Raw genomic sequence first — 72,089 nt, forward strand, 5'->3', positions numbered from 1 at the left:
GTCCTTCATCTCATAGTCTGTGATAGAATGATTGTCTGCATCTTTTGGCATTTGAATCACAATATCTGCTGGCATTTCACTTATAGCCCTAAGTGAGAGTTGATCAGATGTGAATGAGGAGGATTGACATGCTGTCCTATTTGCTCTGCATAGGAAAGAAGAAGTCGTGAATATGTAAACTTTTTAGTAATTGTAGTGCATAGAAAAATGTTCACAGTAACTTGTTTATACCTAATTATCAAAGTCTTTTTGTCCAAAGAATGAGATGAGGACAGTTTAGGCCTATAACTTTTGAGGTCTCTGAGCAGTAATATCTCAAGTTAGAGAAAACTCACACGGTAATGAACTAGCAGGAGAGTTGGTATCAATCAAACAGATTAACTATTAAGGTATACTGCACTGTACTCACAGCTGGTGAAAGTTTTGTACTCTGCCCAACTTTTCATAAGTTATTCCTTCTAAAGTACTGTTTCCAAGATTGAAAGGAAAAATGTTCAATGTTTATAAGTCTCACCTCAAATGGATGAAAATAAAACAAGATATTCATATTTGGTTCCAACAGAAACCAAAACCTAGCTCATTTAGTGTCAACATGCCTTCCTCAATATTCTGAAGAGCAATATGACAGAACATAAAACAATCATAAACATGGTAAATCGGTTAACAAAGAACAGAAAGGAGATCCATGAGCTTTCAAGTTTCTTTTGAGACTGTTATTAGTAATTGTAGTGCATAGAAAATGTTCACAATTACTTGTTCATACCTAATTATCAGAGTCTTTTTGTCCAAAGAATGAGACGAGGAGAGTTTGGGCCGATTCTTGTAATGGGGTTGGCTTGTGACGTCGCCATCGTGAAAATCCAGCGAACTGAGAGCATGAATCTTGCAGAAAAGGCCATACTCCACCATGAAAACATCAAAAAATCGCAGAGAAGGGTCATTGTGGGTAGTCGTCAGATGGGTAGCGTTGGATGGCATGCAAGAACCGGCATCAGCGTCAGCAATCAGATAATTTCCATCGAAAATACCTATAGAGGACACAATTTCAATGAAGAAACTTGTTAAGATTCTGATATGATGTGAAAACAATGGTATTCAAAGAAGCAAAGAACCGATGGAGAAGAAAATTATGTATTTCTGTATATCACCTTCAGATTTACATATCAACATATATATGTTACACAACACACTTCCCTTTCTTGAGTAGATAAGATCCCAGCCGATTTACACAATTTACAAAGGAAAGAATAAATTTAAGCAAGTAAATATAAAAAAAGAAAAAGGATTTACAACAAATGGAAAGGTAGAAATACGTAAAGATTTGAGTCTATGTAATTTCATGATTCCCGGATGCCTTAATCTACTTCTTGGGGAAAATCAAGACAGAAAATCTTAACAAAACTGCTATTTCTTGATATGAGTGGTGGTGTCATCAGTTACCAGGTGGTAGATGGTGGTGGGCGACGGCTGAATCAAAGGTGCAGAGGATCAGAATGCTCAAACGGAGGAATGCTTGGTGATCCATGAGTTTCTCAGAAAAGAACCCTGAAAACCATCAAAGAAATGCACAGGAAAATCGCCCTCAAAGAATTGAAGAAAGAAAGACTCACAGTGAAGAAGAAAAACGAGAGAATTTGCAGACGGAGTATACCTCTTGACTCCGGCGATCGGTTGAGTGAGAAGCAGATTAACAGAGGGGAGAGAAGGATGGAATCTTGCTGTAGTCTTCTGGCTTACAGAGAGAGAGAGAGAGAGAGAGAGAAAGAGCTAGAGCTGAGTTGAAAGCGTGGGAAGCGCAACAGAGTATATGTATTTGTATGTAGTAACCAGTAATCCGGCGCCAACAGCTAGCGGTGTTAATGGGTCGAACCCCCGCTAAAATAAGTGGGTCCAAACCCGGATCCGACCAAGTGATGCGGATATCGGATTCGGGTCCGACCAGATTTTTCATAAGAAAACCATTTCAGGATCCGATAAAAATTACATAAACGAGACCCGGTCCATACCAAGTAAAATAACAATTTTTAAGTTTTTATATGGAAATATTGTGGATCTTAATTGGAACTTGGGTCGGACCCGGGTTTGGTATAAAATTTCGTAAATCATGCCTGACCCATTTAATTATCGGACCTCATGGGTCTGACACGAATAGTTAATTGGACCCCTTCTTTTGTAACCAAGCCCTGAACCTACAGGATCCAGTACGGGTTGGGATGGGGTTATACCCGATCTGTTGACACTTCTACAAACGCTCCCGCTTTAAACACCCGTTGTGCCACGACTCAAGATGCAAGTGGATTGGGTCTTTGTCCGATTCCAACCCTACCGAAGGAATTGGGCCGGGTACGGTCCATAAAAATAAGGTCCGTGTTATGAACATGTCGGATTTGAAACTCATAATAGCAGATTCAGCCAGAGAGGGTCCAGAATGGGATAAATAAACAGACTTGAAACTGGGTTGGAGCCGAGTCTGGCCCAATCCAATTCATGTGTTTCATGAAAAAACAATATACTTGACCCGCTTTCTAATTTCTACATGTCCAGTTTCAGAGTCATATCACATCTGTATCCAGAACTCTACCGTGTGTTCTAAGTCAGATCCGATTTTGGATCTGGACTCACTCAATGAAATTCAGATTTAATGTTGTTCAACTCAGATCCAACCCGTTTGCAATACAGACTCAATCTTTGTAGGACTGGTAAACAAGCCGAACATGCCAATCTTTGTGATGTTCAAGCTTGGCTCATGGTTGTGTTGAACTGTATCGTTTATGGAACAAAAAAAAAAAATGTATCGTTTCAAAGCAGGAAGCAATAGGATTTGAACTTTAAACCTATTGAGCAAATTTGGATATGGCTTATTAAAAAAACACGTTATTTAAAAAATAAAACAGAAAAAATAGGACACTATTTTGGATTAAAAAAAAAAAAAGACACAAGGATGCGGTTTTCTAATTTTTTATTAATAAAACATATTTTTAATAATCTAAATAACGCAATTTTCTGAAAATATAATAAGAATTATTATGGACTAATTTTTTTTTTTACGTGTTTGGGTTGTGTTAGTTCTCTGCTTCGTGTCCCCCTAGACATGGACCAAGTAGCACGTCATTTATTTTCCATGTGACATAGATTGCCAACTTAACTTTACAAGTGAAACATAATTTGGATGGCTGTAGGGGTTGAGTTATTGATGCAGGAGCATACTGTGTTTATAAGGGTTAATTTGAATTCACTTTATGTTTTGGATTTTTTTAGTTTGTATTTGGATATTGAGTCCAAATGATGAATCCATGTCCAAAAAAAAAAGTTTATTAGATTAAAAAGTCATCTTAGTTTGAGTTATAGATTTTATCTATATTTACCATTGAAACTCCTTGTCTATAAAAGGATGAGAAATTTAGGGGTAGGATGAGAAATTTAGGGGTTTAGGGAGTCCAGTTGAAACAAATCACTTCCCCATTTTTTTACTATTCAGTTATTTTCTCACTTATTTCTTAGATTTTCTTTGAATTTTTTATTTTCTCTAAACACTTTGTAGTTTTTTTTTATAGATTTCCTCATAAATCCAAGACCAAATTTATGCCAGTTATTTAGATTTTGACGACGGAAGAACCCTCACTGAGAGCTGGGTCTTCCTGCGACGTAAAACTCCGGGTTAAGGACACAACCACCCAGTCTTGCATGCCCCCAAATGTGATAAAGCAAAGACAGCTTGACACAGGGTGTTATTTAGTTGAATCCCCAAACATGCAGGAATAATACACATTTGCTCCAAATTGGGTAAACTTCAGGTCTTGTACGTCATACCAAGCCCAATGGATAGCATTGATTAAGTGTGAGGTCAGTGTTAACTATGAGCCCAAATACTTTGGCGTAAGCTGTTTTAGTTGTAAAACCTCTGCCATTGATCGAAGCAGGTTATATGTTCTCCCCAAGAACCCGCAGGTGCGTGTTCTCGGGTCTGAATGAGCGCCACCACGTATGTAAGCACGCAGGGCCTGTTTCCCTGTGTGTGTCGGCATCACTTAGCATCGGAGTCCGGTTTGTTTCCAAAGGCTTAAGTACCCTTTCCCACCATTAGTGCCATGAAACGACGTAGGACAAAAATGTTCTCCGGTCAGAAGAGAAAAAGGGTTAAAATCATCATCGTTTTTGCCCTAAAGAGTAAACGGTTCTGCTTTAACAGGAGCTCCTCACAATATGTCACCCTAAACGTTCTATCTCATCCTTTGACGATGCACCATCTGTTGCAACAGGAGCTCCCTTTGACGACGCAACCTTTGACGTCGTCTGCTGCCGCGGGATCACCCTTTGTCGTCGTCTGCTGTCGTCGGATCACCCCTTTTCATCGTCTACTGCCTCCAAAGCACCTCTTTTCGCCGCTTACTGCCATCAGATCATAGTCGGAGCACCGTTGCCACCATCGGTTGCATCTACTTTCTAGGTGTTTCTCCTCCACTGTCGGATTAGCAAAACTTGTGTCCTTTGGTGAGTTTTGTGTAAGGTTTGGTTATGTAAACAAATTGATTTTTGTTATGTAAATCTGAATATTAAATCTTACAATCGGTTATATTATTCATGCTAAATAACACCTATTTTCATACTGAAATAAATCGACTTGTACATATCCACCTCTTGGGCATTAAAAAACAGTTAGCACGATTTGTTCTTATGAAGGCCAAACATTACAACGATATGTACTTATGAAGGCTAACATTCTACAACGATTTGTAAGTTTGAATTTAACAATGATTTATACATTTAGTGCAGTAACGATTTGTTCGATGCAACAACAATTTATACGTTTCAAGCATTAGCGATTTAGCCGATTTATGATTCAAGATTTATACATTTAAAGTAGCACCGATTTATACATTTAATGCAGTAGCGATTTATGATTTACAATGATATGTACTTATGAAGGGTTCGATTTTTACAATGATTTGTACGTTTGAAGGAGCAATTTGAACATTCGATGCAACAACGATTTATACGTTTGAAGCAGTAGTCATGTGTATTTATGATTTATGAAGTTATCACGATTTGTACTTAAGTTTGCTAAATCGTACTACGATGTTTACTTATGAAGACAAAATGTTACAACGATATGTACTTATGAAGGGTGTGATTTATACGTTTGAAGCACCAACAATTTATACGTTTGATACAGTAGCGATGAGTAATTATGAAGTTACCGCATGTTGTACTTAATTTTGCTAAATCGTACTACGATGTTTACTTATGAAGCCAAATATTATGATAAATTGTAATGTTGGTGATTGTGTAACGAATGTGATAATTTGTAATAATATATACTTGGGGAGGTGGTTGTAACATACAATGATGCGATTAAATTTATGTGTTGTGCAGATTAGCAATGACTACAATTCCTAAGTCAAGAAAGCCTTCGCCATTGGAGGGGATGACTCTTGGAGAAATCATCCGCCAATCCGATATATATGAGGGTTATGTAAAGTACCAAAATATAATGAACATTGAGAATGAAAAAGACATGAACAAATTGTTGGATATTTATTATGCGGAGCGTGATCCATCAGATATTGAAGATGAAAAGCAAATGAAGAAAGATGAGGAAAAACTAAAGATGAAGAAGAAGAAGGATGACAAATAGAAGGAAAAGCAAATGAAGAAGGAGAAGGAAAATAAAAACTACGCGCACTTATGAGGCAAAATGATTTCTTCATGCAGACCATGCAAAATTAAATCTAGATGCACATCATTCTTCATGTTATCTGTCATGATCGTTAGTTGCATCGCACTATAGTATGCATCGAGTTGTTATTTACAGTGTGAATAAAAGAAACGACTTATCATATATATTTCGTTTATAAATGAATGACACATATTTTTGTAACAAAGGAAAATCGTTGTGGCAATTTATGAGTTATGATTTATGATTTACACATTTAAAGCAGCAACGATTTATACATTTAATGCAATAGCGATTTATGATTTATAAAGTTACCATGATTTGTAATCAAGTTTGCTAAATTGTACAACGTTGTTTACTGTTGAAGCCCAAACGCTACAACGATATGTACTTCTGAAGGGTGCGATTTCTACATCGATTTGTATGTTTGAAGCAATGATTTGTACATTTAAAACAAGAACAATTTATAAGTTTGATGCAATAACGATTTATACTTGTTAACGGTAGTGATTCACGTGACAGCTATTTAATTACACGTACGATGCTTTAAAGCGATTTCCATAGGAACCGCTAAATGAACAACGATTTGAACATGCAAATGGCCACCTCATATATCTACAATGTAAATTCCTCACATACAAGTTTCAATTACATACTACAAATATCTAACAAATCGTCACTAAAAAGCACTTAATATTTTACAAATCGGTACACATATCGCATAATATATTATTATACCTAATCCTATAACCTAAACACTAAACCCTTAATATCTTACTAAACCCTAACCCTAAACCCTTAATATCACACTAAACCCTAACGCTAAACCCATAATATATTACTAAACCCTAAACCCTAAAACCGCAAAACCTGAAACCCTAAACCTCAACTGTTAACCCTAAACCCTTAACCTAAAACCTAAACTCTAACCCTAACCCTAAACCTAAACCCTAAACCCTTAATATCTTACTAAACTATAATGCTAAACCATAAACCCTTAATATATTACTAAACCCTAACCCTAAACCTTAAACCCTAACCCTAAAAGCTAAACACTAAACCCTCTACCTAAACCCTCGATTAATATGTTGATTTTGTATATCGATTTATAAGCAATCAATAGGAATTTCCATATCGATTTGTATGGTATTTGATCATCGATTTGCGTTATACTATGATAATATTTTTGTAACAAAGGCAAATTGACTAAACATTACAACGATTTTTAAGATATCAATAGAAAATGTCATATCAATTTAAGATATTGTTTTGATTCTTAATATTGATTTAAGATATTGTTTTGATTCTAAATATCAAATTTTAAGATATCAAAACAAATTTCTAAATCGATTTAAGATATTGATCTAAATCTTAATATCGATTTGTGTGCTGATTCTTGATATCGATTTAAGATATTATTTTGATTATTAATATCGATTTATATGTTATTGTTTTGATTGTAAATATCGATTTTTAAGATATCAATAGGAATTTTCATATCGATTTAAGATATTGTTTTGACTCTAAATATCAATTTTTAAGATATCAATACGAATTTTCAAATCGATTTAAGATATTGTTCTGAATCTTAATACTAATTTCTATATTGATTATTGATATCAATTTAAGATATTGTTTTGATTCTTAATATCAATTTATATGCTATTATTTTGATTCTAAATATCGAGTTATATGTTGATTCTGTATATCAATTTATAAACTATGAACAGGAATTTCTTGATCGATTTGTATCATGTTTGATAATCGAATTGCGTTATATTAAGACAATATTTTCGTAACAAAGGTAAATCGACTAAACTGTTGCCACTGAACAAATCGTTGTAATGATCGACGTTCGTAAATAAAAATCAAACAAGCGTTTAGTGTTGTGTATAGTGAAAATGCCACTGATTTGCTTTTACGAGTTGTGTTCTTATCACAATTTACACAATGATTGATAAATGTCTGAAATGGTGAATTCTGAAACGTAAAAGCAATATACTAGTAATGAGTCTCTTTGCATAAATTTTGACAAACGACTCAAACGATTTGCACAAATGCGATTTGTACTCATGCACTGCGATTTTTATCTAGATGTGGCTGACATAGACATCATTGTGTAATTCATTATACCATCGCAATTTACACAATGACGTTTGTCTTTTAGGCAATGAGCTTTGTCTAAGTGAATGACACGTACCATCACGATTTACACAATGACGTATGAAGGTCATGTGCCATCGTGATTTGCTTTTACGGGCTATGTCTATGTCAATGATATTTTCTAATCGCTTTTACGGGTGATTGGGGTTTAGGTTTTAGGTTTAAGAATTTTGGGTTTTACTTCAATGATACAAATCGACTCAACTTATTAAATACAAATCGATTTCATTCACAAAGACATTGTTCTCGTTGAAACCTCGTAACTAGGGACGTGCTTCTAATGAAATCCAGGTGCAGGAATGTGGACAATTATTTATGGAAGGGCATTTCCGTCAAATGCATATCTATCTTTTAGAGACTCCCAGTTTTACAAAAGAGGTACTCAAAACATCTATATCATTCATCATCGAGTTCATTTTCTGCTGCAAAGCGATTCTATCTGCAGTTGTGGATACATCCTCTCCAAGAAAATGAGCTCATTAGTAATGGCAGGCCATTGCACCATTTCCCTCGGACTGAGGCTGATAGAGACTCTAGCAATGGTGCACCTTGAGAATATGCTTCACAAACTTCAGCTCAGGCACTGTCCCCTTGAAGAGCCGATGTACTATATCATAAATTACTTTTACGTATTTGTCATAAATTATATCGAAGACAAATACGTAAAAGCGGTTTATGATGTAGCCCATCGGCTCTTTCAAGGAGACAGTGCCAGAGCTAAAGTTTGTGAAGCATATTCTCAAGAGTGCACATATGCTAGAGTCTCTATCAGCCTCAGCTCGAGGGAAATGGTGCAGTAGCTTACCATTACTAATGAGCTCATTTTCTTGGAGAGGATGTATCCTCAGCTCCTCATAAAATTGTTTTGCAGCATGAAATAAACTCGATGATGAACGATATGGATGTTTTGAGTACCTCTTCTGTAAAAATGGGAGTCTCTAAAAGATAGATATGTGTTTAACGAAAATGTCAAAGAAGGAGAAGAAGACGAAGACATAGGAGAAAAAATAAAAAGAAAAAGAAATTTCGTTGCCGCAGAAAAGAGGAAGATATGTTAAATAGACTAGGGTTTTACACCTGGACAACGGGTCGGGTCGGGTAGGGTAGGGTTTTATATATATCTATATTAGGGTTTTATATTTTGTAGGGTTTTACGCACGTGTACACAAATCAACACGATGTTTAGACTTAGTAAAGTATAAATCAATTTATACAACAGTTGTAAACCATTATGAGTAAAGCGCGATATTACATATGGATATTGTTCACATAGACAAACAAAGACATATCGTTGTCTCAGTTACTTCATAATATATTACAAATCGATACTAGACAACACATAATATCTTACAAATCGATATACATATCGCATAATATATTACAAATTGATACGACAATTCAGCCTAATAGCTTACAAATTGACTCTACAAAACACATAAAATCTTACAAATTGATGTAGATATGGCAAAATATATTACAAATTATGTCAAATCTTTTACAAATCGGTAAACGTATCACATAATATATTACTATACCTAAGCCAATATGCTAAACCCTAAATGATGTGTATAATGATGTGTATATTTGAAGACTAGATGAGACAACGATTTGTATGTGCACTTTTATTGTGATTTATACTCATGCAAATCATGTTTTTCATCCAGTTATGGCTGACATAGATGTCATTGTGTAGATCGTGATAGGACAATACATGGTATAACATCTTACAAATCGATACTAGAAAACACATAATATCTTACAAATCGTTATACATATCGCATAATATATTAAAAATCGATACGGCAATTCAACATAATAGCTTACAAATCGACACTACAAAACACATAATATCTTACAAATCGCTATACATATCTCACAATAGCTTACAAAATCTATTATAAATCGATACAGAAATTCAGCATAATAGCTTACAAATCGATATTAACAAACAAAACAATATCTCATAAATTGGTAATACCGTGATTTGTGATACATTGTATATTCTGAGTGAATGAACAATTTTCACTAATTGTATAAGCCCTGAGCAACGACAATTTACCTAAGGTATCAAAATTATAAAGATTTATGAAGTTACCACAATTTGTACTTAAGTTTGCTAAATCGCACTACGATGTTTACTTATGAAGCCAAAACGTTACAGGGATATGTACTTATGAAGGGTGTGATTTGAACCCTAAACCCTAAACCCAAAAAACCCTAAACCCCAAAAACCCTAACCCTAAACCTAAACCCCAAACCATAACACTAAACCCTAAAACCTAAACCCTAAACCCTGAACCTAAATCATAAACCTAAACCCTAACCCTAAACCCTTTAACCGTAAACCCTTTAACCCTAAACCCTAAACCATAAACTTAAACCCTATACCTAAACACTAACCTAAATTAAAACCTAAACCGTAAACCCTAACCCTAAATCCTATACCCTAACCCTAAACCTTGACCCTAAACCGTAAACCCTAAACCCTAAACCCTAAACCCTAAAACCCTAAAACCCTAAACCCTAAACCCTAAACCCTAAACCCTAAAACCCTAAACCCTAAACCCTAACCCTAAACCCTAAACCCTAAACCACAACCCTAAACCCTATACCCTTATGATATTGCTTTGATTATTAATATTGATTTAAGATATTGTTTTGATTCTAAATATCGATTTTTAAGATATAAATACGAATTTCCAAATTGATTTAAGCTATTGTTCTGAATCTTAATATTGATTTCTATGCTGGTTATTAATATGGATTTAAGATATTGTTTTGATTCTTAATATCGATTTAAGATACTGTTTTGATTCTAAATATCGATTGTTAAGATATCAATAGAAATTTCCATATCGATTTAAGATGTTGTTTTGATTCTTAATATCGATCTAAGATATTGTTCTGATTCTAAATATTGATTTTAAAGGTATCAATATGAATTTCCAAATTGATTTAAGATATTGTTTTGAATCTTAATATCAATTTCTACGTTGATTCTTAAAATCGATTTAAGATATTGTTTTAATTCTTAATATCGATTTAAGATATTGTTTTGATTCTAAATATCGATTTTTAAGATATCAATAGGAATTTACATATCGATTTAAGATGTTGTTTTGATTCTTAATATCGATTTAAGATATTTTTTTGATACTAAATATCAATTTCTTTTCTGATTTTGTATATCAATTTATAAGCTATCAACAGTAATTTTCATATCGATTTGTATGATATTTGATCATCGAATTATGTTATACTATAACAATATTTTCATAACAAAGGCAAATTTTTATGGTCGACAAATACGTTATTATAAAATCTTTTATTATAAAATATGAACCACCAAAAACAAGAACCAACAAAAAATCTTTGGTGGGTCCCATAGGCATTAAACTCCTTGGCTATAAAAGGAGCTCTTCGCAATATTTTCCCCTAAACGTTCCACAAAAAATCTAAGGCTTCATCTTCTTTCGTCGGAGCACCCTTTGTTGTCTCGGTGAGTTTTTGTGTTGTGCAGGTTACCAATGGCTTACATTCCTAAGAGAAGAAACGTTTTATCGTCATCGAGGAAATCTCTTGACAAAATTGTCAAACAATATTCTTTGTATGAGCAATTAGAAGCATACTACAGAATAATAAAGATTGAGAATGATAAAGAAAGGGAGCAATTGCTAGTAAAGTATAGAGCGGAGCCTAATCCGTCAGATATTGAAGATGATAATCTAACGAAGAACGATAAAGAAGAAGTACAAATGAAAAAAATGAAGAAGGATGACGAAGATAAGCAAAATGAAAGAAAGAAGGAGGATAATGAAAAAAAAGCAAAAGAAATCAAGGCAAAAGAAGGAGGAGGTGGAGGATAAGGGAAAGCAAAGGAATAATAAGGAGAAGGAGAAAGAGAAGCGAAGGCAAAAGGAGGAAGAGGAGGTGAGGGAAAAACAAAGGAAGAATAAAGAAGAGAAGTGAAGGCAAAAGAAGGAGGAGGAGGAGAGGGAAAAGTAAAGAAAGAATAAGGAGGAGGAGGAAGAGAAGCAAAGGCAAAAGGAGAAGGATGAGGAGAGGGAAAAGCAAAGAAAGAATAATGAGGAAAAAGAGAAGCAAAGGCAAAAGAAGGAGGAGGGGGATAAGAAAAAACAAAGGAAGAATAAGGAGAAGGAGGAAGAGAAGCGAAGGCAATTGAAGAAGAAGAAGGAGAAGGAAGAGAAGCAAAGACAATTGAAAAGAAGCAGGAAAAGGAAGAGAATCAAAGATAATTGAAGAAGAACGAAGAGGAAAGACAAATGAAGCAAATTCAGGATAAAAAAGAGAAGGAAAGGCAAAAAAAGGAGAAGGAGGAGGATGAGGAAGAGAAGGAAAGACAAATGAAGGAGAAGGAGGACGAGGAAGAGAAGGAAAGACAAAGGAAAGAGAAGGCGAATGAAGAAAAGAATGAAAGACAAATGAAGGAGAAGGAGGACGAGAAAGAGAAGAAAAGACAAATGAAGGAAAAGGAGGACAAGAAAGAGAAGGAAAGAGAAAGGAAGAAGCAGGACGAGGAAGAGAAGAAAAAGAAAGGAAGAAGCAGAAGGAAGAGAAGGAAAGGGAAAGGAAAAAGCAGACGATGGTTGTTAATACCGAAAGGAAGAAAGAAGTACAAAAGCAGAGGAAGGGAGGGGATGAAGAGGAGAAAAGTGTGACCAAGGTATGTTAATCGCTATTGTATGTCGCGATGTACTATTGTAGGTATTATTATGTAAAGCGATTGCAATGAATAGGGATTATTATGAATAGTGATTACTATGTATAGAGACTATTATGAATAGCAATTACTATGCATAGCGATTACTATGTATAGCGATTACTATGTATAGTGATTATTATGTATAATGATTACTTTGTATAGCGATTATTATGTATAATGATTACTCTGTATAGCGATTACTGAGATAACGATTAATGTAATAGCAATTACTATGTATAGCGATTAACTGTGATTTGATATTTTGTGTTACATGCAGGTCAGAACAGAAGCAGAGCAGCAGGTGAAAAACAGAAAGGGCGGTGTCAGTGGCCTGTAGTTCTGTCGTGGTTCAGAAAGCTGAGTGAATATCAGAAGGACCGATTACGAAAGATGCACTTCGGCAGCCTTCTATACCAACATTATTTTGAAAATTGCTAGAACACCATGACCCACCTTGTCAATAAGTGGAACCATAAGACAAACACGTTCCAGTTTGGGGGTTTTGAGATGACCATGACCATAGAAGATATGGCACGAATTACGGGTCTCAAGTGCCCTGAAAGTGTTGTCCTAACAAGAGATTCAAACTATAACCCAAGGAACAATTGCACGACCCTTCTAGGAATGTCGATGGAGGAATGGTGTGAGTGTATTTCTGGTGGAAACAATTTCTCAACGATAAAAGTTTATTTTTTCGTAATAAATGAGAAGGTTGGTCCGCTGCATGTGCATCTGAAGCAGCTGACCAAGAGTTGCACAACTTCCTTCTTTATTTTTTTTGACTTACTTTATTTTCCGTTTATTCTGGTTCGAGAATAAGCTACTTGTGGTTGCAGTTCCTGAAAGACTTAGATGAAGTCGACAACTGGGCATGGGGTGCTGCTATGCTCGCACACTTATACAGTCAACTTTACCATGCGGGTAGGGGTACGAAAACCGTCGGCGAGTTTTGGCCATTTGTTCAGGTATTTGTTTATTACATATTTAATGCTTGTGGACTAAGCTCGTTGAAGGTTGTAGCCTTACTAATATATTGTTTTTATAGGCCCGGACCTGGGAGCATATTATAGCCTTGCATCCTCAGTGTGGCCCTGCAGTTTGTAGTTTTTCCAAGATTGGTCAGTGGGATTCAATAAATGTCAAGGAGGAAAATACTCAGTTCATTTTAGATGAGGTGCAATTAAATGAGGTAAATGGTTTAAAATCGTTGTAATGTTTAGCATTCTTAAGTAATCATCGCTTTAAAATTTTGTCTTCCTTAGTACAAATCGTTATCACCTTAGTATCTGACTTTCATTAGCATAAATTGTTATAATGTTTAGCATTCTTAAGTAATCATCGCTTTAGGATTTTGTCTTCCTTAGTACAAATCGTTATTGCATTTGCATCTAACTTTCATTAGCGTAAATCGTTGTAATGTTTAACATTTTTAAGTAATCATCGCTTCAAGATTTTATCTTCTTTAGTACAAATCGTTATCTCCTTAGCATCTAACTTTCATTAGCGTAAATCGTTATAATGTTTAGCATTCTTAAGTAATAATCGCTTTAGGATTTTGTCTTCCTTATTACAAATCGTAATCGCATTTGCATCTAACTATGATTAGCATAAATCATTGTAATGTTTATCATTATTAAGTAATCAACACTTTAGAATTTGGTATTCCTTAGTGCAAATCGTTATCACATATTCATCTAACTTTCATTAACGTAAATCATTATAATGTTTAGCATTCTTAAGTAATCATTGCATTCAGTATTTTGTCTTCCTTAGTACAAATCGTTATCGCATTTGCATCTAATTTTCATTAGCGTAAATCATTATAATGTTTCACATTCTCAAGTAATCATCACTTTAGGATTTTGTATTTCTTAGTATAAATCGTTATCGCATTTGCATCTAAGTTTAATTAGCGTAAATTGTTGTAATGTTTAGCATTCTTAAGTAATCATCACATTCAGCATTTTGTCTTCCTTAGTACAAATTGTTATTGTATTCAGCATTTTGCTTGAATAATTATGTCTATATCTAAACCACAATCTCAATTGTACAGGTTAAGTGGAGACCTTATGGGGATGGGGAGGACGAGGACGACGAGGTTGTTGTCGAGGTTGCGAGTCTGTCTGTCTGCGATATTTGGCTCTTTAGCAAATGTGAAGCCGAGTTGCAGCATGGTAGTCGAGTACTCCTACAAGCTGGCTTGGGATAGTCGATACCAAAATTGCCTGTGGTATTGAAAAGGAAGATGAATAGTGGTGGGGCTAGGAACGTGAATTGGCACGAATGCTTTAAGAAACAATTGAATAACTGAAACAAAGGAGGTGTTCGTGTCATACCATATGATTATAAAGAACGACAATATGACCACAACTATTTCAAACAATATTAGCAACCCAAGCATGGAAATCAACAAATTAAGAAGAAGCAACCTGAAAGTGAGGTCACTCTTGTCACCGAGCATGTTGTCTTCCAACATAGACGTAACATCCTTCGTGTCCCTTTGGCAAATACTACGATTCTCTTTGTTGCATTATACGATAAGGAGCAAACACAGCTCCCAAAGAATAAGGTATCGTCCGACCAAAGGTTAGCAATGCTGAAGAGTGAGAATAAGGAGTTACTGAAGAACATACAGAATTTGAGTAGACAAATTGGGTCATTGGTTAAGATGATTATTAGTGGGTTTAATAAGATCAAGGGAATGAAGAGGCCACCAAATAAAGAGACTCCACCAAGTCCAAAAAAGAGGTGATTTCTATGTCCAACTGAGTCGTCAAGTGCCAGTGAATAAACATATTATGTGATTTGTGTATCCCAATAATTCTATGTTGTAATTCTATTATTCTTTGTTGTAATTATATAATTCTTTCCTTAATAAGTGTAACACAGAAGTGCCACTGAAAAATCAACAAGACTACATAAACTTAGGTTTGTAATTATATAATTCTTTCATGATTTGTACTTACGTATAGCGCTTACTGGCTTAGGATTTATTATGTATCACGATTTCTGTGATAGCGATTACTTTGTATAGCGCCTATTATGTATAGTGATTATGAAGTTACCATGATTTGTACATACATATAGCGATTACTGGTTTTGAGTTTATTATCTATAGTGATTCTTGTAATAGTGATTACTCAATATAGCGACTATGAAGTTACCATGATTTGTACTTACTTTTGCTAAATCGTATAACGATTACTGGTTCAGGGTTTATTACTTATAGTGTTTCTTTTGATAGCGATTACTTAGTATATCGATTAATAGGTATAGTGATTATGAAGTTACCATGATTTGTACTTACGTTTGCTAAATCCTATAGCGATTACTATTTTTGAGTTTTTATTATATAGCGCTTCCGGTAATAGCGATTACTAGGTATAGTGATTATGAAGTTACCACGATTTGTACTTAGGTTTGTTCAATCGTTATGCGATTACTGGTTTAGGTTTTATTATTTATAGTGTTTTCTTTAGGTGCAAGGAACATCACATAACATTAGTTTAGGGTTTAGGGTCTAGAGTTTAGAGAAACGTCATCTGACATGCTACTGATGTTAAGCGATGTGACATTCATTTACACATACTAAAGTTGTTTCGATGATACTAGCAAATGAAACATCATCTTTTAATTAATGTGCAATGTAATTTATTTATTTTTAATATTCTTTTTACATGATTTTTAAAAACTGGTGGTTCATGAAATGACATGAACAATAAATGAATGAAGCATCACATAACTTCAGTAGTGTGTTCTGTAAGGAACACAAGACGTTTCCTTTAAAAATATGGAACATGCGACGTTTCATTTAAAGAAGAAAAGGAGCCTTTTCTATAACCTGCTTCGTGAGCAACGAACAAAAAAACTGACATTTCCTTTAACCTCATTCGTCGCAAAAGCTGTATCGATGTCGAAGAATGCCGCTGCAATTCAGTCGAATGTCCACAAAAAGGGTACCTTTGATTCCTATAAATTGCTTTGTTTACAGTTTGTTTACTGAATATAATGCTATAGTTCGTTTACTGAGTATTCAGCTAATTTTAGTGCAACATCTACAAAACAAAGTGTTAGAAAACTCAACAAAGTGCTTAAAGAGAACATCGACCGGATGCGAGATGAATTTGCAAAAGGACACACTATCAGTAACTTTGTACGTATGAAACCACTATCAGTTATACATTTACGTATGTCATGGGTATGTATATTAACAAGTGCATATTTGTTGTAAATACACTATACACGATTTCGCCATGTATATTCAAAGCAAGGGAACAACCATGTCGGTCCGCATTGTCACCCCTTATTTTATAGTATATCGGTTATCTTATATGTTTATTTTCTTTTTTGATTTACTAATATTCGTGTTTAAAACTTACTATTATTATTGTTCTGTTCAACAGAGTATTGTCTGCCGAATGCCATACGCAGCTGGATTTCTAGACCGATTATAATACTGGGGTAACGATGACCAAATGACAAACTTTTGTTCAATCAAAAAGGTTTGTGACCATATCGATTTGTAAGATGTTAAATCTATTTAAGATCTTGTTTTGATACTTAATATCGATTTTTAAGCTATCAATAGGAATTTGCATATAGATTTAAGATATTGTTTTAATTCTTAATATTGATTTCTATGTTGATTTCAAATATCGATTTTTAAGATATTGTTTAGACTGTTAATATCGATTTAAGATATTGTTTTGATTCTTAATATTGATTTCTATGTTGATTCTTAACACCTATTTTTATGCTATCAACATATCGATTCAAAATATTGTTCTGATTCTTAATATTGATTTCTATGCTATTTCTTAATATTGATTTAAGATATTGTTTTGATTCTTAATATTGACTTAAGATATTGTTTTGATTCTAAATATTGATTTTTAAGACATCAATACGAATTTCTATATCAATTTAAGATGTTGTTTTGATTCTTAATATCGATTTAGGATATTGTTTTGATTATTAATATCGATTTTTAAGATATCAATATGAATTTCTAAATCGATTTAAGATATTGCTCTGAATCTTAATGTTGATTTATATGCTGATTCTTAATATCAATTTAAGATATTGTTTTGATTCTTAATATTGATTTCTATGCTGATTCTTAATATTTATTTTTAAGCTATTAATAGGATTTTTCATATCGATTTAAGATGTTGTTTTGATTCTTAATATTGAGTTCTATGTTGATTCCTAATATTGATTTAAGATATTGGTTTGATTCTTAATATTGATTTATATGTTGTTTCTTAACATTGAATTTTGTGGTATCAGTATGCATTTTCATATCCATTTTTTAAGATATTTTATAATCAATTTGCAGATAATGATTCCTACATTGTAGCAATCAAAAAAGCATTGGGTCTTATACATGTTGGATGTACAAGAACAAAAAATATGTTTATACAACACCTTGGACTATAACATTGGTGTAGATTGTGACATTGTGCATTTGGTAAGTTTCTATCTTTAAGATTATTGTATCTTGTACCGTGGTCTAGAATTTACTGGTTTTGTATAAACCACACGTTAGATTTCTTAGAGACATGTTGGGTGTCGACATTGGCCCATAGAGGCTTGACGTCGCAGAGGATGCTATTTTACAAAATAATGGCATTGATTGTGGTGTCTTTGTAATGAAGTATATTGAAGCAATATACTATGAACAAGCACCAGAATTCACCGTTGTATGTTGTACACTTAAACATGTTTTATTATCCTATATTATTGGTGACTACATTTTTATATTGGTTTGACTTTCAAGGTTTTTTTTAGGATGATATACCAGGATTCCGCACAGAACTATGTAAAAAATTAAAGAACTTTCTAGTTGAGGAAGATACAAAAACCCAGACTGCAAGATTACCTAGAAATCTATGAAGGGCGTGAGGTCCCCCAGGAGTAAGAAGAAGTCCTTTTAAACGTCTACTTGTTCTAAAGGATAACATAAAGAGGGTTACGTTCTACTGCTGTGAGAGATAAATAGCAATTTTTTGTTCAACTTTTAATTTTTGACTTTTTTGTGTACAGACATTTATAACAGATTTTGTAGATTGTGTATACAAATTTTGTAAGACTGTGTACAAAATTCATATTGATCTATAAACCAAAATTACAAACCCGGCACATGTGTGTTGAATACACAAATCACCACCTCAAGCGCCCAAATTGCAACAATGTAAATTATGAAGGCACACGTTTCAAAATCATAATACAAATATCTTGCAAATCGACATAGGTTATAATTTATAGGATATTATATTGATTTTTGTGAGATATTGTTTTGTTTGTTATTATCGATTTGTAATATATTATGTTGAATTACGTATATCGATTTGTAAGATATTATGTATTTTCTAGTGTCAATTTGTGAGATATTGTTTTGTTTGTTATTATCGATTTATAATATATTATGCTGAATTGTCATATATCGATTTATAAGATATTATGTATTTTCTAGTGTTGATTTGTGAGATATTATTTTGGTTGTTAATATCGATTTGTAATAGATTATGTTGAATTGTTGTATATCGATTTGTAAGATATTATGCTGAATTGCTTAATATCGATTTATAATATATTATGCTGAATTGCCAAATATCGATTTGTAAGATATTATGTGTTTTCCAGTATCGATTTGTGATATATTGTTTTGTTTGTTAATATCAATTTGTAATATATTATGTTGAATTGTCGTATATCGATTTGTAAGATATTATGCTGAATTGCTTAATATCGATTTGTAATATATTATGCTGAATTGCCGTATATCGATTTGTAAGATATTATGTATTTTCCAGTGTCATTTTGTGAGATATTGTTTTGTTTGTTAATATCTATTTGTAATATATTTTACTGAATTATCATATATCGATTTGTAGGATATTATGCTGAATTGACGTATACTGATTTGTAATATATTATGCTGAATTGTCATATATCGATTTGTAAGATGATATGTGTCTTCTAGAATCGATTTATGAGATATTGTTTTAGTTGTTAATATCGATTTATAATATATTATGCTGAATTGCCGTATATCGATTTGTAAGATATTATGTTGAATTGCTTATTATCAATTTTTAATATATTATGCTGAATTGTTGTATATCAATTTGTAAGATAATGTATGTTTTCTAGTATCAATTTGTGAGATATGGTTTTGTTTGTTAATATCGGTTTGTAAGCTATTATGTTGAATTTTTGTATCGATTTGTAATATATTATGCTCAATTGTTGTATATCGATTTGTAAGATATTATGTATTTTTTAGTATCAATTTTTTATAATATTTAAAGTATAATTTCTATTGTAGAATTACAACAAAAAATTATCGATTTACAATAAAGAATTATAGAATTACAACTAAGAATTATCGATTTATAACAAAGAATTATTGATATGGCAAGCACAGAAGAGATGTTGATAGTGAACGTGGGGCTCCTACAATCTCACAGACCGCCTTCTTGGAGGCTTCTTTAACACAGGTCTCCTCAACAACGAGACTTCATGGTACGACAATCTTGGAGGAGAAGACTGAAGTGGGGAAGATGGTGGATCCAATTTCAACTGCAACCACCTTCTTGGTGGGGTTGGCTCCTCCAGCATGGATTTCTTCGATGATATTGGTGTGTCGCGATAAGACAACAGTGAAATAGAGGGTGGAGAAGATGGTGGTTCCTCGATTCTTACTCGCAGTCGTGTCAATGGCACTTTGTATTCAAAATCATCATCTTCCCTCTGTCTCAAACTGAACATTAGCTAAAGCAAAAGATAGAAAAGGTTTATGATACACTACAAAATAAAAACCACTTAGACAGACAAATGCATTGAGCAAACCATGTTCTAATTCACTATACCTCAATTGCATTGTTATTGTCATTTACATGAAAAGCAATATACTGTATTACATACCTCTTCATGTGAAAGGCTTGGTTGCTTAGGGGTTGGTTGTTTCTTAGACATTTTCTTGCAAACCAATTTCAGTGCACCCGTATATTGATTTGTAAGATATTATGCTGAATTGTTTAATATCGATTTTTAATATATTATGCAGAATTGCCGTATATCAATTTGTAAGATATTATGTATTTTCGAGTATCGATTTTAGAGATATGGTTTTATATGTTAATATCGATTTGCAAACTATTATGTTGAATTTCTGTATTGATTTGTAATATATTATTGTAAGACCCGCAAATTTTTCTGAGGAATTCAATGTTTACATGATTCGAAGGTATATACTTTCGTATGTTTACGAGGTTGTAGCATGCATAATTAGATATGATTTGAATCATGCTTTGAATTTCGGTTCATAATGAGCAAGGTCCGAAATCGCGTAAGTGAAATATATGAAGTGATGTGAGTATAATTCTGGATGAATTAACTTCTAAAAATTTGAGGGTAAATTCATAATATATGTATTTAGTTTATCTCTGAATTTGAGACCTAAACGGCGAAAAAACGTCATCAATGCATGTGAATTACTGAAAATGGCATATCGAAAGTATACGAGTCATAATGAGAGCACTTCTCACAAACTATGGAAAATTTCTCTATGGAGATTTGAAAATTATATGGTGATTGGGAATTTTAAAATGATAATACATCATGGTAAATTTAATTTTAATTAGAGAATTAAATAAGCATTTTATTATATATATATATATATATATATATATATATATATATATATATCGTTTTGGGTTGGGTCTGACCAGGGGCGACCCAGACCCAATGGTCGATTTTCAACTTGGACGTTTGTGGTCTTGGTGGACCAGCTGGTCAAGGGGTGACCAGTTGGGCGGTAGCAAGGGTGTAGAAACCCAACTTTCCATTTGAATCCTAGCCGTGGGTTGGCCAAGTGGGCGGCAACCCATGGCAATTTTGAAAGAACATAAGTGCAGCCTAAATGTCACACTTTTAATGGTTGTAAGGAGGCGGCAACCTTGGGGCTCCCCCTGTAATTTTTCATTAACTTTTATGGCATTTACAAGCTCTCTTAAATGACATTTTTGGAAACCTTTTTGAAAGATTTGAAAAGAGGAAAATGAATGGTGGAGTGGGCAGCTATGGGGGGCGTGAAAGCACCCTAGCCCTCCATCCATTCCGGATTAATCCTAGCCCTATATTCTAAAACCCTAGGTATTTATACCTTGAAGAAAGAGAGAGAAATCCCTAATGGGCGATTCCCCCCCCCCCTCCTCTCTCTCTTCCCCTTCTTCCCTCTCATTCTTCTCTTCTCCCCCAAAACCTTGAGATGTGTATGTGGTAAGCACCATTTTCATGGAAGCTCCTAAGATTCCTCTCCATCATTTTGAAGCCTTCGGAGGTGAGGTTTCGTTCCATCTTCCATTTGACATGTCTTGATTTTTAGCAAAATATACATATGTTTGTACCACTTTTTTTTAAAAGGAATGAAACAGAAACCCTTATATGCATTTTATGATATGCATAAATGTTTCTCGGTGGATTAGATATCACATGTTTGTTTTGCTTTCTCATACCTACTTTCATCGTTTCCTTTTGGGTATGGGTGTGTTGATTGTTTAAATAAGTTTGAGCACCGGAACCACCTCCCTCTATTTCGTGGAGTGTAAAGGGCCTTCTCGATTGCCCCGTAGTCGGTTCCGGTTCAGCACCTCCAAGTTAGAGTATCTTGTGTTTCCTTTTCATTTGGGTTTCTTCTCAATGCTACGCTTTTGGGACTTTTGTTCTTCGTTGTCTCGTTGAGGTTTTGACTTGTATGTTTGGTCTGCCGAGTTGCAGCCACCACTCGCGGTGAAAGTGTAAAACCCGAAATTTTTTGTTACAAAATATTTTAAAATATGCAAATTGGGCCTAGATCCAAATTGCAGATCCATAACCCATAAAGGGGTATTTATGCTTAAATAATTGCGTTATATTAAAATAATTTTAATATTAGTATTAAAATAGAAATATACATATATATATATGTATATATATAATAAGCGAACTCGAGGATCCACAGTTGGATCCACTTGGATCCAACTTGCGAATCCATATTGATGGGGGTTAAATTATATGTATAATGTGAAATTCAAATTAAATAAATAATTAATATTAATTATAAGAAAAAATAAATAAATAAATAAACAACAGTTGGACCCACAGTTGGACCCGCAAGGATCCACTAGCGTTTGGCGACCCGGATCCAGTTGTAGACTGGATTTGGTATCGCGGGTCACGGGCTCGGAACCGGACCCGAGTTCATTTTAAAAGAAAGGGGCAACCCGATAATGCCGTAACAGAAAACCAAGAAAGGGGGAAAGGGGGGGGGGTTACGCAGAGCGTAACCGACCCCTGCATCTCGGTAGAGGGGGGGGGGTCTTGGCCGATAAAAGGGAGTGGAGAGGGGGCCTTCTTCACTCATCTCTCTCTCTCTCGTCCCTCGTCTCTCTCTCTCGTCCCTCGTCTCTCTCTCTCTGTCTGTGTGCGTGCACCGGAGGGTAGAAGGTCGCCGGCGAGCTGCGGCAACCCACATCCACCATCGCCGACTGCAGCGGGTACTCCCTGTCACGACAGTGAGTGGAGCAACACCAGCCGGCCCTACCCACGCGATTGCAGCCTCTGATCACCGGAAAGATCGCCAGGAAATCATAAAAAAGGTACGGTGCTTCTTGGATTTCGGGTGAGGAATCGAACATGGGTTCGATTCCATGAGTGGATTGAGGGGAGGATTTGGGGATTTACTGTACCTAACTCAAACCGATTTGGGGTTCGATTGTGGTATCAGATTAGCCCCAGTCGTGGGGTTTCCGATTTCTTGAAATGGATAACACCAAGTTTGGGGGATTTCTATTTTGGAACCAATAACTTGAATCTAGGTTGTTTTTGAATTCTGTTTAGGTCTACAACTTAGGGCATGAGGTTTCTTTATCGTGATTATGCATAAAATGAGAACAAGAAAGGTGAAATCTGAATTTGGGGGTTCTCGATTTATTCATTTTTACCCCAATCTGCCGAGTTCCCAAATCAACCCGATTTGGGGTTTTCATGATTGGGAATTGAGGTATGATGCATGTTAAATTCTGTTTGGGGATCTCGTTTGGGTGGAATCCCAAACCCAGAATCATTGTAAGACATTACTGCAAGTTTGTCACTGTGCCACTCTGCTCCTAAAACTGATTATTTGCTAAGTATATTAACTCGGGTGTGAATGTCCACTGTTAGTCTATTTTTGATTTTTTCCGTTTTCCTGTTCTTAAGTCATGCTTATTCCTATCGGTAATCATTTGAATAACAAATATTTGATTGTGCTTGAGTGGTTTTCTTTTTGCCTTGATGTTAAAACCTGAATATGTATCTATATAGTTTAGCCCAACAGTATGGATTAAACCAGAATGGGCACTGAAAAGTTTGAAGGGTTATGACTGCTGCGAAAGAATATATAGTCACATCTATAGGGGTTTGTGTTGAGTAGTTTGTTGGGTTGTACATGCTGCTAATGTTGGGTTTTGATTGGTTGAAATTCTCATTTTCATTTGGATCTCTTTTGTTGTGGTAAAGCTGGGAGTATATATATATATATATATATATATATATATATATATATATATATATATATATATATATATATATATATATATATTGTTGAGGAACGGTTGTAATAGATCAATAGTGGTTTCCACGAATTTGGATTTGGGCTCTAAGATTTTCCTGGTTTGGTTGATTCCCTTCTAAATGTTAATAGCATGCCTCGTCAATCAGTTTGAGTAAATTGAATACCTTGGTGTATGCTGATCACTTAATAGAATTGTATACCCTGTGACCTTCTGATTACCATAACCCCCCTTATACTTGCATATCCTATTATTCTCTGCCTTTGGAATTTGATCATTTCTTAGGTTATGACTCAAAGTTTGCTCTTAAGTTGTTAATGGTTTGTCTTAGGCATTGGAATTTTTATCTTAGGCAGATATGGTCGTACTAGAGTTTTGAGATATGAGTTGCTGGTTAGCTGATCAAGAGTTTCCCAGACATTACTGTTTGTGGTATTTTAGATGTTTAGTTTATGTACAGAACAATGCTCTGTTTTGCTTTCATAATTAGTTATAAAGGATCCATATCACATGATGCACTTCACTTCCTAAAGGATGCCTACAATCGAAGAATGGCTTGTTTTTGCTGACCTATAGTGAACAAAGAAAAAGGGACTATGCAATGTTTTGGATTAGAATTAAAGTCAGTATTTGTTCCAACTGACTATGTATGTATATATAAATAATGTCTTGGTTATTATTGTCATTGCTAGATTTATAAATTTTAGCTGTAAGTGTAAATTTCAGAATGTGTAAGTGTAAATTTCATATAAAAGAATCATTTCGATGAAAGAAGGAATTCGATTGTTATTTAAAACTGCATATGTGAAGGTTGTTTCATGTTGAACTGAAATTGATAATCCTATCATGAAACTGTATTTGTGTGGGCTTATTTTCCTTTCACTTATGATTTGACTAAGGTATATTCATTTGGTTATCATATGAATAGCCGATGGGGTTATATGCTTTCTAATATGAAGTTCAATATAAAGTGACATTGAGAGTATTACTCGCTGGACTGAATTGACTAAACTTCTAGCTAGGAGGTTGGCGGGTCTGGGATTGGTAAGCCCGACTAACTTCCCTAGTATATGGCAAAGCTTACACTTTTGCCCGGTAATCATGTAAATGTTGTTTTGTTTTTCATCATACTAGTTGTGAAATCTGGAATGTGAGCATGATTTGGTTATTGATAATTCTTCTTGGGCATGAATGATTGATTTATTATGTGAGATGGTACATGAACACTCACACACTCAAAAGAAGACATGGATTTGGTTAATGCCCATATGTGATGTAGGTAACACACACATATTGAAAATGCATATGAATGAATTATGACATGCATATGTTTGGGTTTATGATTTCATAAGTGCACATGCTTTTGGCACTTTGGCCTAGTGTTATGAATGAAACACTAATTTGGTTTTATTATGTGGTGCATTGATGGCCTAAATGGACATCATCGGCCTGGAGAGCCGTGGGTTTGGTTTTCTTTTCACATATGTATTTAACTGCATCACTTGAACCACATAAGATGGTTTGGCACTTTACTACACTGTTCTAGTGGTTTGTACGGGCTGAAGTCCCGAATGGGTCCCCGCAAGGGAGGATGCAGGCTTTTCACTTTACTTTTGCATGTGGTGTTGCAAACTTAAAGAATGGACTTAAATAAAAATATAATAAATAAGAACAGTGTAATGTACATTCTGGGATATCTCATCTGGAGTATAAGAATCTTGGATATCCGGTCTTGGGGAGACTGTGAGGATACAAAAACTCTGTGTGCTGTAATTTGGTCCCCTGAACCCGATATTGAGGTTCTATCTCCTGGCCACGGTTTTAGGGAGAGTCTGCCACTTTACCCGGGAGTGGTATGTTTGACACAACTGTTGTTATGGTACCAAGGAAGTGGCACTTGTGGGCGTGGGGTGTCCCTTGTGTCCCCGACATTAGATGTGGAGGTCTAATGTTCCGATGGATGGTGTTGTTTCCTGATATCGGTCGAGGGTTAAGTTGGAACCCAGTAATAAAATACAAATTGTATGTTAAGATACCCTGGAAACCTACTTGACCTCGGGGTTTGTACCCGTTTGGTGTATCCGCGGGCCACGGTAATTAAAAAGAGGAACTCAAAGATGTGTGCATTTAATAGGGCATGCATATGGAAAGATGAAACCTAAATGAAAGATAACAGAAGAAATCATGCATTGCACATAATCATGCATTTTTCTATTGTGCATTAGATCATGCATGTTTGAATCATTCTCTATATCATGACATGATTTGATGGTAGTATAAGATTTACTTATTGAAATCATGCTGCAAGGTTTGGTTATTTAGTTCTTGATATATGGTACTGCCTTACTGTTCTTAACTGGTGAGCATATGTAAATGTTGGTAGGTATGGATATTTGAATGTTGTAAATTTTATATCTCCACTCACTCAAATCATTGCATGAAATCTTATTCATGTTCTTTATCTCACATGGTTTCTTTAGAAGTAGCTGTGCTCAGAATTTCGGTTCTGACACCCTACTTTGTTGGTTTTTCACAGGATATGGTGAACAGTGAAGTTGGACATGCATCTGGGAATGGATGAGAGTCATACTTGAGCCTGACGGCTTCAACAGAGGACAGAGTGGCTCTTTCTTAAAATTTTCTTGCTTCTTTCCAGTTGTCGCTTTATTTTCAGTTGAATAAAACCTTGTCTTTGAAATTTCCTCTTACTCATAAATAAAGGAGTTGGTTTGGTTCTTATGGATGATGATTGCAACTTCGTTTGTGGTGGTTGGGCTATCCAATGGAAAGTGGAACTGTGAAGACCTCAGATCTCTGGGAAGGTTTCCGCAACTCTTAGAAAAAAAAATATTCCGCATTTTTAAAGGGTATGGATTGAGGTCGTTACAGAAAGGGCTAGCAGCCACCCTGCCCCTTGGTGAGCTCATGTGACGGTTTGGGCTCACACATAGCCCAAACCCGTCACTCCTCTTTCAGTCTATTTTCCCTTGGCCCTCTCCCGGCCTATCTCAGTTTGAATCGAGTATGGTTCAGACTGGACTGAGGGTACCCTAGTCTGAGCGAAGGGCTCAGACTGAAGGAAGGGTGGCCTTCACCACGCCATGGCCAGCACCGAGTGCTGGACATGCACTCCGTTGGCCATGGGCGCTGGCGCCCTTGTGGCAGGTGCTGGCGCCCTTGTGGCAGGCGCTGGCCTGCAGTGCCTGTCCCTCCTTCTCGTTTGGTGCACTCTGCACCCTTGCTGGTTTTGACATCTCGGCGGTCCAGACCAATGCTCAAGGCTTGAGCAAGGGCTCAGGTCTGTACCAGACCTGAATCAGACATTGCAACACCTGAACCGAGCCCGATTCAGGTGGTGCATCACGGACGCCAGTTCGGGCAAGTCTGGACCGAATGTTCAGACTTGCTACCAAAGTTTTGGGGACTCTTTGGTCCAGTTGCGTGGGTCTGGACCTCTGTTCAGACTAGTCGGATGCTATGACCATGTGTCAACAGCACCCTACGTGGGTCAGTTGAGAGGTGTCGCTCCCGAGCTGCGGGAAGTTGTGCGGCCATAGCAATTTCTTTGGTCGACGGCCTAGGCTCGTGAGAGTCATTTTCGCGACGGCGGCATGGCCATAGTGCAACCTTCCAGGGTGTCATTGTTGCAGTGGGGGGTGGGGGGGTGGGGCAGCATACTGTTGGACCCTATCCACGCCTTTTCGTGGTTCTTCCCTTGTCGTGGCCTCAATGGTCGGTTGGTTTAATTACGCATCCCAAAGCATTGCTCCTTTTTGCCTTGACGTAATTTAGCATATGTTTTCCCTGTCGTTGTGGAAACGCGTATATATATATATATATATATATATATATATATATATATATATATATATATATATATATATATATATATATACTACTTACGTGAAACATAGTTGGCATTTTACACAATTATGTGGCTGACAACGTACACGAAGCAAAGTAAAAATCATATGCAATATAACAATTCAAATAAAAGCAAGGAAACCACTTGCTTAATGCTCTCGCACTTAATCAGAATTATTTGAATGCATTGGTTTGATAATTTGGACACTATTTTTCCCATTAAGTGTTCATGCCACTTGACACTTGCACATTTTCTTGATGCACATGACCTTTGGTTGTATAGTGTATGATAATTCTCGAATGCAAGATAACTTGGGAAAATGGCATGTGGCGATGATTGAGTACGTGTTAGACATGTCGATGATATTGTAGTACCTGTGTCTTTGAAGACTTGTGGGAAGGTAGAACTCCGTGGAGAGTTAGTGTGGGCGGTAGACCCACTTCGTGAGTTGAGCTCATTAATGTTAACAATGTGATGTCATACATACTTTCCCCCTTCAAAGTGCATCTCATGCGATGTATTTTTAGAGAGGTCTCACTTTAGATAGCCTGTTGATGAAATGCTCTTTATTGCAATTAAATACTAATTTCACTACTTATCATAGTTACACTTGGTTCCTCTCTTCAGATATGCTAAACTATATCGCTTCAATGGACATACACGTATGCATGCACTGTTTGAGCTATTCTACCTGCTGCAATTATAGTTAAGATTTACTGTGTTGTTACTTTGGTTTTGCCCTTCGTGAGTTGAGCTCACTTGTGTTAGAGATACATAGTTTATATGCTTTTTACACATCTCGTAGAGGCGCCTTACCTTGGCTAAATGTTTCTAATTGTCTCATCAAGATACTCATTGTTTTGTATTGTTACATTGCTAGTTCTCGTACTTGTCACACGATGCACATATATGCCCACTTGTACATATGCATTCGTTGCAATTTTTTATCTGTTTGGTCAGGATATATTTTCTCGTGTTGTTACCTTGGTTATTTATGTTATTAGATGCATATCATGTTATACATGCTATGATTTGTGCAAATGGATTGTCATGGTTGTTTTCTCACCAACTTGCAAGAGTACTGACCCTGTTTTATGGAGATACAAGTGTTTTTTTCTAGGTGTGTGATGGAGCTCGATGTGCAGCGGAGGACTGAACCCACACTCTAGAACATTGAAGATCTTGGCAATTGTCTTTTGTAAAGGGAAATGTTGTATCATTTAGTAAACAGTATTAATAAAATGTTTCTTCTTGTTGCTGACTCTGTAACTCGCTCAGAGTTTTCACTTGTTTTTCCCTTAAGTTTTTCCGCTTTGCGCAATACATTTCAAAAAAAAAATTACCCTGAAAATATAAAGAATTTTCCAAGTTGGGATTCTAAGGCGTCACAGTTTTGGTATCAGTGCTGTGTTTTAGAAGTGTGGTTCAAGTCTTTGCACACATCGACTATCACACTGTAAGTATGCTTAATTTAGTAGAATTGAGTTTTTGTTGCTTTATTGCTTTTCATACATGTTTAGATAAATTTGTATGATATTGCGGTTGTCGTCCGATGCGAGACACAATTTTATGTTTAAAGCCTTACATGATTTGGTTCAAGGTATCGAGTGTTAGAACCAAGAGGTTAGAACTATTATGTAAGATAGATTTATGAGGTGAATCTATCTTGGTGAACTGAGTATACGTGCCTATTGTGGCCTGAGGGGACACTTAGAGATTAAGTGTCAGTTGAAGTCGGTATAGAATTCATGAATGATAGTGCTTCTTGTAAAATTGTCTATGAAAAGACAATACGCATACGAGCACAAATAATATAGAAAAGATGTGCACGAAGGCACTCTCACAACACTTGAACAAAGTACGCAAAAGCGTAAAAATAATAAACATACACAATGGCATGTATTTTATAGAAGGAACCGAATGCTTGAGACTCTCAAGCTTAGGGAAAACAAGGGGGGAACACCCCTATTTATACAAGAAAGAGGAGGTGCAAGGGGGCTCCCAAAGGAGTCGTTGGAGAGCCCCCAACGACTCTATTGGGGACCCCCAATGCACCTTTTATGAAAATGTAAAAAATAAAAAGAATAAAAATACAAAAAATAAAAAGAAAGAAAAGTACAACATATTCCAAATGGAATATGCGCAAGAAGGGAAATTGCAATTATACCCTTATCGAGTAAACATAAAAATAAAATAAAAAATATATATAAATATACATATATATATATTTATATATAGAGATACATATACATATATATATTATATGTATATGTATCTCTATGTATATAAGTATATATATTTATATTTACATCAACGATTTTGGGAGATACATTTTAACACCCCCCCTCAAACTTACGGTGTGATAACCGCAAGTTTGCCAAGGAGGAAATGAAATCTGGGCGAACATAGAGCTTTGGTGAAGAAGTCAGCAAGCTGATACTCAGACGTTACATATGGTAGATCAATGACCTTCTTCAAGTATTCTTCTCTGACATAATGGCAGTCCATCTCTATATGCTTTGTTCGCTCGTGAAAGGTGTGATTCTTGGCAATATAAATTGCACTTTTATTGTCACAGCACAGCTTTGTTGGTTCTCTGATAAACACTCTCATATCTTCCAAAAGACTTCGAATCCATACAATTTCCATGGTGGTAGATGCCATGGCTCTATATTCGGCTTCCGTGGATGACAGGGAGACCTTCTGTTGCTTTTTACATCGCCATGAGATCAAAGACTCACCTAAGAAAACACAGAAACCAGTGGTGGAGTGACGGTTACTAGGGTCACCTCCCCAATCTGAGTCAGTATAAGCAAGCAGTTTCAATTCAGAAGAAGAGGATATGAATACTCCCTTATTCATCGTTCCCTTCAAATATCTGATGATGTGAAGCACAACACTCATATGAACGGTTGTAGGAGCATGCTGAAACTGACTGGCGATGTGTATAGCATGTGAAAAATTGGGTCGAGTAATGCTAAGATACATTAAAGAACCTACCAACTGTCTGTAAGGAGTAGGATCGGTTAGAGGAACACCGTCGTCAATCTTCATTTTTGCTCCCACAACTTCAGGAGTTTCGCATACTTTGTCATTAGAAATACCTGACCTGTCAATAATCTCGCAGGCAAGTTTAGACTAAGATAGAAAATAATCACGTTGCGAATAGGCAACCTCAATTCCAAGAAAATATGTCAGAAAACCTAAAACCTAAGTCTGACATCTCGAATTTTGAAGTCAAGATGGACTTAATACCCTTGACTCCTTGAATATCATCACCTGTGATTAACATATCATCAACATAGAGCAACAAAATTATAATCTCTGCATTAGATTTTCTAGTAAACAAAGCAGTGTTAGTATAACATGAGGAAAATCCATTTTCCAGCATTACACTGGTAAACCTATTATACCAGGCTTTGGGTGCCTGCTTTAAACCATAGAGAGCCTTTCAAAGATGAAGAACTTTATCTTTAGGAATTATCATGCCCGGTGGGGCATCCATATACACTTCTTCGTTAAGATCACCATTTAAGAAGGCATTTTTAACATCCATTTGAAAGATGTTCCAATTTTTAATAGATGCAATAGTAATAAGACACCTAACCATAACCATTCAAGCTACAGGGGCAAAGGTTTCTTCGTAATCAATTCCATACTCTTGCCCATACCCTTTTGCAACTAAGCGAGCTTTATACCTTTCTAGAGAACCATCGCTCTTAGTTTTAACTTTAAAGACCCATCGACATCCTATAGTTTTTTTTCCTATAGGTAGAGTTTGGAAATCCCAAGTTTCTGCCCTTTTAAGAGCATTAAGTTCATTCTTGGTTCAAAATAAGAGTGAATGGCACTAAGACAAGCCCTATATCGAGGTAAAAAAGAGTCAAAAGATACAAAACGAGTTGGCGGTCTTCTATTCCTTTCAGATCTTCTATGGTCAAGAATGGGAGGAAGCTCACTATATTAATCAATAGCACTTCTAAATGTGTCTTGGTTTATACGAGAGTAGGTTATTGGCTCACTTGGAACTCTACTTTCTTATTCATTGAGTGAGTTATGTTCACCAATATCTGCATCATTTTCCTCATCATGGTTTAATGATACCTCATCATCACTAGGTATATCATCATTACTAGACAATAAGTTAAACAAGGAGTAATCAAAATTTTCTTGTTGAGAAACATTTTTTTCAGAACCACTCTCATTTTCTAAAAAAGTTACATTTCTAGAGACATATAGCTTATCATCTCTAAGGTCATAACAACGAAAACCTTTTTGAGTTTCAGAATAACCAAGAAAGGCACAAGGAATAGCCTTGGGAGAGAGCTTGTCATTCTTATCCGTAAGTATGAAACGCTTACATCCAAAGACTCTTAACCTATTATAATCAGGTTCAAGCTTATGTAATACCTCAAAGGGAGATATTTTTCCTAATATCCTAGATGGTAAGCGATTTATCAAATAAACAGAAGCAAGAGCTGCTTCAGCCCAAAAGTTTTTAGGAATATTTTGAGATATAAGAAGGGTTCTAGTGGTCTCAATAATGTGCCTATGTTTTCTTTCAGCCAACCCATTTTGTTGAGATGTTTTAGGACAAGACCTTTGGTGAATAATTCTGTGATCCTCAAGATATACCTTAAATTGATTGGAGAGATATTCTCCTCCAGAGTCACTTTTAAAAATCTTTATGTTGTTGTTAAATTGATTCTTAATCATTGAATGAAAATGTTTAAAAGATGAAAACACTTCATGTTTTTACTTAAGAAAATATATCCACGAATATCTGAAAAAATCATCCACAAATATTACATAATAAGAAAAACCTCCTTTTGAAACAACAGGTGCAGGTCCCCAAACATCCGAATGAACAATTTCGAAAGTTTTAGAAGAGAACATAGTTCTTTGCTCAAAAGGTAAATTTTGCATTTTTCCGAGAATGCAGTCATTACAAAAAAAAAGAGCTTTTACATAGGTCTTTTGCAAAATGTAAATATGATAACTTAGTGATATTAGGATGACCAAGTCTTTTGTGCCACACATTTATATCTTTATGTCGGGCAACATTACACAAAACTTTTGGAACTTGAAGAGATTCCATATAGTATAAATCTCCTCTTCTAAAGCCTTCCCCAATCAATTTCCCGGAGTGACGATCCTGTATTAAGCATTTATCACAAGAGAATTTAATATCGCAACCATGGTTTGTGAGTTGAGAAACTGATTTTTGAAATAGAAAATTCTTGAGTTTCAAAATTACCTATTCCTTTAATTTCAAGAGAGGTTCCATCAGCAGTGGAGACATAAGATGGAGAACCATTTTTTGAATAATCGGAAAGTGAAAAAATGTTTGGGGACATATGAAAGGATGCACCGGAGTCCAAAAGCCAAGAGATTTTACCTAGAGAGGAAGAAGTGGATACGGCCGCACCAGAGGTAGATCCCTTGAGGAGAGGTTGAAGAGCTTCCACTATTTGATTTATAGAAAGGGTCCCACTCGAAGATGCCTCATCCTTCTGCGGTACACCAGTGGTAGCCATGGCTAGAAGTTTCTTCCATTTGGGACATACAGGCTTGATATGCCCCGGTTCTTTACAAAAATGACAAATAGTTTTGCTATAGTCCCTTCTTCCTCTTTGACCACCATTTTCACCTTGATTTTGAAATTTAAAGTGAGGGGGACGATAGGTTCTTACATTGTTTCCGGGTCTGGATACGGCATTAACCTCACTATTTTCTTCAATATTACAAGGGACCGCAAGAACATTTGGTCCTTGTTTACATAAATTCATCTGAGTCTCTTCACCACTTAATTTGGTGAGAACATCTTCAAGAGAAGGGGGAGAAAAAGAGGAGAGAAGAGATGACCTTATTTGCTCAAATTCGGGCCTTAGCCCATTCAAAAAGTTGAAGAACCGATCTTCTTCAAGTTGCTTGTGATGGAGCTCAATTGCCTCTCCACTCCATTTTGGTTCAAGCATTGCAAGCTCATCCCAAATAGAGGAAAGATCGACAAAGTATTCCCTAATCGTCATTTTACCTTGAGTAAGGGAGATAGCCTTCTTTTGAAGGTAATACTTATGAGAGAGATCCCTTGAGGTGTACATTTTTTTAAGATAATGCCAAGCTTCCGATGCCTTTTTGAATTTAATAATGTTGGCATTAATCTTGGTTTCCACGGATGAGAAAAACCATGAAAGAATCTTGAAATTCTTCATTTCCCATTCATCGTGTTTCTTGGAGTATTCTTCAAGGGCTTTGGTTCTTTCTTCTTCCTCAAGAATCTTGATTTCGCTTCCATTTACTACGGTAATCTTGGGTTCCGGTTCCAGAATTGTGCCAAGTACATATCCCCATAGGCCCTTCCCTTTTATATGAGCCTCCATATTTTCGGCCCAAACATGATAGTTGAACCCATTTAATTTGAAACCAAGAGCAAAATGGGACTCTTTTTCGCTCATTAGAGAGTAAAGAGGTAGAGGAAAAAGCGTACCAACACAATATTTCCAACACCAACTTTGCACAAGATTCTTCTAAAATATTTGAGAAGAAAGATCCACCACTTCAAACTTCAAAGATCGGAAGGCATGTTTTTCGAGGCACTCGAAAAATGGAGAATCCCACGATCTTCAATAATCAACCTTGCTCTGATACCATGTAAAATTGTCTATGAAAAGACAATACGCATACGAGCACAAATAATATAGAAAAGATGTGCACAAAGGCAATCTCACAACACTTGAACAAAGTACGCAAAAGCGTAAAAATAATAAACATGCACAATGGCATGTATTTTATAGAAGGAACCGAATGCTTGAGACTCTCAAGCTTAGGAAAAACAAGGGGGAACACCCCTATTTATACAAGAAAGAGGAGGTGCAAGGGGGCTCCCAAAGGAGTCGTTGGGGAGCCCCCAACGGTCACATTTGTGACCGTTGGGGGGCCCCAACGACTCTATTGGGGGACCCCCAATGCACCTTTTATGAAAATGTAAAAAAAAAAAATACAAAAAATAAAAAGAAAGAAAAGTACAACATATTTAAAATGGAATATGCGCAAGAAGGGAAATTACAATTATACCCTTATTGGGTAAACATAAAAATAAAATAAAAAATATATATAAATATATATATATATATATAGATACATATACATATATATTATATGTATATGTATCTTTATGTATATAAGTATATATATTTATATTTACATCAACGATTTTGGGAGATACATTTTAACACTTCTATGCTTGCAGATATAGTTTTTCAAGCTAGTTTATGTCAACTTATGTGAGAGTTGAAGTCGTTGATCTAACCTAGAGACCTTCTGCGTATTTCACTTTCTCGTTCTATATTACTTGAGTGGAGACGATGGATGAATCGTAACAAATATCGAATTGTGGCACCAATCGTATTGAAGATAATGTGGTTTTGATAAGAGTCGTCTGATGAAGCTCTAAGTTAGTGTTTTTCCTTCTCCAACTTCGTTGAAGATGTTCGTGACCCTGTCTTTGATGAAGGGTATCTCTTCGAGTGTGATCTTTGGACAGAAGGCAAAAGCCTTGTTTGTGTCGGTTGAGCCTTTGAGTTCCTCGTTGAAGGATGTTGTTGATCCCCCGTTGTTCTTGGTGATGAGAACGTAAATGATGTTATGTGCTTAGCAAGTGGTGTTTGTGTTGCCAATGATGGCAATCGACTCCTGAGAGGGTCGTAGATGGGGACAACATAACATCGGATTTCAAGGTGTATTTGCTTTTGAGAAAGCGCTGTGAAAATTCTTGTTTTTCAACCACAGCCGGAGGATTGTGGTGTTGTCATTAGAGTGGTGATTCTCTAATAATGCTACAGAAGTGATGATTCTTCAGTAATGCCGTTAGAGTGGTGATTCTCTGACGATGCCGCTAGGGTGGTGATTCCCTAACAATGCCATTAGGGTGATGATTCCCTAATGATGTTGTTGAGGTGGTGATTCTTCAACAATGTCGTTAGGGTGGTGATTCTTTGACGATGCCATTAGAGTGGTGATTCCCTAATGATGCTACTGAAGTGGTGATTCTTCAGTAATGCCGCTAGGGTGGTGATTCTCTAACGATGTCATTAGAGTGGTGATTCTCTAATGAAGGTTGTTGGAGTGGTGATTCTCCAGTGACACCGTTGGAGTGGTGACTCTCTAGCGATGCCGTTAGAGTGATGACTCTCTAACAATGCCATTAGGGTGGTGATTCTCTAATGATGCTACTGAAGTGGTGATTCTTCAGTAATGCCATTGGAGTGGTGACTCTCTAACGATGCCATTAGGGTGGTGATGCTCTAATGATGTTGCTGGGGTGGTGATTCTTCAGTAATGCCGTCAGAGTGGTGATTCTCTAACGATGCCATTAGGGTGGTGATTCCCTAATGTTGTTGTTGAGGTGGTGACTCTTCAACATTGCCGCTAGGATAGTGATTCTCTAACGGTGTCATATGAGTAACAATTCTCTTTGTTTTATTGTGTTAGAGTGGTGATTTTCTAACGTTGGTCGTCTAGAATGATGACTTTATAGCAATAGCAACCTCTTGTGTGCCGCTTGAGGTTGTTCGAGGAACGTGTTTATTTATTATGTTGTTGCATGATTAAGTTGTGATGTATTTTGCTTGAATTGTTGTTATCATCGCAAAATTTTTTCCCCTCTCTTATGAGAGAGAAACGAATTCCGCGAGTCAAACTCGACCAAAGTTTTGAAAATTGGTTTTAAAAATTACTCGCCTTCATTTTGAAAATTTGCAGGAAAATTTTGTGGAATGGGATCCGCCTGTCGGTACGAGGTTCAACCATTCCTGGCGCATTTACCAAGGGTAATTGAACCAAGGATCAATTATGCGCTCTAACTTGACTCAAATATCTAAATTATGCTCTATTTTCCTAGAATGCACAAAGAATCAGGCATGTGCTATGGAATTTTGAAAATAATGCAAGTTTGAAAGGATGATGTTTGCTTGGAAAGTTGAAATATGCTTGAAAAATGATTGGAAAAGTGCTTGAAATTGGAATTCCTGGGAAAATCATTGAATTTCATTAGAAATCAGAAATTTGCATTAGAAAGTGATTTATCAGGAAAACTTAAACTTTGGAAAATCGATTTTGAGTTTTGAATTACTCTTCTGAGGAAATGGATTTGAGAAATTCTGGGAAAATCAGGAAATTCATTGGAAAATATTTTTTTTAAATGGAAAATGGATTCTCAAGAAAATGGGAAATCTGAGAAAATCTATTTCTGAAAACTTGGGATTTTGAAAATTGAGAATTTTAAAACATTGGAAAACCTTGATTTGAACTTGGGAAATATTTTGAAATCTCATTTGAAAGTTTAGAGTTCTGAGAAAATCCTGAGAAAAACTTGGTAAATCCTTTAGAAAATTGATTTTTTTTTTTGAAATTGAAGTTGGAAAATGAATTTGAAAAGAATGCAATTTGAATGATATGAATGAATGAATATGAATTTGAAAATAGAATTTCATTGAGGAATTGGGGAAATCCTTTTAAAACTTTGAGAAATGCAGTGCATTTTTGAAGTTAGCCTAAGTGTGTAGGCTGAATGTGGCTAATACGAAGATCATAAATCTTGGTTTTCTTTGTATTTTGACTATGGCCATAAATACGAATCCCACCGAGTTTATAAACTCCATAAGAGCTTGTGCACGTGCCATTCGTGTAAACCATAGTGAATTTGAAATAAATGTGCATGAATCATATATCAAATATTGAAATTTGCAGAAATTAAATTATATGCAATGCAACCCTATTCTAATCAGAAATATAACTCTTATTCCAAATATTACATTGCTTTTTACATTGAATTGAATAAAATAAAGAAATAAAGTAACTAAGCCTTCTTCTTGAATGTCCTGCAAAACTAGAAAACTTGGTTAGCACAAAAATGTAGGATTTTCTGAATTTATCCGAAAAATTGGGAAATTATCGGATATTATTCAGATATAAACTAAAATTCATACACCCTTTGATATAAACATGATAAATAATGAATAAATTTCTAAAATAAACTTGAAAATTCGAAATTGGGGTGAAAATAACCAAAATACCCTTGATGACCTTGAAATGAGGGTTTTCTGAAAGAATTTTTGTAAATTTTGGAATTTTGAAAATCAAATAAAATAAATCAAATACAATATGATAAAATATGATGATATGCATGAAAATTTATGGAATTAGAAATTGAAATTTCGAAATTTTGGTCAAAATGACCAAAATACCCTCGATAACAAGACTATGGCCTTGAAACCAGGGTTTTCTAAAATAAATTTTGCAAAAATGGAAAATGTGAAATGCAAATGAAATTAAAATTAACCCTAATATGATTTTACATGCTAATTTACATGAATAAAATACTAAAATGGCAAAAATATCATAAAATATCAAATTTAACTTGATTTTCGCCTGATTTTCACTTCTGAATTTAAAGATAAACTAACACATGGAGCAAATGAACTTGGAATTATGCCAAATTTGGCATAGACACCTAAAACCCTAAACACAGAATGAAGCTTGAAAATCTATTTTTTTGTATTTTTAAATATGGAAATTCAAATAAAACCCCTAAATTTTGTGATTTTTGCCTAAAATGTTTATTCTAAAGGGGATTTTGGATATCAAACTTTCATAAAAATTTCTCGAATTTTATGGGGTGACAGAAGATAGTAAGGCAAGGAGTTTTTCTTTTTACACTTTCTGGTTTTGACATATGGTCGAAGCTGTACCACTCTGGAAAGTCGGATCGGAATCCGACGACTCTAGGATTTAGGGGATGCACTCAAACAAGGTTGCACCGATTGAGGTTCTTGAAGATTGATGTAAAAAGGATAACAAAAATTATTTTACCGGGTATGTTTCAAGTTTGGTTCATGTAATCCTTATAGGGTCCCGGTATGGTTTCTCTTTTGGTGGGTATGATTGGACCTGGGTCTGAAATTGGTAACATCATCTCAAATCAGTTCTGGGTCTGGTTCTACCAGGATTCAAACCTAATCCCACCCGTTGACACCCCTAGTGATCAACAGTGACTGCTAAAGCCATTTTTGCTAGGAATGCAATTGTGATGAGAAGCAGAGAAAGGATGCATACCATGATCATAACAATGAAAAGGCAGAGTGCACCAAACTATTGACTATTGATTGGAGAGGGTGAGTATATGGATGAGTGAAAAGTGCAACAATCACTACATATTGATAGGGGCAAGGTTTGGCACACTGAAACGTAATCCTCTAAGTATATTTTGTACTGGGGATATGGTTTTTAGGTGGTTTTACTACATTCACACACTAGTTAAAGTCATTTAAACTTATTCAACATTTGAAAATGATAGAAGGTATCTAAAGTCATAACTGGAAACTCCATAGAAGGTCTGGTAAATCAACGCCAACTAGTTTTTTATGATAAACTATTTTCACAATCGCCAGCCATGAAGTAATTTAAATTCTCTATAAACTTTTTTTTTGGAAAAAAAAATTGAGACAGCACCTAACTTTTTGGGTGGGCGTTTTGGTGGTTGAAGCATGGCTGCAACTAAGAGTTGTGGCAGCAATGGAGGTGTTGTCGACGACTTGGATGTGGAACAACTGCTGGGCGTGGAGGAGGAGCCGGCTGAAGGTTGAAGGTAAGAGGATGGCTGCTGGCTGAAGATGCAACAATGAGGGTTATAGCCAAGAGAGAGAGAGAGAGAGAGAGAGGCCTTAGATGAGAGATGCGTTCAGAGGTGGGAGGCAACCAACGTCTCTTCTTTTTGTGGATAACTTAGGTTTTAATCATAAAAAACCTTAGTTTCTAATAAGGTGCTATGGCCTTTTTGGAATGACTCTACGTGAATCTACAACCATATATCTTTGGAAGAGATGGAAAGGGAGTAAGGAAGAAAGGGAAAAGAAGGAAGGGAAGGAAAAGGAAAGAAGAGGGGAAGAAGAAAACGAAAAGAAAGGGGAAGAAAGGAGAGGGAAAGAGGAAGAAGGAGGGACTGGAAAACATGTTGTACGTGAGTGGAGGGAGAGGAAAGAAAGAAAGAAAGAAAAGAAAAAGAAAGAAGAAAGAAGAAAGGAAGAAAAGAAAGAAAGAAGAAAAAGAAGAAAGAAAGAGGGAAAGAAAGGAAGGAGGAAAAGGAAAGAAAAGAAGGAAATGGAGAGGAAAAGGGACTAGGGTGGTTGACCCCCTTGTGGGTCCCACCATAGGAAAAACAATAAAAAAAATGAAGAAAATAAAGAAAAAGGTAAAAAAAAATTCTTTTTTATAAATTAAAACAGAAAATGCAAATGGATGGACCATCTTAGAGTGGGTCCAAATTTCACTTTTGAAATTCATTTTGACGATTAGAGGGGTAAAATAGTCTTTTTAGAAAATTTTCACACGAAACGAGCTGTTTTTGGCAATTTTTGAAACGAGCTCGAATTTTAAAGTTCAATACCCCGTTGCGAAGCAAATTCATTGTAGAATTTGAAAATTTAATTTTAAAAGAAATCTAGATTGTTTTTCTTGAGAAAATATTTTCAAATTTAGATTTCCGGAGGTAAAAATGTCAATTTTGGAAACCCAGGGTTTGAAATTGATTTATGAAAACTTTTAAAACTCAATCTGGATTGAAATTTATAAAACTGGAGTTCTGGACTTCGAAAATGGAATAAAATGTGACGAAATGTCATGAAATGCTGAGAAATGATATGAAATGATGAGAAATGACATGCGAAATGCAGACCTTTAATGAAGAATTTTGGACTTTAAACCCTGATTGGGAGTTGTACCAGTTTTAAAAGCATTAAAATTGATAAAATTTGCAAAATAGCTCAAGAAATGGTTTTCAGGACTCTATTAGGTTAGAGTGACATTGAAAAGCAGGTTTGAGCTGAAATGAGTTGGATTGAGCTGGATTCTAGAGTTTCAGAACTCAACTGGATTAACAAGGTACTGACTCAACTGGACGCTTCGACTAATTTTTAAAGAAATACTGCCATTTTTAGAGAAATGGTACGGAATGATCACTAGAGTGAAGTGAATTACGAATTTGAGCTGGGTTTGAGCTAGAACAAAGGTCAGTAATACTGAGATGAACTAAAATTAAAACTCGAACATTAGCTCAATTGACTGTACTCAGCTCAATTTCAGTTGAAAGAGCTGAAACAGGCTAAAATGGGCTCCTAGACACTTGGAAATGGTTTTGAACTGAAACTGGAGCGCTTGAACTCCTGATGAGCTCAAGTTAGACTCTGAGAAATATGACTGACTCGGAGACAATTGACTTAGATTTGAGTGAGAAATGAGTGCATTTCTGAAGAAATGATCCCATTTTGGTAGGAATGGTCAGAAATGAAAATGGTCTATTCATTGTGAGCTCGGATGAGCTTGAAATGACTGATATTCTAAATGTTCTGAACTGATCAGTGAGCTTTGTTGACTCCGACTGACTGGGGTTCGGGATGACATAGGGGTAAAATGGTAATTTTCCTAGTAAAAATTGTTAAAATGGTGATTTTCTGAAACTCTCGAGGTTTGACTCCTACATTGACCTAACAGGGTTGGCACTACCCGAGGAGGGTTGCTTGAGAATGGATGTGGAAAATTTGGGGTGTTTACAGATGCCCCTCTTTGCTACTAAGTCGGCTTGAGGACGACCTTAGTGGCAAAGAAAAACACACCAAATTTGGGCTATAAAAATGCCCCAGTTAGAAGGATCTCACTGGATATGAAAATATTAGCCCTGATGAAAATGGTAGATATGAAATGGAGAATGAAGAAGAAAAATTTACTTCAAAAGAAGTGAGATTCAGGTTTTTGCCCTTAACCTGGATGGGACGGGAAATACCTCGTGTAGAAACGAAGTTGAGGTTTGACCCCTAACCTGACCGGGAGATAAAATACCTCATCAAAATGAGGCTCAGGTTTAACCCTTAATCTGATCGGGAAATGAAATACTTCCTCAAAGGAGGCTCAGGTTTGTACCCTTATCCTGATTGGGCGGAAAATGAAATACCTCATCAAAGAAGGCTCAGGTTTGTACCCTTATCCTGATTGGGCAGAAAATGAAATACCTCATAAAATGAGGCTCAGGTTTGTACCTTTATGCTGATTGAGTGGAAAATGATGGGATTCTCGAAAGAAAAACCTTCAAACTTCCGCACAATGAATCCAATAGGGGTTTTGCAAAAGGATGAAATTAGGGTCCCTAAAGCTTGAAAAGGGGTTTGATTTTGGGTGTCTCATTGCTGAAACTAAATAACTTTTGAAATTGATGACCTGTTGCGAGAAAATGATTTGTGGCTTAACCTCAAGTCGAAATTGGACTGTCTATGGTGGGACAGTGGGGACACAGGGAAGTGTGCGAATCTGAGAGCCCATGCGCTCATATTATACCAACAGAAGAGAAGAAAACTTGAAAACTCCTGTTATCAAATCCTAAAAAGGATAAACACTGATGTCAGGATGCGCCAAAGATGAACCTAAATCTCTCGCTTCACTTCAGGATGGCTAGAAAATATTGTCAAAATGTTGAAAATTATTGTTGATTTAAAATAATTGGAAATGATGCACAATGTTTTGAAAATATTCTCTCTTTTCTACCTGAAGTATTACCTCCGACTGGGCTTAACTCCGTAGAATCAAGATTCAAATTTAAATTGCTTGTGATTGACTTTCTTTCAAGGAAGCTATCAATTTCCTTGATATGAGCAGAAAAGAGAGTATTCTTGATATTGTGAAAGCAATTGGTGAAAGAATATTGATAGTAGAATTTCACAAAATTTAAAGAGGATTCTTGGCAGACTTGGCAGTTTTATATCCTGGGATTCTTTTCTCATGATTATCTTTCTGCACTCTTTTTCTTTTCTTTTCATGGCAGAATTGGAGCTCTCTTGGGTTTTTTGGGGATTACATCATCCTTCATTTTGGAGATGTTCTGACTTTTCTCTTTCTTTTTTTTTGAAGGGTACGTCACAATCTTCTTCATCTCAGAGATGTTTCGATCCTTCTTTTCTCTCAGGAATTATATTGATGGTTATTGGCTCTTTGGTTGGAAATCTCTTGATGATAGCAGAAATTAAATATCCTTTAGGGTTTGTCGGGAGGCTCATCGCAGTCGCCTTCATCTTGCCGGTGATCTAAACTTTCCATGGAAGGATCCATCACAAACTCCTTTATCTCGGAGATGATCTAAATCTTCTTTGGCCCCGGGGGTCTAACTCGCATAATTCGCCTTCATCTTGACGACAATTGAGATATCCCTTTTGCATATATTTAATTGCAGCTTAGATGATTGAGGAGATATGAAAATTGAATGGATTTTTCTGTATCGTCTTGGATATTTCGACTATTTTATTTTCCAAGAATGATCTTTAAAAATGTGTCATTGACCGCGATCAATACCGATCACTTATGGCTTTGCAACAACATTGAATTTTTTTTGCTGGCCATATCGAGGATTTATTTTTCATCCTTTTGGTTGGCCAATGAAATATTTTGAATTTTGAATCCTTTTTCACGAAAGCTTTGACCTTTCGGAAATAATACTAAAGGTATTCTGAGGTAATGTTTTTGTGCACTAAAGATTTTGAAATCAACAAATATTTAATGACAAATTTGCAAAATTTTCTTGAAATCCTTTGTGAAAGCGAGCATTTGAAGCACAACGCAACGCATCCATGATAGAAATTTTCTTCTCCTTTTCCCAAAGGAGAAGATTCAGAAATTGGAAATAGGAATTACTCATCTCTTTCCTGAAGAGGAGGTGCTTGCAAAACGAACTTTCGAGGAGAAATTAAGCTTTCGTCAAAACTTCCTAACATTAGGCTTCTCTTATGGAAAGGGGCCAGTAATGGTGAGGTCGGTAAATTGGTCATGAAGGAACGAGTCCATCACACTCTCCCCGAAAAGAGGGTCCTTCACGATGAAATGGCCTAGTATGAAATTATGGTCACAAGGAAAGCAAACTTCCGTCGAAGCTCTCCCTGAACTAAAGGTTCCTTGTATGAAATTGGAATTTTGTTTTGCAAATGGTTCACAAAGACATGAGTCCCTTAAAACTCTCCCTGAAAAGGGGCTAGGTGAATAAAGGATAGCATGCGAAAAGAACAAGCTCCCTTGAACTTTCCCTATATAAAGGGTCTCTCGCAAGAGAAAATGATTGGAATTGGTGTTAACTGACCAAAAGGTCGAAATTGGAAATTGGAAATTGGAAATTGGAAATTGGAAATTGGAAATTGGAAATTGGAAATTGGAAATTGGAAATTGGAAATTGGAAGTTGGAAATTGAAAATTGAAAATTGGAAATTTGGAATTTGAAAATTGGAAATTGATTAACCCGAAGGTTGAAATTGGAAATTTGGAATTTGAAAATTGGAAATTTGGAAATTGATTGACCTGAAGGTCGAAATTGGAAATTTGGAAATTTGGAAATTTGGAAATTGATTGACCCGAAAGTCAAAATTGGAAATTTGGAAATTGATTGACCCGAAAGTCAAAATTGGAATTGATTGACCCAAAGGTCGAAGTTGGAAATTGAGTGACCCGAAGGTCGAAATTAGAGATTTGGAAATTGGGTGGCTCGAGGGTCGAATTGGTAATTGGATGGTCTGAGGGCCCACATTGGTGATTGGATGGCCTGAGGGCCAAAAATGGAATTTGATTGACCCGAAGGTCAAAATTGGGATTGAAAATTGAAAATTTGGAAAGTGGAATTTGGATGACCCGGAAGTCAAAATTGAGAATTGGTTTATTGCGAAAAATATGGGTTCAATAGAAATTCAGCCTAAGAACGACATTGGTTCTATTGAGAACGACATTGGTTCACTGGGAACGGCATGGGTTCAATAGGGATTCAGCCTAAGAACTATCAATTCCATAGAAATTTTACCTAGGGATCGCATCGGTTCAGCATGGGTTCGACCTACGAACTATCAACTCCATAGGGATTTAACCTAAGGACCATAGTTTAAGAAGGAAGGGTTCAACTTGTGAGCTTTGAATGAACCAGGTGCTAAACTGGGTTTTGAGGGAAGATTCTAATCGGAATTGAAATCTTCAAGGAAAAACTAAATAAATTGGGTTTTGAAAGAAAATTCGAGTTGAAACTTGGATCTTCTAGACCAATTACTAAATTGTAGAAAAGTTTGAGTAAGAGTTCAAACCTTTAAATGAAAGCCAAGCGAATTGGATTTGGAAGAAAATTCGAGTCGGGACTCTAATTTTCTAGACCGATTCCAGGCATTTGAATTGGATTTGGAAGAAAATTTGAGTCGGAACTCTAATTTTCTAGACCAATTCTAGGACATTTGAATTGGATTTGGAAAAAAAATTGAGTCGGAACTCAAATTTTCTAGACCAATTCAGAAGGGAAAGAAATTTGAGTTGAAACTCGAATCCTGGAGGAAAGAAAATTCGAGTCGGAACTCGAATCCCGCAAGAAGACTAGACCAGCATGGATTAGATTTGAAAACATTAACCAGTAAAACCAAATTTAGAAAGTTTGACCAATAAAAATTGGATTTTGAAAGTCCGACCAATAACAATTAGATTTTGAAAGATGTACCAGTGTGAATACCGGATTTTGGAAATAAACCAGTATAAGTACTGGATTTTGACAATGGATCAGTACGAATACTATTTTTGGAAGAATTACCAGCACAAACACAGGATTTTAAAGATTTATCAGCACAAACACAGGATTTAGAAAATTTTACCAGCACGAACACTGGATTTTGAAAATCTTACCAGCACGAACACTAAATTTTGAAAATTTACCATCACGAACACTGGATTTAGAAAATTTTACCAGCACGAACATTGGATTTTTGAAAATTTACCAGCACGAACACTGGATTTAGAAAATTTTACCAGCAAGAACACTGCTTTTTTTTGAAAATCTTACCAGCATGAGCACTGGATTTTTGAAAATTTACCCAACTGATTATGATGAGAGATTTCCAGACTTCATCCTCACGATGACTTAGACAACTGTCGGGGTCTCAGGATTTATCCCTTACCCTGAATGGGTAGTTGAGGTTTATCCCTTAACCTGAAGGGAAAGTGAATTCGATACATATGGATGCAAATGAATGTGAATGAATGCATGCAAATGCAAATGAATGCAAATGTATGTAAATGAATGCAAAGTGATGTAAATGGATGCACATGCATGCAAAATGAGAGATTTATTTGATTTTGCCTGCATACAGGATGTTTTGAAGACAATTTTCAAAATAATGTCCGAGTATAATTGGGGAGTGAGAAGTTGGATGAAAGGATAAGTAATTGATATTTGAAGAATACTTTCTGACTTTTGATTGATTCTGGAGGGACTTTGAAGAGGTCATTTCTTGTGAGAGATATCTTCAAGAGAAATAAGGCAAATTGATGTTTTATTGATGTACTGGAAAAATAAACCGATAAAAGAATTGGGGCTACATCTTCTTTTCAAAATGACAAGAGTAAGATGGAAAGAATGAGAGCATTAGTATCGTCATTCTTCTTTATGTTCAGGTAAGATAGTTGATTGATCTTCTGACTCAGCCCTTACAAGAAATCCTTTGTCGATGCAATCTTACACGATGTTCTTGAAGTCAAAGCAATGTTCTATGTCATGCCTCAATGCTTGATGATATTTGCACAATTTATTCTTCCATTTCCTCAAAGTGACAGCAGGATCGGCGGCCTTTGGAAGTCTGACCATATTTTTGGTTAACATACATTCGAGCATGCTCTCGAGTGTCTGATCTAATGGGGTGAATTGGCGATCACATCTCCAACCTTCATGTTTTGGCTTTTTTTTAGTGTTTGCCTTCTGGTAGGATTGAAGGGATTTGGCCAGGATAGCCGGCTAGTCTGTTGTTTTGTTTTCCCCTAGAATATTCTTATCAACGCAATCCAGGACAATGTTCTTGAGGACAAAACAATTTTTGTATTGTGTCCTATTGCACGGTGAAACTTGCAAAATTGTTCTTTAAATCTTCCCATGATTGTCAAAGGATCGACGACTTTTGGTAAATGAACCATGCCTTTTGCGAGCAGATTTTCTAAAACAGTATCGAGCTTTTGGTCTAGAGGAGTGAACTTTCGATTAGTGCTCCAGTCTTTGTGTTTTGGTTTCTCATGATCTTTTTCTTTATGCTGAGGACTAGATTGAAGAGGCTTATCATTGTTGAAGATCTTTTCTTTTTGGTCCTTAGATCCTTCTGAATGGTCATCATGATTTTTCTGGTTACCCTTGCTATTGTTGGCAGAAGGAGTGAAGCATGCTTTCGGATGTCTGACCATATCTTTTGTGAGCATGTATTCCAAGAAACTCTCAAGTATTTGATCCAATGGGGCCATCTTGCGGTCCTGGTTTCAATTGTCATGTTGTACCTCTTGTCGAGCGCTTGAGTTCTGCTGAGACTTGGCCGAGACAGCTGGTTGGCATTCTTTCTCATCCTCAACTAAGAAGTTCTTATCGATATAGGCTTGGACGATGTTCTTGAAGATGAAACAATGTTCGATATCATGACCTGTTGTTCGGTGGAATTTGCAGAATCGATCTTTCCATTTGCCTTTTGCGACAGGAGGATTAGCAATCTTTGGAAGTTTAACCATTTCCTTGACTAGCATGTTTTCAAGGATCTTTTCGAGGGGCTGATCTAGAGGGGTAAATTCACGATCGTAACCCCAACTGTCATGTTTTATCTTGTCTTTCTATTGACTTAATTTTTCACTCTGCTTTGAAGATTTTTCTTTCTGATTTGTATGATTGCCTTTGTTATCTTTGCAATCATCGCGGTTGGCATTGACGAAGAAGGCATCAATCATCTTCTTTTTGGAATCTTGATTATTCCTAACAGGGGTGCTGCCTTTGTAGAGGTCTTTGCTCACGAAGACCTTCTTTCCCTTGTCACGGTCTTGCAAATTTTTAATCACCTTAGCCATTTTCTTCAACTGCACTTGGATTGGATCATCCTTTGCTTGACTCTTCAATTTATAGGCTATCCCTTGTTTATGAGAGGATCTTTGAAACGCTTGCTGAGCTTCATATTCTTCATCAGTGTCCTCTATTGATTCCTCTTCATCTGTTGTATCAGCGTCCTGAATAGGCTTCTTAGACAACTTCAAAATCTTTTTTACTACCCGGCCCTTTGCCTTTTGCTTGACTTCGGTCTTCTTTGCACTGGCTTCAGCTTGCTCTGCCAGCATCTTGCTCATCATCATTTTGAACATGGCATATATTTGAGAATCAATATCATTCTCAACGTGATGCCCTTGATTTCTGCCTCAACGCGGGAAATCCATTTCTTCTTCTGAAGCTGTTGAATGTGCCATGCCTTCGACTGGTGCGGTTTTCTTCCCTGATCTTGTCTGAATCATTGAATATCATGAATGCTCTCTGCAGGGCAAAATTGATGGTTAGGCTTTTGAAAGAGATTTTGATTGGAGGAAAATATTTGTTGAGAATTTTGGTAAACGATTGAAAGAGTATCCCATTACTTGGGATTGAGTCGTCGTTGGGATTACGACGATTGCGTTGTTATTCCTTTGCAAAGAAAATAAACAACTGAAAATTATGCCTTGTTACCTAGGCGAGGCTGTCAAACCAAGAATTGAAGAATTTGCAAGATTCTTTTTTATTTATTGAAAGGAAAACATGATTGCATCAATAATAAACTTGGGAAATTGAGGGCAGACACATAATTTGCCACCACTCTTTATAATCAACAAAGGCACAAAAACTGGGAAAAAGTGAAAGGGTAACTGTGAACACTCCAAATTTTTCAAAGATTTGCAAAATGACCCTTTTGCCCCTGGCCCTCATTCTCTGAGAAGATAAAAGCAATTTCAAAGCCAAAATTTGGTTATTCTTCAGATTTTCTGAAATAAATTCCATATTAATGTATCCAACTTGATTCTGGATCCGAATCCAGTGTTTTAAATCCATATTTCCTCAAAATCCGGATCCAAACTCATTTCTGAAGAAATTTTCTCGAAATAGCTTTTAAATCCTCAGAAAAATTCCCTTTTGTAAATATTTCACAAAAACACAAAAAAAAAATAGTTTTAATCTTTGTTTTCTCACAAACTTTAGGATTTTATTCTAAAAATACAAAAAAAATGAAAAATAACATAAAAAACCAAAAATTGAGAAAAAGCTACAAGAAAAACGAATGATTTTTCAAGCTTTTGAAACCATTTTACCAAAAACCTCACATTCAAACCATTTTTCAAAAATTTCCTAAAAAGGGGCCTTCTTTTGAGAAATTGGAAAAATCACAAACGGCCGCGGGCTCGCTTCTCCTCTCCGCCCTCAATCTTCAACAGCCATTTTCGCCCTCCTCCCTCGATCTTGAACCATCTCCCATTTTGGAGCCTTCCACGCTCTCCTTAAAAAGAGACCTTGGTCTTCTTTGCGAGGCATCCCTTCTTCCCCTGGTGAATACTGATCCATCGCCAAGTCTCTCTGCAAACTTCTGGCCGCCACCCATCTTTTCCTTTCCAGCAGATCATCCATCCTTCTTCCTCCGCCCCTCATCGGCATCCTTTCATCACAAGGCATCGGGTCTCCGGCCTCTCCATTATCGTCCGTCTTCATTCCTTTTGTTTCAGACAACTATCCCACAAAGCAAGGTCACGAAGAGCCTCTCAATCCTCTAGTAAAACTTTGCAAAAGCAAAGGTAAGTCACCGATTCATTTTTTTTCTTCTTTTTCATCCCTTCTTCCTACATTTTGTTGATTTTCATGAATGTTCTTTTTTTTTATTCGATTATCCTTCATCTGAAGTCTTTTTCTCTTATTTTTAGGTATTACTTTCATGGATTTTCAATTTTGATTGTCTTCCTCTATGCATCATTAATTTTCAGTTTTAATTTTCAATTTCAATTGCACTTACTTCACTCTTTCCTCTTCATTTTTGTTTTACTCCTTGATTCTCTGATTTCTATTCCATTAGAGCATTGTTGGTAGGTGTTGAGTTGCATGTGCAACGTCAACCCTTCCCTGTGCTATAGCAAGGGAATATCAAATTCCCACATCTCTTTTCTGCCTTTTCATTTATTTATTCTACCATTTTTGTTCCGATGTATTCGATTATCTTATCCCTTTTGTTTGCTTTCCTGCATCATTTTTTTTTTTACCCTTTCAGTTTGATTGGCCGCTATAAGTAAATTTTCATTCTCGTTATCAATTTCCCATGTCAATGTTGGTTTTCAAAATTGTATTCAATCTCCTGTTTCCCACCACCCCATGCATCAGATTTGCTTCTTCTGTTCGTCTGAAATCTCACTACAAATGTATGTTTATACTTAGTTATAACGTGAACATATGCTCAACCTTTGAAAGCTTATTATAGTACATGGTCATGTTCTGAAATAGCATAACTATACGTTCCCATTCCATAAGTCCCAGGATTACTCTCTGCATGCATGTATATCTTCCTTGAATCTGGTCATAATGTATATATGCCCTCCTTCCAGCACATACGTCCCAGACCATGGGTTTCAGTTAATTTGTATTGCTTGGTCTATGTTTTCAGTGAAGGACTTGGGTGTTGATTCAGTTTGAGGTAAATGCTTAAGACAATAGGTACCCTGATAATCTCTTATACCACTACGCTTTCACTCTAATTTTGTATCACATTGTAATTATACTCCAATCAAATCTCAACCATATTAGGTCATTCATATAATGGAATGAAGTTGTTGTTGCAGCTCAATCAAACTCTGATTTCACAATAATTTAGTGCTCTTTCAGATCCAGGTATCACGTTGTGATTTCCACATGTTGAGGGGATTTTATGGTAAGGATGTCATGACAGTTGTTTCGATGCTAAATCATGCTGGTAGCAATACCTTAAAAAAAAAAAATTAGCTGTAGCGTGAGCATCTTGATTACAGGATCATGAAGAATATATATGAATAATATAGATCAATTGCTTGTCACTTGTACCTGGAGAGAAATAATTTTCTATGTATTAGTTAAGTGAGTGTTGAAGTCATTATACTTCTGTATCTTATTTTTTTTTGTTTTTTGGGTTTGGTTGCCCCCTTTTAATTCTTGTATTTCACTTCAGTCATGTAGTCATTGGTGGTGGCATCCTTCTTAGATAACAGTTACAGGTTGTTAAAAATTGAAGATGCAAAGTATCTTCAGCATGATATAAATTACAGTACAGCTAACAAGGATATTTGTTATTATGGTCAGCCTCTGCATTTCATCAATAAGATACATATGTGTGTCATTCAGGTAATGCAATTCTGTTAAGAGATTCTTCACAACAGCTTGTCTTGATCCAATTATACCAATTCCATGGTTTTGCACATATTCGTTATAACATAGCAATTTTTTTATTTATTTTTATTGATGTGTTTGGGTAGCGTAACATCAATTCACAGTCCTTCTAGTTTCACTTGCATAAAAACTGCGACTGTAGCTATACATGTCCCTTGTTTCTGAGACTCCACCAAAACATTTTCCATCCATTATGTCACTCGTACATAACACTCTCTGTCTCCGGCGTACCAGTGACTCGACGTGCTCTGCTGAGAATATCTTGACAGGCCAGGCAAAAATCTCTCAATACCTGCACATTCTGAAGTATTATCAACTCAGATCCCTCTCTTTTTATCTAGCAGAAAGTGATTTTTTTTTTAGTCATATCAAGGGCATTAGATATCCAGGAGATTCAGATGATGTCCCCTTTTTATCGACCTTCATGGGTCGCCAGGAATCCCAGGCCAGCCTTCCATGGTATGTCGTTATTAGATATGAAAATCCATAAAGAAAGTTATCTAGCCTACCAATTTCAACCATCTTAGCCTCCCAGACTGTGTAAAACATAAATCTCCATCTGTACCAACACAGGAGTTATTAACTTCCCAAGATCACCCATCTAAAGTTTAAAACTTTATTCGTGAACCATGTATAGCAGTGCCCCCCCCCCCCTACAGGTGACCAGCGATGGCCGGTCAGTGGATGAACAATTCACTGTGAATATAAACCTTTTCCCATTGTTGCTACCTAGTACCCTTTGGTAGGTTATCCTTACCAAGTTAATGGGCAGTGTTTAAAATAGAAGTTATGTAAAACATATTTTGATCTGTCTTTGTACAAGTTCATAACAAAAGGTCTTGTAGTCATTATGATACAGGTATCCCTCACATCTGTTTGTCCTTTCATTACCATTAATCTATGCTTTATAAAAGTGTTTGACATAGTATCTCTCTTGCTTTCACACCATCCCATCCTCATAGTTTTTACAATCATATCGTCCATATTTCTTGCATCTCCCCTTTGTAATGTCTCCATTAAATCTACCCCTCTCATATTATCATTATCATACTACACCCTACATACATCTTGTATACTTTAATTTTATGTTAAATATTAGATGCCAATGCAAACCGCCCATTCTATGCTATTTGCTATCATAGCCTATCATTTCATTTCCACTCACATGATACTCTCATGGTGCACATGCTACCACCTGTGTTAATATCACCCATGCCACATATATGATATGTATCTATATATACAAGTGTACACACACACACATATATATATATATATTGGTATGTATATATATATGTATGTAAATATACATTATCTTTCGTCATCTTACATTTTAAATCATGAATATTATGGAATATGTATATCCTACCATCTTCATCTCTGAAATTCATGTGATATACATCCTTTTCCTTCCATCTTCCATGCTAATCAAGTGTTTTGCAGGAAATATATGGAAGATATCATTACTTGGGGTTGTAAATTTGATTCTACCTGTTGTAATAGCTAGACTTTAAATGAGAATTTACATTTCCTGCTTTAGGTAGAATGGATGAGCATTATAAACATCATGAATTGCTTGTTTTCATGCATTTTTTTCCTTCATTTCTCAAATTCTCACAATGGTGAAACACGAATGGCACATGCACTATTTCATAAGAGATAAATTAATTCTAAGTTGATGATTTACATCAACGGCCATAGTCGGGGTGTAAACAAGACTTAGTATTTTTATCTTTTATGAAATAACACTGGATCCACACTGGATCCTTTTCAAAAATTGTCATATTCTTCAAATATTTCACCTTTTATCAGAGTTTAACTTAGAATTAATTCAATATATATACCAATGGCCATAGTCAGGGTATATTGAGGGTTAATTTCATTTTAAATTCTATAAAAGCACCAAAAATGTATTTTATTCTTCACTTGAATTTAAATGTAGTTATTACATAATACATTCAATGACCATAGTCAAGGATGTATTATGTCTTCAACCTCATTTTTAATTCATTTATAGAATAGAATAGCTTTTCCAAATTCCAGATTCAAAACATTTAAATTCATTCATCATTTATGATAGAATTGCATCATATTTTCAAAATTCCCCTTTAAAAACCCAAGTGATTGTGAATATATTTTCTTCAATTTCTATTTCGATTTCATCAAATTCTATCTCCTCTTCAAAGTCCAAATTTGGACTTTGAAACCAAATTCAAAATTCAAATTAACTTTGAAATTCTTGATTCATTTTCCAAATTCCAAATTCAAATTTCAAATTTCAAATTCAAATTTCAAAGTCCCATTTGATTTTGAAATTCATCCTCAAATCAATTTTGAAATTCCAAAATCCATAGTTAGATCATAATCTCAACTTGGATCCAGATTTCCAAGTATGAATCTGACTTCACCTTGGATCTCAGATTTCAGATCCAAAAATCCATTCTAGGATCCAAATCCCCATTCTACTTTGGATCTCAGATTACAGATCTAAATTCCACTTAGGATCTAGATCCCCATTCTACATTGGATCTCAGATTACAGATCCAAACTCCAATTTTAAAATCCAGATTCTCATTCTACTTTGGATCTCAGATTTCAGATCCAAATCCATTCTAGGATCCAGAATCCAATTCTACTTTGGATCTCAGACTTCAGATCCAATTCCATTCTAGGATCCAGAATCCAATTCTACTTTGGATCTCAGACTTCAGATTCAATTCCATTCTAGGATCCAGAACCCAATTCTACTTTTTGGATCTCAGATTTCAGATCCAAATCCATTTTAGGATCCAGAACCCAACTCTATTTCGAATCTCAGATTTTAGATCTGAATCCATGTTAGGATTCAGACCCAAATTTCATCTTGGATTCCAAATCTTGGATCCAATTCCATTTAAAATTCAAAATCCAACTTCATCTTGGATCTCAAAATTGCAGATCTGAATTCCATTTAGAATTCAGAATCCAACTTTACTTTGGATCTCAGATTTCAATCTCATATTGGATTCCAAATCCTGAATCCAATTCCCTTCAAAAATTCAGATCTAAATTCCCTTTTGAATTCAATTCTTAAAAACCAATTCCACTTCATTTCCAGATTTCAAATCCAATTCCTATTTTCGGATTCTAAATCCAAATTCAATTTTCAACTCTATTTAGAATCCAGACTTTGGATTCAGATTCTATCTTTGAATTTCAAACTTTCAAATCAAATTCTATTTCTCAATTCTATTTTAGATTTCCCACATTTCATTTTGATTTCAAACTTCAAAGTCAGAATTCAATTCCACTCTAAATATTCATCCAAGTTCAAAACTTTTAAATTCAAAGTCCATTTATGACTTTGAAATTTTCTTTTCTTCTCTTTTTATCCCAGTTCCAAGATCATTTCTCTCAAAATCCAAATTTATTTTCCCAAGCTTTGATTATTCTAAAAACTTAGAACTTTAAATCTTAAGTTCTGAGTTAAAAACCATTTTTTCACTCTATCATCAGATCCATCTCAGAAACACTTAGGAGTTCTTCAAAACATTTTCAAAAAGAGCATACATTTTTGCATTTGCACAAGCATGATTCTTTGTGCATTTAGGTTTAGAATAAATTCTTAGATAATTTTTTAGCAAAGCAAAAGGCATAAATTCGACCCTTGGTTCGATTACCTCTGGTAAAGGCGCCAGGAACGGTCGAACCTCGTACCAACGAGTGAATCCTGTCTCCCAGTTTTCCCGAAAATATTTCAAAACGGAGGCGAGTTATTTCTCAAATAGTTTCAAATTTAAGGTCAAGTGAGACCCCGCAAAAGAGTTCCTCTTCTCTCTTCTTTTTCTTTTCTCATCTCTCTTCTTTTCTCTCTTTTATTTTTCTCCCTTCAAAAAGGAGGAAAATAGAGGTTAGAAAGGAAAAGAGAAGGAAGAGAGAGAACATTACGATAGGAAAATTTTTGCGATGATCACAGTAACAAAAGAATCTTAGCCATATCTGGCAGAATGGTATGTTCTAGACCACTGTGTTGATGTAAGGTCGAACTCTGGCATAACTCCTGGTAGCAGTCGCATCTCTATGTGCTTCTGTCTCTGAGAAAACTGTCGAACACACCGCTCTGGATGATAATAAGCGCAGAAGAATGGACTGAGCAATTTGAATCTCTTGCCATGTGCATAGGTGTATCTAGGAGGGAATAATTCTCGATCAAAATAGTCTCATACCACTTCTTCTTCCTGCAGATAATCGATCAGGAACCGATATCGCGCAACTGGAAGGAGCTTCTTGCCGTTATATCTGAACGAACTAGCCCTGGTCGGCACATGCTGAAGGAACCAAGACTGAAGAGTATTGGAACATCCCTCGACTAAAATGGACTCTCCAAACGTGAAACGAGTCAATCCTCTGTATAGAAAAGCAAGCGCGACCATGGCTATCGAAAGACGACTGGTCTGTCGACTTCACCATTTTCTTAGAAGTTGTACTATTCTGACATCCACATAATTCTATCCGTCTGCAAAGAAAGCAAGTCCTACAGTACACAGAACCATCGCATGTTGAATTCTCTCTCGAGTTGTCCTGGACAACAAGTTGACTTCTGCGAATTCTCCATACTGTCGGTAGATCTCGATCAGGCTCACGTATTCATTCATGTTTTCTTCAATCAGTGGCCAAGACTTGCGCCCTGTCATGCGAGCTACGACATCTTTAGGATCCAGACCCTTGACATTGATCAAGAACTGTTGCTCTAACGGATCTCCATGCTGACCGGCTGGCTCAGGCAGTCCCATAATCTCTGAAAACTCGTCCATCAGTAGTGTCATCTCGCCCCATGGGAACCAAAATATGCAAGTGCGCGGATTCCACCGCTCTTCCAGTGCATGGATAAGATTGCCATTAATTGTCAACTTTCCCTCTGCAGATGTCAGTTCCAACCCACAATCGCTCAAATGGTCTGAAAACATATAGGAGAAGTTTTTGAACCAAATGTAGTACCACTGGGAGAAGAAGGGTCCGGTGCTGAGAGCTCGATGCTTAGGAAGACTTTGTCGCACCTCGTAGGAGATGTGATCCTCAAGAAAAATGGAGTCGAGCTGACAGAATGTCATTGGACTGAAGGATAGGAAGATTGGAACTAGACTTTGGAAAAATACAAGAATTTCGAAAATTGCAGGCAGGATGAAATAAAAGGCTGGAAATTTGAAGTCCAGAGGAACGAAAGAGTGGAAAATCACCTGGAGTTTTGAAGAAAATGTGGATAATTTGGAAAAATCATCCAGGGTTTTTGAGAAAAAGGAGATATTTCACAAAAGATGGAAAATGAGGTATTTTGAAAAATTGTCCGATATTTTAGAAAAATTGGGAAAAATATGAGAAAATAAGACAAAAATCATACATTCAATCACAAACAATTATGCATATACAGCAATCCCTAAGAAGCTGACTCTAAATGCATTGATTTTGAAAGAGCTTAGGACCCTAATCCTGACTCTAGGCTCAGATCAATTGTGTCCAATCATGCTATGCCGATATACTCGAGCCGAGGCTCGATGTACGTGGCATAAAACTCATCTCCGGGTCTATGCTTGTGTTTTTCCAACATCCTTGAGCGCCTGCCGATATACGTTGGACTATGGCCCTTGGTACGTGGTAGGGGGGCGCTAGCCGAAATAAGTGGCCCAGTTGTGAGGCTTTGCCCGAACTATGGTTCTGGAAGAGAGCCCAGCAACGTGAAGACCGGGTAGACATAGGTGGGGTGGTTTTTGAAATATGATCACATGCAGGCAAATAGAGGACTCTAAGTCCTAAAGAGATAGATTTTTGAAATTTTTTGAAGAAGCAAACATTATTTTCATACAATTCCTAGATTGAGGAGTGTTGTATTTCAGACCTAAGTCTAAGTGAGCATGCATAATTCTCCTCAATATGGTCCTACCAAACCATGCCTAATCTACATGCAATCAATGTCAGCTGGGTTCAAGTCTAGGCTCCTAGGTTCATATGATATCAGGAATTAAAGTTGACATTCCGTATAACATAATTTTGATAATTGAGCTAAGTTAAAGCACATAATTGATCAGGTGAAGACAGGTCCCATCACGGTCGCCAAACCCGTTATCATCGCAAAATTTTTTCCCCTCTCTTGAGAGAGAGAAACGAATTTCGCGAATCAAACTCGACCAAAGTTTTGAAAATTGCTTTTTAAAGGCACTCGCCTTCGTTTTGAAAATTTGCGGGAAAATTCTATGGAATGGGATCCGTTTGTCGGTACGAGGTTCAACCGTTCCTGGTGCCTTTACTACGGGTAATTAAACCGAGGATCAATTATGCGCTCTAACTTGACTCAAATATCTAAATTATGCTCTATTTTCCTAGAATGCACAAAGAATCAGGCATGTGCTATGGAATTTTGAAAATAATGCAAGTTTGAAAGAATGATGTTTGCTTGGAAAGTTGAAATATGCTTGAAAAATGATTGGAAAAGTGCTTGAAATTGGAATTCCTAGGAAAATAATTGAATTTCATTAGAAATCAGAAATTTGCATTGGAAAGTGATTTCTTAGGAAAACTTGAACTTTGGTGTGAACACCCCAAATTTTTCAAAGATTTGCAAAATGACCCTTTTGCCCCTAACTCCATCTTCTGAGAAATCAAAGCAAAATTCTTCAGACTTTCTGGATTAAAAACCATATTGATCCATTCAAAATCGTTTTCAGGTTCAAATCCGGTGCTTTAAATCCATATTTCCTCAAAACCCGGATCCTAACTCATTTCTAAAGAAATTTTCTCAAAATGGCTTTAAAATTCTCAGAAAAATTCTCTTTTGTAAATATTTTTGCAAAACACCAAAAAAAATTAGTTTTAACCTTTGTTTTTTCGCAAATCTTAGGATTTTGTTCTAAAATACAAAAAAAATGAAAATAACACAAAAACCAAGAAAATTAGGAAAGTTATGAGAAAAACAAATGGGTTTAAGCGTTTTAAAATCAATTTTGCTAAAAAAATCAATTTAAAACTGTTTTATGAAAAATCTTTTTACACGGAGCCTCTTTTTGGAAAAACCAAATTTTTTTTTACAAAAGAAACCTTCTTAGGGTTTCTCTTGGGGAAAACCTCAGAAAAAGGATGGTCGCGCCCTTCTTCATCGCCCTTCTCTTTCTCTGCTCCTTCTCTCCATCTCCACCTTCCGTTTCCACCGATCGCTCCCCTTTCCTCCCGTCGATCTCTAACTGAATCCCTCCCGAACCTTCATCCTCTTCTTTAAGAATGGGCAGAGGTAAACCCTACAGGCATCCGTCTTCACCCTATCACCACATCTTCTCCTTCCTGACCGCGTTTCACCCCCGCACTTTCTTCTTTACTCTCGATCGTCTTCATCCTCGGCATCCACCATCTTTTCCCAGTCTGCACATCACCTCTCTTCCTCCCTTTCCCCTTCCCCTCATATTCCCTCTGGCTCAAACAGTTGAAAGGGACCTCTACCTAGCGAAAACACAAGGAAGGATCCCCCTTTCCTCTCGTTTTCTCATATTCCAGGAGGTCTACCCTATTGCAAAACTCCATCGTGTGATCCTGATTAACCCTGTAACAATGACCAAAAGCTCGATCCGCCATTGCAAGGGTCACTCTCCTCAGCCTCAGCGACAACAATAAAGGGATCCCTCTTCTGCAAAACCGGCCTCCTCCTCCTTGGTCCTCCTCTCCATCCGTTGAAAGAAGCCGACCCCCCCCCCCCCCCCGCAGCAATCGGGTAGGTAGCCATCTTTCTTCCCCTTTTTCAGTTTTCTGTAAAATTTTCTTTAATCTTTCCATTTTTTTTTACTGACTCCGATTTTATTGCCCCTCTCTTTCTTTTATCTGATAGCATAACAGTGGGATCGACCTGCCTATAGCAAGATCGACCCACCCTATGCAATAGTAACGGGACATTCATGTTCCTACAGTTGTTTTCCAATCCTATTATTTTCTCTTATTCAGCCTATTGCTAATTGATTTGTTTTTTTTTTTTAATCATCAATCTACCTGTTCCAGCATATGTATAACTCTGATTATCTGTTGTATTTCAAATCTTTGCTTAATTTTTATGCTTTGGATTGTGTTTTATTGATCTCTTTATTACATCTTTTTCATTTCACTCAATATGTCGTGTTTTCCATACATGTGCTCAACAGATCATCACGCACAAAGGTTTGCAAATCTGCAGTAAGCAGGGCACGTTTCACCACAATGCCTATTACAAGGAATCACGACATTATCTGTTATGAGAACTTTAGCTTGTTAAATATGACTATTGGAATCGATTAAAAGTTTTTTTTTGCCTGTTGCGTGAGATCAATTTGAAGAAACGTTGTTACCATCTCCACTGATTCAGCAGTTCATTACTGTTTTATCTGATCCCTTTTGCTTATTTCGTTTGGGTTTATTGATCTAACCATGATCTATTTGCTTGCTTCATCCTGATGGTCCTCTTTATTTCTCTTTCTTTTATTATTTTACCTCCTCATTGATCTTCGATTGCCTAGATACATCTTGATTTTAAATTTTGATTTCCCATTTATACCATGATCTCTCTTGTAATAGTTGTTTTTCTGCTTTCATGTTAAACATCCATTGTATTTTGATTTCCTGTGACTATCTTAATTTCCAATTAGCATCGGGGACTCAACGTCATTTTATACGTAATCCTGTATATGATTAACCAACACTGGTTCCCCCCTGTTGCCTGTGTATATCCGACTTTCGATTTCACTTTGATAGCTTGCTTTCGTTTTCTTCCATTCCTTTTTTTTTTATGTATCTCTTGTTTCTAGTTTAATCACCCATTGCATGTGATTTCCTATTGATATCATTGATTTCTTGCTCTGATTCTGGTTTCCGATTTATCTTAATTTTTTTTTTTGACTTTATGTCATGCATCACATTATTTGTATCTGACCAGCAATGGTTTCTTCTCTAAAGACAACTGGATGGCAACGATCAGATACTTTTCCTATTCATTTTTATTACGGTATTGTCACCCGTTTGTCTGCACAATTAATCTTTTTTTTTTTACCCAGCTTCATAGCATTCACCCCACAACGTCTCATGTTTTCTGAAGGGTGTTGTGGCAGAGTAGGTTTTAATCATTAGGTTGTGGTGACCCAGGGTTTTGTATTTCGTCAAGTAACACCTGTGTAAATTTCACCTACCCAATATTATGCATGTTTCACACTAGTGAAGTCTGATTCAGACCCATGACGTTGGTGATGGTATCAACATGATTTATCTTGATGCCATGTGCAAGAGGAGCTACCTTATCTTCAGTAGATTCAGAGGTTTCCTATGCAGTGATTACTGGTAAAGCTTGGGAATGTAGGCCACTAATCCCTCAAGATCCTGATCGATAAAACCCCTAGTGAATTATCCCAGAGTTTGAAAGGTTTTAGATGTCTAACAATGATGGCAGATTCAATGTTGAGACATGCGGAGGTGCTGATGGAATCTCTCTCTCTAAAGATGCTAAAGAAACTTGGTGTGATGTGCTAAAAACAAAAACAAAAAAAACTTGCTGCAATAGGCGTCACTCTTATCAATAATCAATAAAAGAGCAATCATGAAATTCTCATTTCCTGGTGTGTTGACTGCTTTGCTTCACAAGCATACTGAGTGTGTTGGTCTGTAGATCATTCAAAATTATTGACTATGACCAACCAGACCTATGTACCATGTTTCCTCCTCTTCCCTGCTTCGTAATTAACATCTTACCCATCCCTTCCTTGTAAATCTCCATTACCCGTGCCTCTCGCCAACACTTCACTCCTTGCTATCACATCCACACCACATCATTACCTGCTTCATACCTGCCATTACCTACACATAAACACAACATCACCATGAGCATGCTGCACTTCTAGTCATTGTGTATCCACTGTAACATTTGCAGCTTATCTGTAATTGTGCTCACTTCCTCTCTCACCTCCAAATACCTCATTTCATAGCATGGGCATCCATCTTTTCGGCGCCTGTATGCATTTTTCCCCACGGTTCACGCCTGTTTATTCATAACACCCTCATTATATTTCCTGCAAAAACTATTGTAGCAATACTCATATCCTGTTATTATATATATATATATATATATATATATATATATATATATATATATATATATATATTCAGGGAATCATCCTTCACAGTCCCTTTGCAGCCATACTCCATATTGAAGCTACCTATACTTATCTGTTATACTTTATCACCCTCACTGCCATTTGTACATGTTTGTCTTCAGTCCTTTTACGATGTCCTTGACATTATCTACTCTTTTTACACAGCAACAGCATTGTGTTATCTCATAAGCAGTGTATTAACATGCTGCAGCTCTCTGTTGTTTGTGCACCAGCCTTTTGTTACCTTCAGCACTTACAACAACAAGCCCCTATTGATGTGAACCACCGATGGCCATTCATTTACTTGTGCACTATATCCTCTGCTGTAAAAAGTATCAATACAGTAGGTCGGTTCCTCCTCACTGCACATGTTCCATCCTGAAAATATAGGACTTCATATAGCCACTTATAACTCCCTCACATTTATATCATACCCTGTTTCATAAACAGTATACTGTTCATAATAAATCCCCATTTGTCCCTGTCTACATCACTTACCTTTTGCTGTGTTTTCCTGCAAACAGCACCTAACATCTTCAGCCGCACCTTTGTGCCCTCCACAATTCTTCATTTAGCCTGTTATCCACCAACATGTTCACATTCTTTTGCACTTTCTATGCACAACATAGCCACCTGCAGCCTCTTCCATGACCTTTTACATCAATATTTTCATTACATCTCTATCCTTCATTAGTTTACAAGCATCCTTTCACTGCATACTTTGTCATTGCATTTTCATTGACATGCATAAAACATTCCATCAATTATGCTTTGAAATCAAGATGATGTTATATAAATGATTTCCCATACACATCGTGTGCTAACTCATCCTTTGCAGGGGATGTGTGGAAAAGATATCATTACTTGGGGTTGTACATTTGATTTTATCTATTGTAATAGTTAGATTGAAATGAGAATTTACATTTCATGCTTTAGGTAGAATGAATGAGCATTGTAAATATCATTGAATTACTTGTTGTTCATGCATTTTTTTCTTTATTTCTTAAATTCTCACAATGGTGAAACACGAATGGCACGTGCACCATTTTGTAAGAGGTAAGTTAATTCTAAGTCGACGATTTACATCAACGGCCATAGTCGGGGTGTAAACAAAACTTAGAATTTTTATCTTTTACAAAATAACACTGGATCCACACTGGATCCATTTTCAGAAATTCATCATATTTTTCCTAAAATATTTTATTCTTTTATCAGAATTTAACTTAAAATTAACTCAAAATATATACCAATGGCCATAGTCAGGGTATATTGAGGGTTAATTTCATTTTAAATTCTATAAAAGCACTAAAATGTGTTTTATTCTTCTTTTGAATTTAAATATAGATTATCATATAATACATTCAATGACCATAGTCAAGGATGTATTATATTTTTAATCTTATTTTAATTCATTTAAAGAATGAAATAGCTTTTCAAAATCCAAATTCCAACTTATTCAAAATTCATTCATATAGGATAGAATTGCATCATATTTTCAAAAATTTCCTTTTCAAAATTCCAAGTGATTATCCCTCTTCATTTCTCAGATCAAATCTTATTCAAATCCAATTCTATCTCATTTCAATATTCAAAAATTCAATTTCAAAGCCAAATTCGACTTTGAAATTCCAAAATCATTTTATATTTAAAAATTTCCAAAATCAATTCAAAAATCCAAATTCAAAATTCAATTTAACTTTGAAGTTATCTTCTGATTTTAAAAAGGTCAACTTCACCTCCTTTATCTTCAATCAAGGTTTGGATTTTAATCTCAAAACTTATATTTTGGGTTTCTAAAAACCCGGATCCATCTTTAAAGGCCCTATTTGGATTTTCCATAAACCAAATCCGAAATCAAATCCTAGTCTCAACTTGGACCCAGATTTCCAAGTATAAAACTCCATTCCACTTTGGATCTCCAATTACAGATCCAAATTCCATTTAGGATCCAAACCCTTATTCTATTTGGATCTCCAGTTACAGATCCAAATTCCATTTAGGATACAGATCCTCATTCCATTGGATCTCAGATTCAGATCCAACATCCAATTCTTAGGATCCAGAATCCAACTCTGCTTTGGATCTCAGATTCAGATCCGAATTCCAATTCTTAGGATCCAGAATCCAACTCTGCTTTGGATCTCAGATTCAGATCCAAATTCTTAGGATCCAAATCCTTATCCCATTTTGGATCTCCCATCACGGATCCGAATTCCATCTAAATCCTTATTCCACTTTGGATCTCCAATCATAGGTCCAAATTTCTTTTAGGATCCAGATCCTCATTCTACCATTGGATCTCAGATTTAGATCCAAATTCCAATTCTTAGGATCCAGAAACCAATTCTACATTGGATCTCAGACTTTAGATCCAAAATCCATTCTAGGATCCAGAGTCCAACCCTATCTTGGATCTCAGATTTCGGATCCAAATACCCTCTTGGATTCCAAATCTTGAATCCAATTCTATTCAAAATTTCAAATCCAAATTCCACTTTAGTTCCAATCCTTAAAACCAATTCCATCTTTCCTCCTGATTTAATTCCACTTTCATTTCTATTCTAATTCAAAGTCCATTTATGACTTTAAAAAATCCTTTCTTCTCTTTTTCTTTTATCTCAGTTTCAAGATCATTTCTCTCAAAAAACCAGATTTATTTTCCCAAGCTCCTGATTATTCTAAAAACTTAGAACTTTTATCTTAAGTTCTAAGTTAGAAAAACATTTCTTCACTTTATCGGATTCACTTGGGATTTCTTCAAAACATTTTCAAAAAGAGTATACATCTTTGCATTTGCACAAGCATGATTCATTGTGCATTTTAGACCTAGGATAAATACTTAGATAAATTCATTGCGAAGCAAAAGGCATAAAATTCGACCCTTGGTTCGATTACCCCTGGTAAAGGCGCCAGGAACGGTCGAACCTCGTACCGACGAGCGGATCCCGTCTCTCAGTTTTCCCGCAAATATTTCAAAAACGGAGGTGAGTTATTTTAAAAAAAAAATCAAAATCAAGGTCAAGTGAGACCCGCAAAAGAATTCCTCTTCTCTTCTCTTCTCTTCTCTTCTCTTCTCTTCTCTTCTCTTCTCTTCTTTTCTCTTCTCTCTTTCTTTCTGTCTTTTATTTTTCTCCATTCAAAAAGGAGGAAAATAGAGGTTAGAAAGGAAAAGAGAAGGAAGAGAGAGAAACCATAAGAGAGGAAAAATTCTGCGATGATCACATTTGGAAAATCGATTTTGAGTTTTGAATTACTTTTCTCAGGAAATGGATTTGCGAAATTCTGGGAAAATCAGTAAATTCATTGGGAAATAAATTTTTTAAATGGAAAATGGATTCTCAGGAAAATGAGAAATTTGAGAAAATCGATTTCTGAACACTTGGGATTTTGAAAATTGAGAATTTTAAAACATTCAAAAATCTTGATTTGAACTTGGGAAATATTTTGAAATCTCATTTGAAAGTTTAGAGTTCTGAGAAAATCGTGAGAAAAACTTGGTAAATCCTAGAGAAAATTGATTTTTTTTTAAATTGAAGATGGAAAATGAGTTTGAAAAGAGTGCAATTTGAATGATATGAATGAATGAATATGAATTTGAAAAGGGAATTTTATTGAGGAATTAGGGAAATCCTTTTAAAACTTTGAGAAATGCAGTGCATTTTTGAAGTTAGCCTAAGTGTGTAGGCTGAATGTGGCTAATACGAAGTTCATAAATCTTGGTTTTCTTCGTATTTTGACTATGGCCATAAATATGAATCCCACCGAGTTTATAAACTTCATAAGAGCTTGTGCACGTGCCATTCGTGTAAACCATAGTGAATTTGAAATAAATGTGCATGAATCATATATCAAATATTGAAATTTGCAGAAATTAAACTATATGCAATGCATCCCTATTCTAAGCAGAAATGTAACTCTTATTCCAAATATTACATTGCTTTTTTACATTAAATTGAATAAAATAAAGAAATAAAGTAACTAAGCCTTCTTCTTGAATGTACCTGCAAAACTAGAAAACAAGGTTAGCACATAAATGTATGTTTTTCTGAATTTATCCAAAAATATGGGAAATTATCGAATATTATTCAGATATGAACCCAAATTCATGCCCCCTTTGATATAAACATGATAAATAATGAATAAATTTCGAAAATAAACTTGAAATTTTGAAATTGTGGTCAAAATCACCAAAATACCCCTGATGACCTTGAAATGAGGATTTTCTAAAAGAAATTTTGTAAATTTTGCAATTTTGAAAATCAAATAAAATAAATCAAATACAATATAATGAAATATGATGATATGCATGAAAATTTATGGAATTATAAATTGAAATTTCGAAATTATGGTCAAAATGATAAAAATACCCCCGATAACATGACTATGGACTTGAAACCAGAGTTTTCTGAAATAAATTTTGCAAAAATGGAAAATGTGAAAAGCAAATAACATTAAAATTAACCCTAATATGATTCTACATGCTAATTTACATGAATAAAACCCTAAAATGGCGAAAATATCATAAAATATCAAACATGGAGCAAATGAACTTGAAAATATGCCAAATTTGGCATGGACAAATAAAATAACCCAAAAACAGAATGGAGCTCGAAAATCTATTTTTTTGTATTTTTAAATATGGAAATTCAAATAAAAACTCTATATTTTGTGATTTTTGCCTAAAATGTTGATTCCAAAAGGGATTTCGGATACCAAACTTCCATAAACATTTCCCAACTTTTATGGGGTGACAGAGGACAGTAAGGCAATGATTGTTTCGTTTTATACTTTCTGGTTTTGACCTATGGTCGGAGCTGTACCACTCCGGCAAGTCGGATCATAATCCGGCGACTCTAGGATTTAGGGGAAACAGATAGGTTTCGGTAGAAAATGTGGGAAAAATAGTAAACAGATGGGGAAAAGGCTGAAATTGTGGAAAAATGTCTCTGACAAATAGAAAAAAATGATATTTTTGCATCATTGGTATTTGGGTCACGGTTTATAAAAGAGAACACTGTTATCAGAGACCCGAATCTCTGAAATTTTTGGATATTGAAATCTGTCAGACAGAAAAGAAATTTTTGGGAAAAATAATGAAACAGTTCCACAAATCCCAAAAATTTGGAAAATGACAGAAAAATATGTTAGGAACAACTTTAGTGTTGAAAGTTTTTGCAGACAGGTTATGGATTGGGCGAAAATGGTGCATTAGGGTCTGTCTATATCCTGACAAAGGAAAATTGAGATTTTCCCAAAGGTCTTGGAAATCCAATTTTTGACAGAGGTCAAAACTAATTGAAAAAACCTCAAAATTTCCAGATCATTAGTAGATTCAATTATGAATCCGCTGTGATTTTTGGAAGATGATTCGAATCCCCCACAAGGGTGAATCCGAAGGCTTTTGTCTGCTAAAGCAGAAATTGAAAATTCAGAGAAGCAGAAAACCCGATTTAGGGTTTGATCGGTTTAGAAAAGTTACGAAACCCAAATTGATCTAGGTTTTTGGCAGGATATCACAAAAACATACATGCATCTATAACGAAAAAATTAGGATTTATAAATAAAAATCCGCACATGAAGTTATAATTGGATCACATACATAGACTAAAACCTATAGACTTCTATGCTAACACTAATAAAACCATCTACAAGACAATAAAAGCCATATAATTTCCACAAAAATAATGCTCAAAATAAAGAAAAATAGGGAGACATGAGCCCTTTTTTTTATATTGGCCATTAGTGAGAGGGATCCGATCCATCTATCGGACGGATCCCTTCTTCAATGTAGCCTCATAACATGATACGACCAGAAAATTAATCTATAGATTTAACAAAAATGGGGATAATTGAAGCCTTACCTTGGGAGTTATTTGTATTTGCAATGGCCAGAGGAGTGCTGCTTCAAGGTTGGAAGGTGGCTAAAGTGGCTGGTAGCAAGGATGTGCTTGCAATTTGAAGGAGATGGACTCAAACAAGGTTGCACCGATTGAGGTTCTAGAAGATTGATGTAAAAAGGATAACAAAAATTATTTTACCGGGTATGTTTCAAGTTTGGTTCATGTAATACTTATAGGGTCCCGGTATGGTTTCTCTTTTGGTGGGTATGATTGGACCTGGGTCTCAAATTGGTAACAACATCTCAAATCAGTTCTGGGTCTGGTTCTACCAAGATTCAAACCTAACCCCACCCGTTGACACCCCTAGTGATCAACAGTGACTGCTAAAGCCATTTCTGCTAGGAATGCAATTGTGATGAGAAGCAGAGGAAGGATGTGTGCCATGATCATAACAATGAAAAGACAGAGTGCACCAAACTATTGACTATTGATTGGAGAGGGTGAGTATATGGATGAGTGAAAAGTGCAACAATCACTACATATTTATAGGGGCAAGGTTTGGCACAGTGAAACGTAATCCTCTAAGTATATTGTGTACTGGGGATATGGTTTTTAGGTAGTTTTACTACATTCACACACCAGTTAAAGTCATTTAAACTTATTCAACATTTGAAAATGATAGAAGGTATCTAAAGTCATAACTGGAAACTCCATAGAAGGTCTGGTAAATCAACGCCAACTAGTTTTTTATGATAAACTATTTTCACAATCGCCAGCCATGAAGTAATTTAAATTCTCTATAAACTTTTTTTTTGGAAAAAAAATTAAGACAACACCTAACTTTTTGGGTGGGCGTTTTGGTGGTTGAAGCATGGCTGCAACTAAGAGTTGTGGCAGCAATGGAGGTGTGGTCGACGGCTTGGATGTGGAACAATTGTTGGGCGTGGAGGAGGAGCCGGCTGAAGGTTGAAGGTAAGAGGATGGCTGCTGGCTGAAGATGCAGCAATGAGGGTTATAGCCAAGAGAGAGAGAGAGAGAGAGAGAGAGAGAGAGAGAGAGAGAGATGCGTTCAGAGGTGGGAGGCAACCAACGTCTCTTCTTCTTGTGGATAACTTAGGTTTTAATCATAAAAAACCTAAGTTTCTAATAAGGTGCTATGGCCTTTTTGGAATGACTCTACGTGAATCTACAACCATATATCTTTGGAAGAGATGGAAAGGGAGTAAGGAAGAAAGGGGAAAAAAGGAAGGGAAAGAAAAGGGAAGAAGAGGGGAAGAAGAAAACGGAAAGAAATGGGAAGAAAGGAGAGGGAAAGAGGAAGAAGGAGGGACTGGAAAACATGTTGTATGTGAGTGGAGGGAGAGGAAAGAAAGAAAGAAAAGAAAAAGAAAGAAGAAAGGAAGAAAAGAAAGAAAAGAAAGAAAGAAGAAAAAGAAGAAAGAAAGAGGGAAAGAAAGGAAGGAGGAAAAGGAAAGAAAAGAAGGAAATGGAGAGGAAAAGGGACTAGGGTGGTCGACCCCCTTGTGGGTCCCAACATAGAAAAAACAATAAAAAAATGAAGAAAATAAAGAAAAAGGTAAAAAAAAACTTTTTTATAAATTAAAACAGAAAATGCAAATGGATGGACCATCTCAGAGTGGGTCCAAATTCCACTTTTGAAATTCATTTTGACGATTAGAGGGGTAAAATAGTCTTTTTAGAAAATTTTCACACGAAATGAGCTATTTTTGGCAGCTTTTGAAACGAGCTCGAATTTTAAAGTTCAATACCCCGTTGCGAAGCAAATTCATTGTAGAATTTGAAAATTTAATTTTAAAAGAAATCCAGATTGTTTTTCTCGAGAAAATATTTTCAAATTTAGATTCCCGGGGGTAAAAATATCAATTTCTGAAACCCAGGGTTTGAAATTGATTTATGAAAACATTTAAAACTCAATCTGGATTGAAATTTATAAAACTGGAGTTCTGGACTTCGAAAATAGAATAAAATGTGATGAAATGTCATGAAATGCTGAAAAATGATATGAAATGATGAGAAATGACAAGTGAAATGCAGACCTTTAATAAAGAATTTTGGATTTTAAACCCTGATTGGCAGTTGTACCAGTTTAAAAAGCATTAAAATTGATAAAATTTGCAAAATAGCTCAAGAAATGGTTTTCGGGACTCTACTAGGTTAGAGTGACATTGAAAATCAGAGTTTGAGCTGAAATGAGTTGGATTGAGCTGGATTCTAGAGTTTCAGAACTCAACTGGACTAACAAGGTACTGACTCAACTGGATTCTTGGACTAAATTTTAAAGAAATACTGTCATTTTTAGAGAAATGGTACAGAATGATCACTAGAGTGAAGTGAATTACGAATTTGAGCTGGGTTTGAGCTAGAACAAAGCTCAGTAATATTGAGATGAACTAAAATTAAAGCTCGAACATTAGCTCAATTGACTGAACTCAGCACAATTTCAGTTGAAAGAGCTGAAACAGGCTAAAATGGGCTCCTGGACATTTGGAAATGGTTTTGAACTGAAACTGGAGCGCTTGAACTCCTGGTGAGCTCAAGTTAGACTCTGAGAAATATGACTGACTATGAATGACTGACTCGGAGACAATTGGTTTAGATTTGAGTGAGAAATAAGCTCATTTCTGGAGAAATGATCCCATTTTGGCAGGAATGGTAAGAAATGAAAATGGTCTATTCATTGTGAGCTCGGATGAGCTTGAAATGACTGATATTCTAAATGTTCTGAACTGACCAGTGAGCTTTGTTGACTCCGACTGACTGGGGATGACATAGGGGTAAAATGGTAATTTTTCTAGTAAAAATTGTTAAAATGGTGATTTTCTGAAACTCTCGGGGTTTGACTCCTACATTGACCTAATAGGGCTGGCACTACCCGAGGAGGGTTGTTGAGAATGAATATGGAAAATTTGGGGTGTTTACAGAAGCCACTCTTTGCTACTAAGTCGGCTTGAAGACGAGCTTAGTGTCAAAGAAAAACACACCAAATTTGGGCTATAAAAATGCCCCAGTTAGAAGGATCTGACTGGATATGAAAATATTAGCTCTGATGAAAATATTAGATATAAAATGGAGAATGAAGAAGAAAAATTTTCTTCAAAAGAAGTGAGATTCAGGTTTTTTCCCTTAACCTGGATGGGATGGGAAATACCTCGTGTAGAAACGAAGTTCAGGTTTGACCCCTAACCTGACTGGGAGATAAAATACCTCATCAAAATGAGGCTCAGGTATAACCCTTAACCTGATCGGGAAATGAAATACTTCCTCAAAGGAGGCTCAGGTTTGTACCCTTATCTTGATTGGGCGGAAAATGAAATACCTCATCAAAGAAGGCTCAGGTTTGTACCCTTATTCTGATTGGGCGAAAAATGAAATACCTCATAAAAGGAGGCTCAGGTTTGTACCTTTATGCTGATTGAGTGGAAAATGATGGGATTCTCGAAAGAAGAACCCATGATGGAACCATCAAACTTCCGCACAATGAATCCAATAGGGGTTTTGCAAAAGGATGAAATTAGGGTTCCTAAAGCTTGAAAAGGGGTTTGATTTTGGGCGTCTCATTGCTAAAACTAAATAACTTTTGACATTGATGACCCGTTGCGAGAAAATGATTTGTGGCTTAACCTCAAGTTGAAATTGGACTATCTATGGTGGGACAGTGGGGACACAGGGAAGTGTGCGAATCTGAGAGCCCATGCGCTCATATTATACCAACAGAAGAGAAGAAAACTTGAAAACTCCTGTTATCAAATCCTAAAAAGGATAACCACTGATGTCAGGATGCGTCAAAGATGAACCTAAATCTCTCGCTTCACTTCAGGATGGATAGAAAATATTGTCAAAATGTTGAAAATTATTATTGATTTAAAATAATTATAAATGATGCATAATGTTTTGAAAATATTCTATTTTTTCTACCTGAAGTATTACCTTCGACTGGGCTTAACTCCGTAGAATCAAGATTCGAATTCAAATTACTTGTGATTGACTTTCTTTCAAGGAAGCTATCAATTTCCTTGATATGAGCAGAAAAGAGAGTATTCTTGATATTGTTAAAGCAATTGGTGAAAAAATATTGATAGTAGAATTTCACAAAATTTAAAGAGGATTCTTGGCAGACTTGGCAGTTTGATATCCTGGGATTCTTTTCTCATGATTATCTTTCTACACTATTTTTCTTTCCTTTTCTTGGCAGAATTGGAGCTCTCTTGGGTTTTTGGGATTACATTATCCTTCATTTTCGAGATGTTGTGACTTTTCTCTCTTTTTTTTTTGGAAGGGTACGTCACAAACTCCTTCATCTCAAAGATGTTTCGATCCTTCTTTTCTCTCAGGAATTATATTGATGGTTATTGGCTCTTTGGTTGAAAATCTCTTGATGATAGCAGAAATTAAATATCCTTTAGGGTTTGTCGGGAGGCTCATCGCAGTCGCCTTCATCTTGCCGGTGATCTAAACTTTTCATGGAAGGATCCATCACAAACTCCTTCATCTCGAAGATGATCTAAATCTTCTTTGGCCCCGGGGGTCTAACTCGCATAATTTGCCTTCATCTTGACGACAATTGAGAGATCCCTTTTGCAGATATTTAATTGTAGCTTAGATGATTGAGGAGATATGAAAATTGAATGGATTTTTCTGTATGTTCCATGATATTTTGACTGTTTTATTTTCCAAGAATGATCTTTAAAAATGTGCCATTGACCGCGATCAATACCGATCACTTATGGCTTTGCAACAACATTCAATTTTCTTTGGTGGACATATCGAGGATTTATTTTTCATCCTTTTGGTTGGCCAATGAAAGATT

Source organism: Nuphar pumila, chromosome 11 (genome assembly GCF_984573655.1).
Source record: "Nuphar pumila chromosome 11, dmNupPumi1.hap1.1, whole genome shotgun sequence".
Taxonomy (NCBI): Eukaryota; Viridiplantae; Streptophyta; class Magnoliopsida; order Nymphaeales; family Nymphaeaceae; genus Nuphar; species Nuphar pumila.